Raw genomic sequence first — 72,089 nt, forward strand, 5'->3', positions numbered from 1 at the left:
TACTGCTACTGTAGTTTTCAGGCAAATAGGCCTGCTGTGTACAAGTTTTTGATATGTGGTAGGTGGGTCCCGTTTCAAAGAAGACCACCACAGATGTGTTGAATGACAATTCTTTTGCCCTTTTTATTTGTTTAAAAGACTTGTTTTTATCCTGTCAGTTCTAGTTAAAACTAGCTTTTGCTAGTCTTTTTGTGCTTTGTGAGCTCATTGAGAGTACAATGTAACATGTTTACAGAACTTGTTAAATAAACATTGTCAGTGCTGTCACTTTTCTCATCTTCTTTTCTATTGTTAACACCCTCCCAGCCTCTACTTTAGAACAGGGACCATATTTTGACATATCATGACTAATAAGTACATACTGCAGAGGTATTACTGATGATAATGTGCTTGCTGCCAAGGAACCAGTTTCCACTTTAGAATGGGAGCCAATCTCCCAGTTATTAAGTGCTATTTCACACAGCAACCTGGGCAGTGAAATGCAGCAATGAGGTTGAGCCATACACTTGCTTATTCTACAACTGTTCTCCTACTATTTGGGATTTATTCAGACAGTATACAAGTAGGTTATGCATATTCTATTTTGGTACTTACTACTAATTAGTATGTAGAGATCAAGGCTTACAAGGTCATTATTAAGATTATATCAATAATAAAGGCTTAATTCGTCATGAACAAGAAATTTGTGAATACACACCTAACAAATGGTTAATGTTGCCTAACACATGCCTTACAAGTCACTAATACAGGTATTAATTAGGTATGTATTGGTGGCTAACATGTGAACCTTAAAATAAAGTGTTACCATTTATTTAAATAAGGACCATTCTAGAACCAATCAGGTCCGTGTGTTTATGTTTGGAGGCGGGAGTTACAAAAAAGTCTGACCAAGATGGCGGAGACTACCTGAGCTTTAACACAAAAATTTGTATGTGATTAAAATGTTTCTACACGAACATTGACACTTGTATCAATACAAATTGTGGTTTATATGCCACACGAACTTAGTCAGAGTACATCACTAAATAGACCACTATATATGTTAGTTTAAACACTTGAACTTTTTAGCTAGCTGACAGGCAAACTGCTAGTATGTTCGGACATTGGATTGCATTGTAAACCTAGCTAGACAGCTAGGCTACATGCTGCAACACAGGTATGAAATATATTATGTCTTATTGACGTTGTTGTTTCAATGAACATGAATTGTAGTTTAGGCAACATCAACTTAGTCGAGGCATAAAGACCCCTGGATATCTTCATTAAGTACTTAAACATTTGAACCAGCTGATTAGCCTAATTAGTTTGCTTGCCACCACTGGCTAGACACTGCAGTCGAAAGGTCAGCGGTCTAGCCATCACGCCCCCAAAGCGAAATTTCGCTGGCCGAAATTCGCGAGGTGTTTCGCTGTGTGGAAACCCATCGTAAGACTTGTGCCATGATCTCAAGTAGACCTAGCTGTCTACCTCCACTGCTTGTCACCCTTCAATACGTTGATTGACATTATGTGGTCAATGTCCTCTGCATTGAAGCTTGTCCCCTATTTCATCCTGATGTATTTCTTAATTTCCATCAATAAGATAACTAACTGATTACTTCTTTCTGTGCAGGTCTTGCCCTGCTACTAATGTGTTTTCCCATCAAGGGTTTACCAAGCCAGCGCAACTCCAACATTGAGTTCTACAGCGACCTAGAGCGGTCACACCTATTGCTAAGAGAAAGAGGCTCTCGCACTGCGTTAGACTCCAGAAACAATGGTCACACAGAGAATGGCCTGCTTGAGGAGGATTCTGAATTCATATTGGTCACTCCAACAAGCAAGTTCAGCCCCAAAAGTGAATTGCATGACCTTGCATCAAAGGAGGAAGGCCTATTTACCAAGAAGAAGTCTTCAGAGACCCTGACGACACCAACAACAGCAGCACCAACGACAACAACAGCAGCACCAACAACAACAACAGCAGCACAACCAACAACACCAACAACAGCAGCACCAACAACAACAACAACAGCAGCGCCAACAACAACAACAACAGCAGCACCAACAACAACAACAGCAGCGGAAACGACAACAACAGCAACAGCAGCGCCAACAACAACAGCAACGACAACAACAGCAGCACCAACAACAACAACAACAACAGCAGTACCAACAACAACAACAGCAGCGGAAACGACAACAACAACAACAGCAGCACCAACAACAACAACAGCAGCGGAAACGACAACAACAACAACAGCAGCGCCAACAACAACAACAGCAACAGCAACAACAACAACAGCAGCGGTAACGACAACAACAACAGCAGCGCCAACGACGACAACAGCAGCGGAAACGACGACAACAACAACAACAGCAGCGCCAACAACAACAGTAGCACCAACAACGACAACAACAACAGCAGCGGAAACGACAACAACAACTACAGCAGCGCCAACGACGACAACAGCAGCGGAAACGACAACAACAACAGCAGCGCCAACAACAACAACAGTAGCACCAACAACGACAACAACAACAGCAGCACCAACAACAACAACAGCAGCGGAAACGACAACAACAACAACAGCAGCACCAACGACAACAACAACAACAGCAGCGCCAACAACAACAACAGCAGCAGTGCCAACAACAACAACAGCAGAGCCAACAATGACACCAACAACAGCAGCACCAACAACAACAACAACAGCAGCACCAACAACAACAACAGCAGCGGAAACGACAACAACAGCAACAGCAGCGCCAACAACAACAACAACAGCACCAACAACAACAACAGCAGTGCCAACAACAACAACAGCAGTGCCAACAACAACAACAACAGCAGAGCCAACAATGACACCAACAACAGCAGCACCAACAACAACAACAGCAGCTGAAACGCCAACAACAACAACAGCAGCAGTGCCAACAACAACAACAACAGCTGAAACGCCAACAACAACAACAGCAGCAGTGCCAACAACAACAACAACAGCAGAGCCAACAATGACACCAACAACAGCAGCACCAACAATAGCAGCGGAAACGACAACAACAACAACAACAGCAGCACCAACGACAACAACAGCAGCACCAACGACGACAACAACAACAGCAGCAGTGCCAACAACAACAACAAGAGCAGAGCCAATAATGACACCAACAACAGCAGCGCCAACAACAACAACAACAACAGCAGCACCAACAACAACAACAGCAGCGGAAACGACGACAACAACAACAACAGCAGCGCCAACAACAACAACAACAACAGCAGCACCAACGACGACACCAACAACAGCAGCGCCAACAACAACAGCAGCGCCAACAACAACAACAGCAGCACCAACAATGACACCAACAACAACAACGACACCAACAACAGCAGCACCAACGACAACAACAGCAGCACCAACAACAACAACAACAGCGCCAATGACGACAACAGCAGCGGAAACGACAACAACAACAACAGCGCCAACGACGACACCAACAACAGCAGCGCCAACAACACCAACAACAGCAGCGCCAACAACAACAACAACAGCAGCGCCAACAACAACAACAACAGTAGCGCCAACAACAACAACAACAGCAGCGCCAACGACGACACCAACAACAGCAGCGCCAATAACAACAACTGCAGCGCCAACAACAACAACAACAAGCAAGTTCAGCCCCAAAAGTGAATTGCATGACCTTGCATCAAAGGAGGAAGGCCTATTTACCAAGAAGAAGTCTTCAGACACCCTGACGACACCAACAACAGCAGCACCAACGACAACAACAGCAGCGCCAACAACAACAACAACAACAGCAGCGGCAACAACAACAACAACAAGCAAGTTCAGCCCCAAAAGTGAATTGCATGACCTTGCATCAAAGGAGGAAGGCCTATTTACCAAGAAGAAGTCTTCAGACACCCTGACGACACCAACAACAGCAGCACCAACGACAACAACAACAACAGCAGCACAACCAACGACACCAACAACAGCAGCGCCAACAACAACAACAACAACAGCAGCGCCAACAACAACAACAACAGCAGCACCAACAACAACAACAGCAGCGGAAATGACAACAACAACAACAGCAGTGCCAACAAAAACTACAACTGAACCAACAACAACCACAATTGCACCAATTACTTCAACCACAAATGAACCAAATACTAAAACTGAGGCAACAAGAACATCAACTTCCACCACAAATGAACCAAAAACTATTACTACTAAAACAACAATTGAACCAACAGCAACCACAATTGAGGTAACAAAGACCACAAATAAGACCACAAATGAACCAACAACAACCACAACTGGGCCAACTACAACCACAAATAAACCCACAACTACAACTGAGGTAACAACAACAACAACAGCAGCACCAACAACAACAACAGAAGCGGAAACGACAACAACAACAACAGCAGCGCCAACAACAACAACAGCAGCACCAACAACAACAGCAGCACCAACAACGACACCAACAACAGCAGCGCCAACAACAACAACAGAAGCGGAAACGACAACAACAGCAGCGCCAACAACAACAACAGCAGCACCAACAATGACACCAACAACAACAATGACACCAACAACAGCAGCGCCAACAACAACAACAACAGCGGAAACGACAACACCAACAACAGCAGCACCAAAGACAACAACAGCAGCACCAACGACAACAACAACAATGACACCAACAACAGCAGCACCAACAATAGCAGCGGAAACGACAACAACAACAACAACAGCAGCAGTGCCAACAACAACAACAACAGCAGAGCCAACAATGACACCAACAACAGCAGCACCAACAACAACAACAGCAGCTGAAACGCCAACAACAACAACAGCAGCAGTGCCAACAACAACAACAGCAGCGGAAACGACAACAACAACAACAGCAGCGCCAACAACAACTACAACTGAACCAACAACAACCACAATTGCACCAATTACTTCAACCACAAATGAACCAAATACTAAAACTGAGGCAACAAGAACCACAATTCAGACATCAACTTCCACCACAAATGAACCAAAAACTATTACTGAGGTAAAAATAACCACAACTGAGCCACCATCTTCAAATATAATTGAACCAACATCAACCACAATTGAGGAAACAACAACCACAATAGAGATAAAAACAACCACAACAGAGGCAACAACAACCACAAATGGGGCAACAACAACCACATTTGAACCAACAACAACCACAATTGAACCAACAACCACCACTGAGATAACAACAACCACAAATAAACCCACAACTACAACTGAGGTAACAACAACAACAACAGCAGCACCAACAACAACAACAGAAGCGGAAACGACAACAACAACAACAGCAGCACCAACAACAACAACGACACCAACAACAGCAGCGCCAACAACAACAACAGAAGCGGAAACGACAACAACAGCAGCGCCAACAACAACAACAGCAGCTGAAACGCCAACAACAACAACAGCAGCAGTGGCAACAACAACAACAACAACAGCGGAAATGACAACAACAACAACAGCAGCGCCAACAACAACAGCAACAGCAACAACAACAACAGCAGCGGAAACGACAACAACAACAACAGCAGCGCCAACGACGACAACAACAGCAGCGGAAACGACAACAACAACAACAGCAGCGCCAACAACAACAACAGCAGCGCCAACGAAGACAACTACAACAGCAGCGGAAACGACAACAACAACAACAGCAGCGCCAACAACAACTACAACTGAACCAACAACAACCACAATTGCACCAATTACTTTAACCACAAATGAACCAAATACTAAAACTGAGGCAACAAGAACCACAATTCAGACATCAACTTCCACCACAAATGAACCAAAAACTATTACTGAGGTAAAAATAACCACATCTGAGCCACCATCTTCAAATATAATTGAACCAACATCAACCACAATTGAGGAAACAACAACCACAATAGAGATAAAAACAACCACAATTGAGGCAACAACAACCACATTTGAACCAACAACAACTACAATTGTGCCAACTACTTCAACCACAAATGAATCAACGACTACAACAGAGGCAACAACAACCACAAATGGGGCAACAACAACCACATTTAAACCAACAACAACCACAATTGAACCAACAACCACCACTGAGATAACAACAACCACAAATAAACCCACAACTACAACTGAGGTAACAACAACAACAACAGCAGCGGCAACAACAACAACAGCAGCACCTACAACAACAACAACAACAGCGGAAACGACAACAACAACAGCACCAACAACAACAACAGCAGCGGAAACGACAACAACAACAACAGCAGCGCCAACAACAACAACAGCAGCACCAACAACAACAATGACACCAACAACAACAACGACACCAACAACAGCAGCGGAAACAACAACAACAACAACAACAACAGCACCAACAACAACAACAACAGCGGAAACGACAACACCAACAACAGCAGCACCAAAGACAACAACAGCAGCACCAACGACAACAACAGCAGCACCAACGATAGCAGCGGAAACGACAACAACAACAACAACAACAGCAGAGCCAACAATGACACCAACAACAGCAGCACCAACAACAACAACAGCAGCACCAACAACAACAACAGAAGCGGAAACGACAACAACAACAACAGCAGCGCCAACAACAACAACAGCAGCACCAACAACAACAGCAGCACCAACAACGACACCAACAACAGCAGCGCCAACAACAACAACAGAAGCGGAAACGACAACAACAGCAGCGCCAACAACAACAACAGCAGCACCAACAATGACACCAACAACAACAATGACACCAACAACAGCAGCGCCAACAACAACAACAACAGCGGAAACGACAACACCAACAACAGCAGCACCAAAGACAACAACAGCAGCACCAACGACAACAACAACAATGACACCAACAACAGCAGCACCAACAATAGCAGCGGAAACGACAACAACAACAACAACAGCAGCAGTGCCAACAACAACAACAACAGCAGAGCCAACAATGACACCAACAACAGCAGCACCAACAACAACAACAGCAGCTGAAACGCCAACAACAACAACAGCAGCAGTGCCAACAACAACAACAGCAGCGGAAACGACAACAACAACAACAGCAGCGCCAACAACAACTACAACTGAACCAACAACAACCACAATTGCACCAATTACTTCAACCACAAATGAACCAAATACTAAAACTGAGGCAACAAGAACCACAATTCAGACATCAACTTCCACCACAAATGAACCAAAAACTATTACTGAGGTAAAAATAACCACAACTGAGCCACCATCTTCAAATATAATTGAACCAACATCAACCACAATTGAGGAAACAACAACCACAATAGAGATAAAAACAACCACAACAGAGGCAACAACAACCACAAATGGGGCAACAACAACCACATTTGAACCAACAACAACCACAATTGAACCAACAACCACCACTGAGATAACAACAACCACAAATAAACCCACAACTACAACTGAGGTAACAACAACAACAACAGCAGCACCAACAACAACAACAGAAGCGGAAACGACAACAACAACAACAGCAGCAGTGGCAACAACAATAACAATAGCAGCGGAAATGACAACAACAACAACAGCAGCGCCAACAACAACAGCAACAGCAACAACAACAACAGCAGCGGAAACGACAACAACAACAACAGCAGCGGAAACGACAACAACAACAACAGCAGCGCCAACAACAACAACAGCAGCACCAACAACAACAACAGCAGCACCAACAACAACAACAACAGCAGCGCCAACAACAACAGCAGCGCCAACGACGACAACAACAACAGCAGCGCCAACAACAACAACAGCAGCACCAACAACAACAACAGCAGCAACAACAACAACAACAGAAGCGGAAACGACAACAACAACAGCAGCGCCAACAACAACAACAGCATCGCCAACAACAACTACTACTGAACCAACAACAACCACAATTGCACCAATTACTTCAACCACAAATGAACCAACAACTACAACTGAGACAACAACTTCAACCACAATTGAGCCAACTACTTCAACTGAGGTAACAACAACCACAACTGAGCCAACAACTTTAACCACAAATGAACCAACGACTACAACAGAGGTAACAACAACCCCAACTGAACCAACAACAACCACAATTGTACCAACTACTTCATCCACAAATGAACCAACGACTACAACAGAACAAACAACAGCAGCACCAACAACAACCACAATTGAACCAACAACCACCACTGAGATAACAACAACCACAAATAAACCCACAACTACAACTGAGGTAACAACAACAACAACAGCAGCACCAACAACAACAACAGCAGCACCAACAACAACAACAGCAGCGCCAACAACAACAACAACAACAGCAGAACCAACAACAACAACAGAAGCGGAAACGACAACAACAACAACAGCAGCGCCAACAACAACAACAGCAGCACCAACAACAACAACAGAAGCGGAAACGACAACAACAACAACAACGACACCAACAACAGCAGCGCCAACAACAACAACAACAACAGCAGCACCAACAACAACAACAGAAGCGGAAACGACAAGAACAACAACAGCAGCGCCAACAACAACAACAGCAGCGCCAACGACGACAACAACAGCAGCGGAAACGACAACAACAACAACAGCAGCGCCAACAACAACAACAGCAGCGCCAACGACGACAACAACAACAGCAGCACCAACAACAACAACAGAAGCGGAAACGACAACAACAACAACAGCAGCACCAACAACAACAACAGAAGCGGAAACGACAACAACAACAACAGCAGCGCCAACAACAACAACAGCAGCACCAACAACAACAACAGAAGCGGAAACGACAAGAACAACAACAGCAGCGCCAAGAACAACAACAGCAGCGCCAACAACAACAACAGCAGCACCAACAATGACACCAACAACAACAACGACACCAACAACAGCAGCGCCAACAACAACAACAGCAGCACCAACAACAACAACAGCAGCGCCAACAACAACTACAACTGAACCAACAACAACCACAATTGCACCAACGACTACAACAGAGGTAACAACAACCACAACTGAACCAACAACAACCACAATTGTACAAACTACTTCAACCACAAATGAACCAACGACTACAACAGAACAAACAACAGCAGCACCAACAACAACCACAATTGAACCAACAACCACCACTGAGATAACAACAACCACAAATAAACCCACAACTACAACTGAGGGAACAACAACAACAGCAGCACCAACAACAACAACAGGAGCGGAAACGACAACAACAACAACAGCAGCGCCAACAACAACAACAGCAGCACCAACAACAACAATGACACCAACAACAACAACGACACCAACAACAGCAGCGGAAACGACAACAACAACAACAGCAGCACCAACAACAACAACAGCAGCACCAACAACAACAATGACACCAACAACAACGACACCAACAACAGCAGCGGAAACAACAACAACAACAACAACAGCAGCACCAACAATGACACCAACAACAACAACGACACCAACAACAGCAGCGCCAACAACAACAACAACAACAGCAGCACCAACAACAACAACAACAGCAGCACCAACAACAACAACAACAGCGGAAACGACAACACCAACAACAGCAGCACCAAAGACAACAACAGCAGCACCAACGACAACAACAGCAGCACCAACGATAGCAGCGGAAACGACAACAACAACAACAACAACAGCAGCACCAACAACAACAACAGAAGCGGAAACGACAACAACAACAACAGCAGCGCCAACAACAACAACAGCAGCACCAACAACAACAACAGAAGCGGAAACGACAACAACAACAACAACGACACCAACAACAGCAGCACCAACAACAACAACAGCAGCGCCAACAACAACAACAACAACAACAGCAGCACCAACAACAACAACAGCAGCGCCAACAACAACAACAACAACAACAGCAGCACCAACAACAACAACAGAAGCGGAAACGACAACAACAACAACAGCAGCGCCAACAACAACAGCAGCACCAACAACAACAACAGAAGCGGAAACGACAACAACAACAACAACGACACCAACAACAGCAGCGCCAACAACAACAACAACAACAGCGGAAACGACAACAACAACAACAGCAGCGCCAACAACAACAACAGCAACGCCAACGACGACAACAACAACAGCAGCACCAACAACAACAACAGAAGCGGAAACGACAACAACAACAACAACGACACCAACAACAGCAGCGCCAACAACAACAACAACAACAGCAGCACCAACAACAACAACAGAAGCGGAAACGACAACAACAACAACAGCAGCACCAACAACAACAACAGAAGCGGAAACGACAACAACAACAACAACGACACCAACAACAGCAGCGCCAACAACAACAACAGCAGCACCAACAACAACAACAGAAGCGGAAACGACAACAACAACAACAGCAGCGCCAACAACAACAACAGCAGCGCCAACAACAACTACAACTGAACCAACAACAACCACAATTGCACCAACGACTACAACAGAGGTAACAACAACCACAACTGAACCAACAACAACCACATTTGTACCAACTACTTCAACCACAAATGAACCAACGACTACAACAGAACATACAACAGCAGCACCAACAACAACCACAATTGAACCAACAACCACCACTGAGATAACAACAACCACAAATAAACCCACAACTACAACTGAGGTAACAACAACAACAGCAGCACCAACAACAACAACAGGAGCGGAAACGACAACAACAACAACAGCAGCGCCAACAACAACAACAGCAGCACCAACAACAACAATGACACCAACAACAACAACGACACCAACAAAAACAGCGGAAACGACAACAACAACAACAACAGCAGCACCAACGACAACAACAGCAGCACCACCAACAACAACAGCAGCACCAACAACAACAACAGCAGCGCCAACAACAACAACAACAACAGCAGCACCAACAACAACAACAGAAGCGGAAACGACAACAACAACAACAGCAGCGCCAACAACAACAGCAGCACCAACAACAACAACAGAAGCGGAAACGACAACAACAACAACAACGACACCAACAACAGCAGCGCCAACAACAACAACAACAACAGCGGAAACGACAACAACAACAACAGCAGCGCCAACAACAACAACAGCAGCGCCAACGACGACAACAACAACAGCAGCACCAACAACAACAACAGAAGCGGAAACGACAACAACAACAACAACGACACCAACAACAGCAGCGCCAACAACAACAACAACAACAGCAGCACCAACAACAACAACAGAAGCGGAAACGACAACAACAACAACAACGACACCAACAACAGCAGCGCCAACAACAACAACAACAACAGCAGCACCAACAACAACAGAAGCGGAAACGACAAGAACAACAACAGCAGCGCCAAGAACAACAACAGCAGCGCCAACAACAACAACAGCAGCACCAACAACAACCACAATTGCACCAACGACTACAACAGAGGTAACAACAACCACAACTGAACCAACAACAACCACAATTGTACCAACTACTTCAACCACAAATGAACCAACGACTACAACAGAACATACAACAGCAGCACCAACAACAACCACAATTGAACCAACAACCACCACTGAGATAACAACAACCACAAATAAACCCACAACTACAACTGAGGTAACAACAACAACAGCAGCACCAACAACAACAACAGGAGCGGAAACGACAACAACAACAACAGCATCGCTAACAACAACAACAGCAGCACCAACAACAACAATGACACCAACAACAACAACGACACCAACAACAGCAGCGGAAACGACAACAACAACAACAGCAGCACCAACGACAACAACAGCAGCACCAACAACAACAACAGCACCAACAACAACAACAGCAGCGCCAACAACAACAACAACAACAGCAGCACCAACAACAACAACAGAAGCGGAAACGACAACAACAACAACAGCAGCGCCAACAACAACAACAGCAGCACCAACAACAACAACAGAAGCGGAAACGACAACAACAACAACAGCAGCGCCAACGACGACAACAACAGCAGCGGAAACGACAACAACAACAACAGCAGCGCCAACAACAACAGCAGCGCCAACGACGACAACAACAGCAGCGGAAACGACAACAACAACAACAGCAGCGCCAACAACAACAACAGCATCGCCAACAACAACTACTACTGAACCAACAACAACCACAATTGCACCAATTACTTCAACCACAAATGAACCAACAACTACAACTGAGACAACAACTTCAACCACAATTGAGCCAACTACTTCAACTGAGGTAACAACAACCACAACTGAGACAACAACTTTAACCACAAATGAACCAACGACTACAACAGAGGTAACAACAACCACAACTGAACCAACAACAACCACAATTGTACCAACTACTTCAACCACAAATGAACCAACGACTACAACAGAACAAACAACAGCAGCACCAACAACAACCACAATTGAACCAACAACCACCACTGAGATAACAACAACAACAACAGCAGCACCAACAACAACAACAGGAGCGGAAACGACAACAACAACAACAGCAGCGCCAACAACAACAACAGCAGCACCAACAACAACAATGACACCAACAACAACAACGACACCAACAACAGCAGCGGAAACGACAACAACAACAACAACAGCAGCACCAACAACAACAACAGAAGCGGAAACGACAACAACAACAACAGCAGCGCCAACAACAACAACAGCAGCACCAACAACAACAACAGAAGCGGAAACGACAACAACGACAACAATGACACCAACAACAGCAGCGCCAACAACAACAACAACAGCAGCACCAACAACAACAACAGAAGCGGAAACGACAACAACAGCAGCGCCAACAACAACAACAGCAGCGCCAACAACAACAACATCAGCACCAACAATGACACCAACAACAACAACGACACCAACAACAGCAGCGCCAACAACAACAACAACAGCAGCACCAACAACAACAACAGAAGCGGAAACGACAACAACAACAACAGCAGCGCCAACAACAACAGCAGCGCCAACAACAACTACAACTGAACCAAAAACAACCACAATTGCACCAATTACTTCAACCACAAATGAACCAACAACTACAACTGAGACAACAACTTCAACCACAATTGAGCCAACTACTTCAACTGAGGTAACAACAACCACAACTGAGCCAACAACTTTAACCACAAATGAACCAACGACTACAACAGAGGTAACAACAACCACAACTGAACCAACAACAACCACAATTGTACCAACTACTTCAACCACAAATAAACCAACGACTACAACAGAACAAACAACAGCAGCACCAACAACAACCACAATTGAACCAACAACCACCACTGAGATAACAACAACCACAAATAAACCCACAACTACAACTGAGGTAACAACAACAACAACAGCAGCACCAACAACAACAACAGGAGCGGAAACGACAACAACAACAGCAGCGCCAACAACAACAGCAGCACCAACAACAACAATGACACCAACAACAACAACGACACCAACAACAGCAGCGGAAACAACAACAACAACAACAACAGCAGCACCAACAATGACACCAACAACAACAACAGCAGCTGAAACGCCAACAACAACAACAGCAGCAGTGGCAACAACAACAACAACAGCAGCGGAAATGACAACAACAACAACAGCAGCGCCAACAACAACAACAGCAACAACAACAACAACAGCAGCGGAAACGACAACAACAACAACAGCAGCGCCAACAACAACAACAGCAGCACCAATAACAACAACAACAGCGGAAACGACAACAACAACAGCAGGACCAACAACAACAACAGTAGCGGAAATGACAACAACAGCAGCGGAAATGACAACAACAACAACAGCAGCGCCAACGACGACAACAACAACAGCAGCGGAAACGACAACAACAACAACAGCAGCGCCAACGACGACACCAACAATGACACCAACAACAACAACGACACCAACAACTGCAGCGCCAACAACAACAACAGAAGCGAAAACGACAACAACAGCAGCGGAAACGACAACAGGAGCGGAAACGACAACAACAACAACAGCAGCGCCAACAACAACAACAGCAGCACCAACAACAACAATGACACCAACAACATCAACGACACCAACAACAGCAGCGGAAACGACAACAACAACAACAGCAGCGCCAACGACGACAACAACAACAGCAGCGGAAACGACAACAACAACAACAGCAGCGCCAACAACAACAACAACAACAGCAGCGCCAACAACAACAACAGCAGCACCAATAACAACAACAACAGCGGAAACGACAACAACAACAGCAGGACCAACAACAACAACAGTAGCGGAAATGACAACAACAGCAGCGGAAATGACAACAACAACAACAGCAGCGCCAACGACGACAACAACAACAGCAGCGGAAACGACAACAACAACAACAGCAGCGCCAACGACGACACCAACAATGACACCAACAACAACAACGACACCAACAACTGCAGCGCCAACAACAACAACAGAAGCGAAAACGACAACAACAGCAGCGGAAACGACAACAGGAGCGGAAACGACAACAACAACAACAGCAGCGCCAACAACAACAACAGCAGCACCAACAACAACAATGACACCAACAACATCAACGACACCAACAACAGCAGCGGAAACGACAACAACAACAACAGCAGCGCCAACGACGACAACAACAACAGCAGCGGAAACGACAACAACAACAACAGCAGCGCCAACAACAACAACAACAACAGCAGTATCAACAACAACAACAGAAGCGGAAACAACAACAACAGCAGCGCCAACAACAACAACAGCACCAACAATGACACCAACAACAACAACGACACCAACAACAGCAGCGCCAACAACAACAACAACAACAGCAGCGCCAACAACAACAACAACAACAGCAGCACCAACAACAACAACAGAAGCGGAAACGACAACAACAACAACAGCGCCAACAACAACAACAACAACAGCAGCGCCAACAACAACAACAACAACAGCAGCACCAACAACAACAACAGAAGCGGAAACGACAACAACAACAACAGCAGCAACAATGACACCAACAACAACAACGACACCAACAACAGCAGCGCCAACAACAACAACAGCAGCGCCAACAACAACAACAACAACAGCAGCACCAACAACAACAACAGAAGCGGAAACGACAACAACAACAACAGCGCCAACAACAACAACAACAACAGCAGCGCCAACAACAACAACAACAACAGCAGCACCAACAACAACAACAGAAGCGGAAACGACAACAACAACAACAGCAGCGCCAACGACGACACCAGCAGCGCCAACAACAACTACAACTGAACCAACAACAACCACAATTGCACCAATTACTTCAACCACAAATGAACCAAATACTAAAACTGAGGCAACAAGAACCACAATTCAGACATCAACTTCCACCACAAATGAACCAAAAACTATTACTGAGGTAAAAATATCCACAACTGAGCCACCATCTTCAAATATAATTGAACCAACATCAACCACAATTGAGGAAACAACAACCACAATCGAGATAAAAACAACCACAATTGAGGCAACAACAACCACATTTGAACCAACAACAACTACAATTGTGCCAACTACTTCAACCACAAATGAACCAACGACTACAACAGAGGCAACAACAACCACAAATGGGGCAACAACAACCACATTTGAACCAACAACAACCACAATTGAACCAACAACCACCACTGAGATAACAACAACCACAATTGAGCCAACATCTTCAAGCACAAATGAACCAACAACTACAACTGAGACAACAACTTCAACCACAATTGAGCCAACTACTTCAACTGAGGTAACAACAACCACAACTGAGCCAACAACTTTAACCACAAATGAACCAACGACTACAACAGAGGTAACAACAACCACAACTGAACCAACAACAACCACAATTGTACCAACTACTTCAACCACAAATGAACCAACGACTACAACAGAAGAAACAACAGCAGCACCAACAACAACCACAATTGAACCAACAACCACCACTGAGATAACAACAACAACAACAGCAGCACCAACAACAACAACAGGAGCGGAAACGACAACAACAACAACAGCAGCGCCAACAACAACAACAGCAGCACCAACAACAACAATGACACCAACAACAACAACGACACCAACAACAGCAGCGGAAACGACAACAACAACAACAACAGCAGCACCAACAACAACAACAGAAGCGGAAACGACAACAACAACAACAGCAGCGCCAACAACAACAACAGCAGCACCAACAACAACAACAGAAGCGGAAACGACAACAACGACAACAATGACACCAACAACAGCAGCGCCAACAACAACAACAACAGCAGCACCAACAACAACAACAGAAGCGGAAACGACAACAACAGCAGCGCCAACAACAACAACAGCAGCGCCAACAACAACAACATCAGCACCAACAATGACACCAACAACAACAACGACACCAACAACAGCAGCGCCAACAACAACAACAACAGCAGCACCAACAACAACAACAGAAGCGGAAACGACAACAACAACAACAGCAGCGCCAACAACAACAGCAGCGCCAACAACAACTACAACTGAACCAAAAACAACCACAATTGCACCAATTACTTCAACCACAAATGAACCAACAACTACAACTGAGACAACAACTTCAACCACAATTGAGCCAACTACTTCAACTGAGGTAACAACAACCACAACTGAGCCAACAACTTTAACCACAAATGAACCAACGACTACAACAGAGGTAACAACAACCACAACTGAACCAACAACAACCACAATTGTACCAACTACTTCAACCACAAATGAACCAACGACTACAACAGAACAAACAACAGCAGCACCAACAACAACCACAATTGAACCAACAACCACCACTGAGATAACAACAACCACAAATAAACCCACAACTACAACTGAGGTAACAACAACAACAACAGCAGCACCAACAACAACAACAGGAGCGGAAACGACAACAACAACAACAGCAGCGCCAACAACAACAGCAGCACCAACAACAACAATGACACCAACAACAACAACGACACCAACAACAGCAGCGGAAACAACAACAACAACAACAACAGCAGCACCAACAATGACACCAACAACAACAACAGCAGCTGAAACGCCAACAACAACAACAGCAGCAGTGGCAACAACAACAACAACAGCAGCGGAAATGACAACAACAACAACAGCAGCGCCAACAACAACAACAGCAACAACAACAACAACAGCAGCGGAAACGACAACAACAACAACAGCAGCGCCAACAACAACAACAGCAGCACCAATAACAACAACAACAGCGGAAACGACAACAACAACAGCAGGACCAACAACAACAACAGTAGCGGAAATGACAACAACAGCAGCGGAAATGACAACAACAACAACAGCAGCGCCAACGACGACAACAACAACAGCAGCGGAAACGACAACAACAACAACAGCAGCGCCAACGACGACACCAACAATGACACCAACAACAACAACGACACCAACAACTGCAGCGCCAACAACAACAACAGAAGCGAAAACGACAACAACAGCAGCGGAAACGACAACAGGAGCGGAAACGACAACAACAACAACAGCAGCGCCAACAACAACAACAGCAGCACCAACAACAACAATGACACCAACAACATCAACGACACCAACAACAGCAGCGGAAACGACAACAACAACAACAGCAGCGCCAACGACGACAACAACAACAGCAGCGGAAACGACAACAACAACAACAGCAGCGCCAACAACAACAACAACAACAGCAGCGCCAACAACAACAACAGCAGCACCAATAACAACAACAACAGCGGAAACGACAACAACAACAGCAGGACCAACAACAACAACAGTAGCGGAAATGACAACAACAGCAGCGGAAATGACAACAACAACAACAGCAGCGCCAACGACGACAACAACAACAGCAGCGGAAACGACAACAACAACAACAGCAGCGCCAACGACGACACCAACAATGACACCAACAACAACAACGACACCAACAACTGCAGCGCCAACAACAACAACAGAAGCGAAAACGACAACAACAGCAGCGGAAACGACAACAGGAGCGGAAACGACAACAACAACAACAGCAGCGCCAACAACAACAACAGCAGCACCAACAACAACAATGACACCAACAACATCAACGACACCAACAACAGCAGCGGAAACGACAACAACAACAACAGCAGCGCCAACGACGACAACAACAACAGCAGCGGAAACGACAACAACAACAACAGCAGCGCCAACAACAACAACAACAACAGCAGTATCAACAACAACAACAGAAGCGGAAACAACAACAACAGCAGCGCCAACAACAACAACAGCACCAACAATGACACCAACAACAACAACGACACCAACAACAGCAGCGCCAACAACAACAACAACAACAGCAGCGCCAACAACAACAACAACAACAGCAGCACCAACAACAACAACAGAAGCGGAAACGACAACAACAACAACAGCGCCAACAACAACAACAACAACAGCAGCGCCAACAACAACAACAACAACAGCAGCACCAACAACAACAACAGAAGCGGAAACGACAACAACAACAACAGCAGCAACAATGACACCAACAACAACAACGACACCAACAACAGCAGCGCCAACAACAACAACAACAACAGCAGCACCAACAACAACAACAGAAGCGGAAACGACAACAACAACAACAGCGCCAACAACAACAACAACAACAGCAGCGCCAACAACAACAACAACAACAGCAGCGCCAACAACAACAACAACAACAGCAGCACCAACAACAACAACAGAAGCGGAAACGACAACAACAACAACAACAGCGCCAACGACGACACCAGCAGCGCCAACAACAACTACAACTGAACCAACAACAACCACAATTGCACCAATTACTTCAACCACAAATGAACCAAATACTAAAACTGAGGCAACAAGAACCACAATTCAGACATCAACTTCCACCACAAATGAACCAAAAACTATTACTGAGGTAAAAATATCCACAACTGAGCCACCATCTTCAAATATAATTGAACCAACATCAACCACAATTGAGGAAACAACAACCACAATAGAGATAAAAACAACCACAATTGAGGCAACAACAACCACATTTGAACCAACAACAACTACAATTGTGCCAACTACTTCAACCACAAATGAACCAACGACTACAACAGAGGCAACAACAACCACAAATGGGGCAACAACAACCACATTTGAACCAACAACAACCACAATTGAACCAACAACCACCACTGAGATAACAACAACCACAATTGAGCCAACATCTTCAAGCACAAATGAACCAACAACTACAACTGAGACAACAACTTCAACCACAATTGAGCCAACTACTTCAACTGAGGTAACAACAACCACAACTGAGCCAACAACTTTAACCACAAATGAACCAACGACTACAACAGAGGTAACAACAACCACAACTGAACCAACAACAACCACAATTGTACCAACTACTTCAACCACAAATGAACCAACGACTACAACAGAAGAAACAACAATTGAACCAACAGCAACCACAATTGAGGTAACAAAGACCACAAATGAACCAACTACAACCACAAATAAACCCACAACTACAACTGAGGTAACAACAACAACAACAGCAGCACCAACAACAACAACAGAAGCGGAAACGACAACAACAACAACAGTAGCGCCAACAACAACAGCAGCACCAACAATGACACCAACAACAACAACGACACCAACAACAGCAGCGCCAACAACAACAACAGAAGCGGAAACGACAACAACAACAACAGCAGCGCCAACAACAACAACAACAACAGCAGCACCAACAACAACAACAGAAGCGGAAACGACAACAACAACAACAGCAGCGCCAACGACGACACCAGCAGCGCCAACAACAATTACAACTGAACCAACAACAACCACAATTGCACCAATTACTTCAACCACAAATGAACCAAATACTAAAACTGAGGCAACAAGAACCACAATTCAGACATCAACTTCCACCACAAATGAACCAAAAACTATTACTGAGGTAAAAATAACCACAACTGAGCCACCATCTTCAAATATAATTGAACCAACATCAACCACAATTGAGGAAACAACAACCACAATAGAGATAAAAACAACCACAATTGAGGCAACAACAACCACATTTGAACCAACAACAACTACAATTGTGCCAACTACTTCAACCACAAATGAACCAACGACTACAACAGAGGCAACAACAACCACAAATGGGGCAACAACAACCACATTTGAACCAACAACAACCACAATTGAACCAACAACCACCACTGAGATAACAACAACCACAATTGAGCCAACATCTTCAAGCACAAATGAACCAACAACTACAACTGAGACAACAACTTCAACCACAATTGAGCCAACTACTTCAACTGAGGTAACAACAACCACAACTGAGCCAACAACTTTAACCACAAATGAACCAATGACTACAACAGAGGTAACAACAACCACAACTGAACCAACAACAACCACAATTGTACCAACTACTTCAACCACAAATGAACCAACGACTACAACAGAAGAAACAACAATTGAACCAACAGCAACCACAATTGAGGTAACAAAGACCACAAATGAACCAACTACAACCACAAATAAACCCACAACTACAACTGAGGTAACAACAACAACAACAGCAGCACCAACAACAACAACAGAAGCGGAAACGACAACAACAACAACAGTAGCGCCAACAACAACAGCAGCACCAACAATGACACCAACAACAACAACGACACCAACAACAGCAGCGCCAACAACAACAACAGAAGCGGAAACGACAACAACAACAACAGCAGCGCCAACAACAACAACAACAACAGCAGCACCAACAACAACAACAGAAGCGGAAACGACAACAACAACAACAGCAGCGCCAACGACGACACCAGCAGCGCCAACAACAATTACAACTGAACCAACAACAACCACAATTGCACCAATTACTTCAACCACAAATGAACCAAATACTAAAACTGAGGCAACAAGAACCACAATTCAGACATCAACTTCCACCACAAATGAACCAAAAACTATTACTGAGGTAAAAATATCCACAACTGAGCCACCATCTTCAAATATAATTGAACCAACATCAACCACAATTGAGGAAACAACAACCACAATAGAGATAAAAACAACCACAATTGAGGCAACAACAACCACATTTGAACCAACAACAACTACAATTGTGCCAACTACTTCAACCACAAATGAACCAACGACTACAACAGAGGCAACAACAACCACAAATGGGGCAACAACAACCACATTTGAACCAACAACAACCACAATTGAACCAACAACCACCATTGAGATAACAACAACCACAATTGAGCCAACATCTTCAAGCACAAATGAACCAACAACTACAACTGAGACAACAACTTCAACCACAATTGAGCCAACTACTTCAACTGAGGTAACAACAACCACAACTGAGCCAACAACTTTAACCACAAATGAACCAACGACTACAACAGATGTAACAACAACCACAACTGAACCAACAACAACCACAATTGTACCAACTACTTCAACCACAAATGAACCAACGACTACAACAGAAGAAACAACAATTGAACCAACAGCAACCACAATTGAGGTAACAAAGACCACAAATGAACCAACTACAACCACAAATAAACCCACAACTACAACTGAGGTAACAACAACAACAACAGCAGCACCAACAACAACAACAGAAGCGGAAACGACAACAACAACAACAACAGCAGCGCCAAAAACAACAGCAGCACCAACAATGACACCAACAACAACAACGACACCAACAACAGCAGCGCCAACAACAACAACAACAGCAGCGCCAACAACAACAACAACAACAACAACAGCAGCACCAACAACAACAACAGAAGCGGAAACGACAACAACAACAACAGCGCCAACAACAACAACAACAACAGCAGCGCCAACAACAACAACAACAACAGCAGCACCAACAACAACAACAGAAGCGGAAACGACAACAACAACAACAGCAGCAACAATGACACCAACAACAACGACACCAACAACAGCAGCGCCAACAACAACAACAGAAGCGGAAACGACAACAACAACAACAGCAGCGCCAACAACAACAACAGCAGCACCAACAACAACAACAGAAGCGGAAACGACAACAACAACAACAGCAGCGCCAACGACGACACCAGCAGCGCCAACAACAACTACAACTGAACCAACAACAACCACAATTGCACCAATTACTTCAACCACAAATGAACCAAATACTAAAACTGAGGCAACAAGAACCACAATTCAGACATCAACTTCCACCACAAATGAACCAAAAACTATTACTGAGGTAAAAATATCCACAACTGAGCCACCATCTTCAAATATAATTGAACCAACATCAACCACAATTGAGGAAACAACAACCACAATAGAGATAAAAACAACCACAATTGAGGCAACAACAACCACATTTGAACCAACAACAACTACAATTGTGCCAACTACTTCAACCACAAATGAACCAACGACTACAACAGAGGCAACAACAACCACAAATGGGGCAACAACAACCACATTTGAACCAACAACAACCACAATTGAACCAACAACCACCACTGAGATAACAACAACCACAATTGAGCCAACATCTTCAAGCACAAATGAACCAACAACTACAACTGAGACAACAACTTCAACCACAATTGAGCCAACGACTACAACAGAGGTAACAACAACCACAACTGAACCAACAACAACCACAATTGTACCAACTACTTCAACCACAAATGAACCAACGACTACAACAGAAGAAACAACAATTGAACCAACAGCAACCACAATTGAGGTAACAAAGACCACAAATGAACCAACTACAACCACAAATAAACCCACAACTACAACTGAGGTAACAACAACAACAACAGCAGCACCAACAACAACAACAGAAGCGGAAACGACAACAACAACAACAGTAGCGCCAACAACAACAGCAGCACCAACAATGACACCAACAACAACAACGACACCAACAACAGCAGCGCCAACAACAACAACAGAAGCGGAAACGACAACAACAACAACAGCAGCGCCAACAACAACAACAACAACAGCAGCACCAACAACAACAACAGAAGCGGAAACGACAACAACAACAACAGCAGCGCCAACGACGACACCAGCAGCGCCAACAACAATTACAACTGAACCAACAACAACCACAATTGCACCAATTACTTCAACCACAAATGAACCAAATACTAAAACTGAGGCAACAAGAACCACAATTCAGACATCAACTTCCACCACAAATGAACCAAAAACTATTACTGAGGTAAAAATAACCACAACTGAGCCACCATCTTCAAATATAATTGAACCAACATCAACCACAATTGAGGAAACAACAACCACAATCGAGATAAAAACAACCACAATTGAGGCAACAACAACCACATTTGAACCAACAACAACTACAATTGTGCCAACTACTTCAACCACAAATGAACCAACGACTACAACAGAGGCAACAACAACCACAAATGGGGCAACAACAACCACATTTGAACCAACAACAACCACAATTGAACCAACAACCACCACTGAGATAACAACAACCACAATTGAGCCAACATCTTCAAGCACAAATGAACCAACAACTACAACTGAGACAACAACTTCAACCACAATTGAGCCAACTACTTCAACTGAGGTAACAACAACCACAACTGAGCCAACAACTTTAACCACAAATGAACCAACGACTACAACAGAGGTAACAACAACCACAACTGAACCAACAACAACCACAATTGTACCAACTACTTCAACCACAAATGAACCAACGACTACAACAGAAGAAACAACAATTGAACCAACAGCAACCTCAATTGAGGTAACAAAGACCACAAATGAACCAACTACAACCACAAATAAGCCAACAACAGCAGCACCAATGACAACAACAGCAGCACCAACAATGACACCAACAACAACAGCGCCAACAACGACACCAACAACAGCAGCGCCAACAACAACAGCAGCACCAACAACGACACCAACAACAGCAGCACCAACAACAACAGCGCCAACAACAACAACAACAACAGCAGCACCAACAACGACACCAACAACAGCAGCGCCAACAACAACAACAGCAGCGCCAACAACAACAACAGCAGCACCAACGACGACACCAACAACAGCAGCGCCAACAACGACAACAACAACAACAGCAGAGCTAACAATGACACCAACAACAACGACAACAGCAGCGCCAACAACGACAACAACAACAACAGCAGAGCTAACAATGACACCAACAACAACGACAACAGCAGCGCCAACAACAACAACAGCAGCGCCAACGACAACAACAACAGCAGAGCTAAAAACGACACCAACAACAGCAGCACCAACAACAACATCAACAGCAGCGCCAACAATGACACCAACAACAGCAGCGCCAACAACAAATATAGCAGCGTCAACGACGACAACAACAACAGCAGCACCAATGATAACAACAACAACAGCAGCGCAAACAACGACACCAACAACAGCAGCGCCAACAACAACAACAGCAGCGCCAACGACAACATCAACAGTAGCGCCTACAACGACACCAACAACAGCAGCGCCAACGACAACAACATCAACAGCAGCACCAACAACGACACCAACAACAGCAGCGGCAACAACAAATATAGCAGCGCCGACGACAACAACAACAGCAGCACCAATGACAACAACAACAACAGCAGCACCAACGACAACAACAACAGCAGCACCAATGACAACAACAACAGCAGCGCCAACAACAACAACACCAGCGCCAACAACAACAACAGCAGTGCCAACGACGACACCAACAACAGCAGCACCAACGACAACAACAACAACAGCAGCGCCAACAACACCAACAACAGCAGCGCCAACAACAACAACAGCAGTGCCAACGACGACACCAACAACAGCAGCACCAACGACAACAACAACAACAGCAGCGCCAACAACGACAACAACAACAGCAGCGCCAACAACAACAACAGCAGCATCTCCAATGACCACTCCACGTTACATAGTTACAATGAGCTTTGTGATGACCAAAACCTACATTGCTGATTACAGCAACCCCAAAACTGAAGCTTACCAGATGCTAGCTGCTTCCATTGTTAGCTGGGTAAGGCTAATTTACAATTACTGTTTCAGTCACTTTAAGTCATTTGATTTGCCTAAAATACAAAAAATGTTTTACCTTTGAGAAGAAGACATTAAATCAGACATATATATAATATATACATATAATAAGTAAGGGATAATGTATAGAACGCCGGTCATTATTGGGAAAATAACTCCCGACAGGGCAACCGGACCACGACGCGCAGCAGTGGCATTTGCTGAGAAACAAATAGTTTGGAACACCACACGCTGAACTTGACTCAAACATTCTTTAGAACACAGCGGATCAACTCTGCCCTACAAAGCCAAAGTGCAGTAACTGCATTTTTTGTGAAATTCACTTTTTTACACCAATATAAAATGCCATATCCTCCGTTCAATCAAATTTCCGTAGATACTGCACTTTGGCTTTGTAGGGCAGAACTGTCTGCTTTCACTTTTGAATGAAGTTTCAGTCCTTGCGTAGTGATATGAAATACCTGAATTAGAAGCACAAACTCCGTTGCCATTGACAGCGGTCATTATTTTTTTCAGAGGTCCTTTCCTCGGAAATAATGACCGCTAGAACTTTGGGAAATCCCATTCAAGTCAATGGAGCGTTCTACTTGCCTTGTGAAGAGCCGTGTAATAAGACAGATAATATTGTTTGTAATGCTATAAGACTGGATTCGTTCCCATTAGCCTAATGATAATTCTGTGTTCACAGTCCACACCAATCTACCAAGCGAAATATGGGTCAAGGTTCTTCCGAGTCGTTGTCATATCGCTGAGGTAAGTTAGGCCCTACTCATTTTCTCCAGCAACAATCAGTTATTTTGCATATGGTAATGGCCATGGCTTTGATCAAAGTCGACCGTTCAACAAACACATTCATAATGAGTTTTATTTTCTCTCTTTTTCTAAAAAGGGCCGTGGCCCGTTATCGTGCAGACAACACAGAGGCAGAGATGAATGTGGAGTTTGATCAGTCTGTACCAGACACTGTCCCTGACACAACGGAGGTGCTCGAGCAACTGAAAGAGCAGCCCAGCCCCGCCAACCTGTCTGTGGACACAAGCACAATCTCTGTTCTCCGTGAGTTTCTCGTTTTTTTAACAAAGCTAAGTATCAAACATCAGACTGATCTTAACTGTAGCATTTTATGCTCACACACACACACAACTACACACACACACACACACACACACACACCACACACGTACAATTACTTACCACAAGTTATTTTGTTTCACAGACGAGCCACAGATGATTGCCAATGTTCCGTTCACCATCACCAATGAGTCTTCTGCCATTACTCTGGCCGCTGTCAACTCAACTGCCTACCGTGATACGACATCTAAAATTAAATCTGAGGTGAGTCTGCAATAATAAATTTATGACAAAATAGAAGATTGTATTGATTATACAATGTTTGTCTGGCAAAAGTACGAGTTAGTTAAGTCTAGGTCTAAAGCATATAGGTTACATATAGGTCAATACATTGTTGAAATCATTCTAAGAAGAACAAATTGAAATTCAAATCAAGTTGAAATCCTTTTAACTTGGTGCGTAATGATTCGGGTTACAAGTGGTTATTTCGATTGTAATCGTTGAATTTGGCTATATTAACATTACTTGGTCTCTTTTCACTAGTCGCTTGCAGTCTGAATGACGTTTAACTCTATTTGATTCCCCTTTTCAGCTGGAGCCCTTCTTTTTGGAAGATTACTCTACAAACTTTGTCTCTTTGAACCCCACAACATACACGTAATTATCTTTTAATGATCTTTTATTGATATTGTATAGATATGCTATCCCCAAAATATACACAGGTAACACTTATAAACCCAATACCCATTAATCATTATAAACACATTCATAAGAATGCTATAAAGCATTCATAACACCTCATAATTATTAGCATAATTCTATACATAACTTTTCCACAGTCATGACTGGATTGCTTAAGTAATATGCTATTGTACAGGTTGAACTATCACAATGCTTATTCTACAACATTGTAACTCAGAGTGTAGTAATAGATATATATAAGTGACGATCATTATAATGCATTTGGAATACTTTAATTCTTTTATGAATGTGTTTATAGTCCTTTATGGATACTGAGTGTTATCAACAAACAATAAACATGAAAGTAGCACTAGCATCAACGTTATTTTGACATGTTCTGAATTTATATTCAAATAAATTCCCCGATGGATTGTACTTAGTTGATACTTGGTGTCAACCAATCAGTGAAGCCCTTCTAATTAATCACGTTTTTTTCCCTCAGGGATGGGACAGTTTACGCAAACTCCTATGTAACCCAATCAAACCTCTACTTCACATACAACGCCACATTACCAAGTGCAACCGCCATATACAACACCATGGTGCGAGCAGCAGCAAGTGGCAACCTGACTATTAACATTGTCTCAGTGAATGGCACAGGTGAGTTTATTTGAACACTATATCCAATCCAATCATTTCTTAACTGACAGCCACCTCTAATTTCTTTGTGAGTGCTATATGGAGATATTTGGTGCCAGCGGTCTAGATTTCTAATGTGACTGCATCTCTTCTTTGTGAAACAATGCTTGTTGTCAAATATTTTTTAACTTATCTACCAATATTGCCCTGCCTAAACCATTAATGGGTGTTATTACATCGTGTTCTCGTCTGTCCTATTATGTGAACAAATGACGTTTTTACCTAATCTGGGTGTTGTCCACCTAACATTGTCCACCTAACATTGACACCAACAACAGCAGCACTAACAACAACGACAACAGCAGCGCAAACAACGACACCAACAACAGCAGCGCCAACAAAAACAACAGCAGCACCAACAACGACACCAACAACAGCAGCGCCAACAAAAACAACAGCAGCACCAACAACGACACCAACAACAGCAGCGCCAACAGTAGAGCTAACAACGACACTAACAACAGCAGCACCAACAGCAACGACAACAGCAGCGCCAACAACAACAACAGCGGCGCCAACAATGACACCAACAACAGCAGCACCAACGACAACAGCAGCGCCAACAGTAGAGCTAACAACGACACTAACAACAGCAGCACCAACAACAACGGCAACAGCAGCGCCAACAACAAAAACAACAACAGCAGCGCCAACAATGACACCAACAACAGCAGCACCAACGACAACAGCAGCGTCAACGACGACAACAACAACTGCAGCACCAATGTCAACAGCAGCGCCAACAACAACAACAGCAGCAGGGCCAACAACAACAACAACAGCAGAGCCAACAACAACAGCAGAGCCAACAACAACAGCAGCGCCAACAAAAACAACAGCAGCACCAACAACGACACCAACAACAGCAGCGCCAACAACAAATATAGCAGCGCCAACGACGACAACAACAACAGCAGCACCAATGACAACAACAACAACAGCAGCGCAAACAACGACATCAACAACAGCAGCGGGAACAACAACAGCAGCACCAACGACAACAACAACAGCAGCACCAATGACAACAACAACAACAGCAGCACCAACGACAACAACAACAGCAGCACCAATGACAACAACAACAGCAGCGCCAACAACAACAACAACACCAGCGCAAACAACGACACCAACAACAGCAGCGCCAACAACAACAACAGCAGTGCCAAAGACGACACCAACAACAGTAGCACCAACAACAACGACAACAGCAGCGCCAACAACAACAACAACACCAGCGCAAACAACGACACCAACAACAGCAGCGCCAACAACAACAACAGCAGTGCCAACGACGACACCAACAACAGTAGCACCAACAACAACGACAACAGCAGCGCCAACAACAACAACAACAACAGCAGAGCTAACAATGACACCAACAACAGCAGCACCAACAACAACGACAACAGCAGCGCCAACAACAACAACAACAACAGCAGCGCCAACGACAACAACAACAGCAGAGCTAAAAACAACACCAACAACAGCAGCACCAACAACAACATCAACAGCAGCGCCAACAACGACACCAACAACAGCAGCGCCAACAACAAATATAGCAGCGTCAACGACGACAACAACAACAGCAGCACCAATGATAACAACAACAACAGCAGCGCAAACAACGACGCCAACAACAACAACAACAACAGCAGCGGCAACAACAACAACATCAACAGTAGCGCCTACAACGACACCAACAACAGCAGCGGGAACAACAAATATAGCAGCGCCAACGACGACAACAACAACAGCAGCACCAATGACAACAACAACAACAGCAGCACCAACGACAACAACAACAGCAGCACCAATGACAACAACAACAGCAGCGCCAACAACAACACCAGCGCAAACAACAACACCAACAACAGCAGCGCCAACAACAACAACAGCAGTGCCAACGACGACACCAACAACAGCAGCACCAACGACAACAACAACAACAACAGCAGCGCCAACAACGACAACAACAACAACAGCAGCGCCAACAACAACAACAGCAGCATCTCCAATGACCACTCCACATCACCGTTCACCATCACCAACGACAACAACAACAACAACAGCAGCAGCGCCAACAACGACAACAACAACAGCAGCGCCAACAACAACAACAGCAGCATCTCCAATGACCACTCCACGTTACATAGTTACAATGAGCTTTGTGATGACCAAAACCTACATTGCTGATTACAGCAACCCCAAAACTGAAGCTTACCAGATGCTAGCTGCTTCCATTGTTAGCTGGGTAAGGCTAATTTACAATTACTGTTTCAGTCACTTTAAGTCATTTGATTTGCCTAAAATACAAAAAATGTTTTACCTTTGAGAAGAAGACATTAAATCAGACATATATATAATATATACATATAATAAGTAAGGGATAATGTATAGAACGCCGGTCATTATTGGGAAAATAACTCCCGACAGGGCAACTGGACCACGACACGCAGCAGTGGCATTTGCTGAGAAACAAATAGTTTGGAACACCACACGCTGAACTTGACTCAAACATTCTTTTGAACACAGCGGATCAACTCTGCCCTACAAAGCCAAAGTGCAGTAACTGCATTTTTTGTGAAATTCACTTTTTTACACCAATATAAAATGCCATATCCTCCGTTCAATCAAATTTTCGTAGATACTGCACTTTGGCTTTGTAGGGCAGAACTGTCTGCTTTCACTTTTGAATGAAGTTCCAGTCCTTGCGTAGTGATATGAAATACCTGAATTAGAAGCACAAACTCCGTTGCCATCCTCGGAAATAATGACCGCTAGAACTTTGGGAAATCCCATTCAAGTCAATGGAGCGTTCTACTTGCCTTGTGAAGAGCCGTGTAATAAGACAGATAATATTGTTTGTAATGCTATAAGACTGGATTCGTTCCCAATAGCCTAATGATAATTCTGTGTTCACAGTCCACACCAATCTACCAAGCGAAATATGGGTCAAGGTTCTTCCGAGTCGTTGTCATATCGCTGAGGTAAGTTAGGCCCTACTCATTTTCTCCAGCAACAACCAGTTATTTTGCATATGGTAATGGCCATGGCTATGATCAAAGTCGACCGTTCAACAAACACATTCATAATGAGTTTTATTTTCTCTCTTTTTCTAAAAAGGGCCGTGGCCCGTTATCGCGCAGACAACACAGAGGCAGAGATGAATGTGGAGTTTGATCAGTCTGTACCAGACACTGTCCCTGACACAACGGAGGTGCTCGAGCAACTGAAAGAGCAGCCCAGCCCCGCCAACCTGTCTGTGGACACAAGCACAATCTCTGTTCTCCGTGAGTTTCTTGTTTTTTTAACAAAGCTAAGTATCAAACATCAGACTGATCTTAACTGTAGCATGTTATGCTCACACACACACACACACACACACACACACACACACACACACACACACGTACAATTACTTACCACAGGTTATTTTCTTTCACAGACGAGCCACAGATGATTGCCAATGTTCCGTTCACCATCACCAATGAGTCTTCTGCCATTACTCTGGCCGCTGTCAACTCAACTGCCTACCGTGATACGACATCCAAAATTAAATCTGAGGTGAGTCTGCAATAATACATTTATGACAAAATAGAAGATTGTATTGATTATACAATGTTTGTCTGGCAAAAGTACGAGTTAGTTAAGTCTAGGTCTAAAGCATATAGGTTACATATAGGTCAATACATTGTTGAAATCATTCTAAGAAGAACAAATTGAAATTCAAATCAAGTTGAAATCCTTTTAACTTGGTGCGTAATGATTCGGGTTACAAGTGGTTATTTCGATTGTAATCGTTGAATTTGGCTATATTAACATTACTTGGTCTCTTTTCACTAGTCGCTTGCAGTCTGAATGACGTTTAACTCTATTTGATTCCCCTTTTCAGCTGGAGCCCTTCTTTTTGAAAGATTACTCTACAAACTTTGTCTCTTTGAACCCCACAACATACACGTAATTATCTTTTAATGATCTTTTATTGATATTGTATAGATATGCTATCCCCAAAATATACACAGGTAACACTTATAAACCCACTACCCATTAATCATTATAAACACATTCATAAGAATGCTATAAAGCATTCATAACACCTCATAATTATTAGCATAATTCTATACATAACTTTTCCACAGTCATGACTGGATTGCTTAAGTAATATGCTATTGTACAGGTTGAACTATCACAATGCTTATTCTACAACATTGTAACTCAGAGTGTAGTAATAGATATATATAAGTGACGATCATTATAATGCATTTGGAATACTTTAATTCTTTTATGAATGTGTTTATAGTCCTTTATGGATACTGAGTGTTATCAACAAACAATAAACATGAAAGTAGCACTAGCATCAATGTTATTTTGACATGTTCTGAATTTATATTCAAATAAATTCCCCGATGGATTGTCCTTAGTTGCTACTTGGTGTCAACCAATCAAGTGAAGCCCTTCTAATTAACCACGCTTTTTTTCCTCAGGGATGGGACAGTTTACGCAAACTCCTATGTAACCCAATCAAACCTCTACTTCACATACAACGCCACATTACCAAGTGTAACCGCCATATACAACACCATGGTGCGAGCAGCAGCAAGTGGCAACCTGACTATTAACATTGTCTCAGTGAATGGCACAGGTGAGTTTATTTGAACACTATATCCAATCCAATCATTTCTTAACTGACAGCCACCTCTAATTTCTTTGTGAGTGCTATATGGAGATATTTGGTGCCAGCGGTCTAGATTTCTAATGTGACTGCATCTCTTCTTTGTGAAACAATGCTTGTTGTCAAATATTTTTTAACTTATCTACCAATATTGCCCTGCCTAAACCATTAATGGGTGTTATTACATCGTGTTCTCGTCTGTCCTATTATGTGAACAAATCACGTTTTTACCTAATCTGGGTGTTGTCCACCTAACATTGTCCACCTAACATTGTTTGTCGCCCTGCAGCCGTCAGCTCAGGAGACATCACCAGCAGGATCAGTCTTGAAACCACCTTCAGCCTCACCCTCCTGGCCATCATTGCCACGCAGTCCTGGTAGACGCCCCGTGTACCTGCCCCCCCCCCCCCCCAATACTCCCCATCAACTCCCCATGAAGGAAATGTTTCCACTTTTGACATTTGACAGGCATTACATTTGCATAGCCCGGATTGACTGAAGGCCTGTAAACACAGGAAAAGGGGTTGCAATGGACTTTGTTTTTATTGAAATGACCAATAGTATAATTTTATGCTGTATCATTCATTATGTAGTGTCAGTGATTATTATGACCGCCGCACAGCGAAGCGGCGGTCATATAGGTTTAGTCAGATTTTTTTCTTTTTTTTTTTTCTTTTCTTTTTCGCATGCCCAAATTTCTGTCAATGAGTCCCGGGACACTGAAAGACCGGGGTAGACGAAACTTGGTGGGCATGTAACCCCACATGGATAGCATGGAACCATCGTTTTTCGTTTTGATCTGTAGCCCCCCCGCTGGACTGCACCCCCCGAAAGGAGGGTAGGGCAGACACAGTTTTCTGTGAATATCTCGAGAACCGTAAGGTTTAGGAGGACCATTTTTTTTTTGTATGTTGATCTCAAGGGGCCATGTCAACCCATTCCATAACCACTCATTTCATGTATAGCGCCACCTAGTTAAACACAAAAAAGTAAAAATGAGGTGTTGTAATCGCAGGTATCTGTGACCTAACATAGTCAAAACTGCACGAAATTGGAAGTGTAGGATCATTATGACACCCTCTGAATGCACGCCAAGTTTCGTGGAATTCCGTTCATGGGGGGCCACACAATAAATTAATTTATGTTACTATACACCAACTGGCCTGTAGGTGGCCGGAGACAGTTTTCTGTGAATATCTCGAGAACCGTAGGGCCTAGGAGGTCCACCTTTTTTTTGTATGTTGATCTCAAGGGGCCATGTCAACCCATCCCATTACCACTTATTTCATGTATAGCGCCACCTAGTTAAAAATTAAAAAGCAAAAAATTAGGTGTTTTCATCACAATATCTCTGGCTGACATGGTCAAAACTGCACGAAATTGAAAGTGTAGGATCATTATGACACCCTCCGAATGCATGCCAAGTTTTGTGTACTTTCATTCATGGGGGGCCTTACAATAAAACAATTTATGTGTACATTTAGTGACGTACACCAACAAGGATTCCCGGGACACTGAAAGACCGGGGTACACAAAACTTGGTGGGCATGTACCCCCACATGGATAGCATGGAACTGTCATTTTTCGTTTTGATCTGTAGCCCCCCCGCTGGACTGGACCCCCCGAAAGGAGGGTAGGCCAGACACAGTTCTCTGTGAATATCTTGAGAACTGTAGGGCCTAGGATGACCATTTTTTCCGTATATTTGCCTCCATGGGTCATGTTAACCCAGTTCATGTGCACACATGTGCACAAACAGATACACACACACACACACATTCACAGTAATCATGACACATACTCACACAGTAGACATATGTACGCTTCCATGCACAGGCACATACGCAGGCACGCACACACACACACACACACACACACACACACTCACACACACACACACACCCACACACATAACATAAACATAACACAAACAATCAAGAATTTCTCATAATTATGAACAGGCAAGATGGAGGTGGGGTTGTATAAAATGAATTTTACATGTGAAATCTATGAATTAATCATGTTTTGGTACTTGTTGTCTAGCAGATACCAGTGAGAATTGAGTGTGGATAATGCAATTTAGTGAGACAGTTAGAATCATATAGGCCTTTCAGCGTGATTTCTTTTTGTGGAAAAAATGTGCTGGACTGGGCGGCGGTCATATTTTGTACCGCTCTGCGGTACATCTAGTTTATAACTTTATTTATCCATGTATTTATTGGACATAGCATATAAGTTGTGAGGAATGTGAATATGTTGGAATAAGAGAGAACGTGTATGGTGTCTGTATGTAAGTGTGTGTGTGGTGTGCCTGTGTGTGTGTGTCTCTGTGTGTGTGTGTTTGTTTGTATGTATTTAACTTTATCTGTTGTACTAACCAGTTTGCATATCTTGTATAGAGGTTTCTGACAAAAATATGTATATCATAAAATAAAAAGATTAATGGCAAGAGCAAAATGATCCAGCTTTCCCACCTGTGCAATAATTATGACCGCCACTAGTGCAGCTAGTGTTTTTTACTTTTTTTCTTCTGTCATCTACTTCCTGAATTTTTGGTCAACGATTCCCGGGACACCGAAACACCAGGGCACATGAAACTTGGTGGGCATGTAGCCCCACTAGGCTTTTACAAAAAAAAAAAAGTTTGGACCCCGGGGGCCACCCCTCCCCCAATAACCATATAATATAGCCCATAACCAGTCATTTGTGATTTGTGTATGATTAACCTGACATCCTCTGGAGGTATGCCAAGTTTCGTGGAATTTCATCCATGGGGGGCTATAAAATAAATTAATGCATGTGTACATTTAGTGACTGTACAGCCATCGGCCTGTAGATGGTGGTGTTGAGTGAATGGCTGCTGGTAGAGGATGATACTGTCTCACACACACACACACACACACACACACACACACACGCACACACACATGCGCACGTAACTGATAATTTGTAAAATGTTTCGCTTGCATAAAGGGGGAGTCATTAAGCATAAACTGCTCACAATGTAGTTTGTGGGAATGTACAGAACAAAACCTCTTTTATTCGTACTATTCGTTCTATTCTATACAACTAAACAAATTACTGTATATGAAGAGCCTTTCATTAGGAAACTCGATAGTTAGACCAATTCAAATACATAATGCCCATCTTGATTAGAACCTTGTTATGGGAGAACATACATAACTAACGGACAAACTGACACACACATGCACACACACACATCCACATGCAGACACACACACATGCACACACACACATCCACACACACACAAACATGCACACAGGCAGGCACACACACACGCATGCACACACGCGCACACACAAACCGGCATGCACATACATGCCAGGGACCATTTGAAAAAGAGACTATAGTCTCAATATGACCCCTCTGGTTAAATAAAGGAAAATAAAATAAAATAAAAGCATACACAAAAGTTTCAAGAGTGGGGGATGGAGTAGGAGATGGAGACAAATTGAAAAGTGTGATTTTTTTTGCGGAACGGATATACAGGACTGAGCGGCGGTCATATTTTGTACCGCTATACGGTACATCTAGTTTTTTCACACACACACACATCCACTTCATTCACACTTTCCTTGATTCACGCAGATGCGTGAAATGTATTACAACTTATCGACTCAAAATGAGTATAACCAAATTTGCCGAAATCTCGCATTTTTTCTCTTTCCACTTTGCGCAGTCATTTTATTAAATCCAATCGGAGGAAATAAAGACACATGCAGTTTTCTTGTTTAATTAATCGGAGTGTCTACCCCTGCTACGAATAGCCTTGTACACTATGGGCGCTATCTTAACAATCTGAAACGCAAGTATCAAACGCAAAGCGCAAGCAGCTTTGTGGGCGGATCTTGGGCGCTGTTGCTATTTTACCAGCAGAATAAGAGATAAGAAGAATAAATGACTGTTGCGCCCGACACAAATCTAAAATGGGGTGGTCTGAAGTAGCTACATTACTCATGGGTGTGGTTTGGGCGTAACGTGCAGTAAACCGAACAGACCATATAGCGCTGAACCGCTCCTGGTTGCGCCTAGCAAATCCGCCATCTTAATAGCAATCAGCTATGGAACAAGCGTGCCTGTTGTTAAAGGGAATGTGAGATGATGCACTGATTGGTTTACTGCACGTTACGCCCAAACCACACCCATGAGTAATGTAGCTACTTCAGACCACCCCAGCTATATGGTCTGTTCAGTTGTGAACAATTTGCTATTGATTTTTCTTCTTGACAAAATGTAATACAGAAATGTCAAAAAGACATACTTTCTGATGTTTTGGGATCACTCTCACTGAATCACGAGGTTATGAATGCATGGTGATATTTTTGCAATGTAATCTCACATTACCTCACTATAGACGATGCAGCTCTTCTGTCAGATAAGCTCTCCTCTCCCGTACTGCTGCTGGGGCATTTGGGTTAAATGGCTTCGACATGCAGTTCAACATGCAGTTCTCCTTAAGTCCTCTAATATTTCCTAATTTATGTTATCAACACATCCATGATTCGTGGAAATGTGTACGCTAGATTTATGCCTATTTTTTCACATCTTAATATTACCACAATAATTTCCCTCGTGTGGTAATATTTTTCTTTGTAATTATGTAGGGTTTGCAGAAATGGGAACTACTGCGTCCGTATAGATGAAAGGAGCAAAGCGTGCGTATAGCAGCACACGCTACATTATGGCCAAGCAAGCGCACCTGCAGGTGTACTACAGCCGTACCTTACCATCAGGCAACTGAACAACAAGAAACAATTTCCTCTGTGTGTATTCACAACAAGTTGGCCTAACTTTCCAACTCTGCACAGTATGCCATTAACTGCATGACAGTCGGCTATTTACAATATTTTCTGTAAAGCAGAGTTTGTAAACACGTCATCATCAACTTAATGCACGTACAACTTTTGCTTGAGAAGGAGAGAGAATAACAAGGCATGGATGCAGCAACTACAGAAATTGTAGCCAAGGCTACTTGCAGCTTTCTTTTACTATCTATGGTTGCTGGTTGAATATAAGCTGATTTAAGCTAATTCACTAACTCAAGACCTCAAGGCCATCATGGATATAAAACGTTTTTTGAAAACAACAAAAGGATGGAGGGAACAAAGCAAAGCTTGGAGTTATTTCAGATGGGTAACAACAAGGTAGGAAAATTGTGGTGCTTGTCAAAACCTTTGCGCAGCTGGAATAATGCTTTCTGTAGGCTATAGGCTACTTTTATAGGTGACCAATGCATGAACAAAAACTGGGAAATGGACAAATATTATTAAGGCTTTGAATGTTTCGCTGTGTGCACGGAGGTGTCTGTAGATCGGTGTGCATAGCATTCATTCCTGCAGGTGCCCCTGTCGCCATGCATGCACCCTTAAAATAGCCTCTGAATTTGCACCACTGACTTTAGACCAGGATTTTCCTGGTCTGTGGCGGAATTGTTTTCTGAAAACTGCAAAATATCAGCAGGGAACGTCTGCGCCGGAACATGCCTCCTCTTTTCGCTGAACCGGCCCGTGGGCGCAATTTTATTCCCTAATTTACTGACGTCTGCTTGTGGAGGGAAAATTCCAATATGCGCTGAATGCAATGAGCATACTCATGCCTCATACTCTCAGAACTCTACACACAAATCCAAAAACACACACACAATGAGCAAAGCAAAACCTCTCAAATCTCCTGCAAAATGAAACTTTACATTCAAAACAATGTTATTTCTTCTCAAAATGGTATTTTGTTTTCAAATGACACAAACATTCATATAAATAGACATTTATAAGAACCAGTTGAACAACGTGTGCTCAATGTAAAACACTATGATGAATGGAAAACACTTCTTCTCCATTCATCATAATGACTAAGGCCTTTTATTGTTCAGTGTTACACCAGAGACTTTCTAATGAGGAGACACAGCACTCAAAAAATACTCCATAGAAATGCATGGGGCTAGTTTGTCACGCCAATATGGCCGTTGTCTACACATATCCCACCCCTTCCTTGGCAAAACGTCGACATGTGAATACATTGAGCCAATCATATGGTTTGTTGTGAAGACATCGTGCCAATCATGTGTTGTGATCTCGCAGCTGGAGCAAGATTGGTGTCGTGAAGCCTTGCGCACGCGCAGTTCGACCCAAAGACTGTGCCCGATGAGTGCCCAAAAAACGTTGGTATATGGCCGCCCAGTGGAGGGACTTGCTTAAAAGGACTTTGGTTACACTTACTACAGACAGTACATACATAAGTGTGTTGTAAAATATTTTAGAATATTGTTTTTATACACAGAACACACAAATACACGGTAAGAAATATATTTTATTTTTCCGACAAAAAAACAATGTACACAGTGTACATCTCAACCAACACAAAGTTGCACATACAGTGGTCTACATACAAAGCAACAGAAGAATTTACTGTATACTGTTACAGAAAAAAAAAAAACTATACTGCATCCTCTCTTCTGTTTCGGTCTGGCCACAGCACCTCTTCCACATCACAAGCATTATGCTAAAGCTCTGATTGCTAATTGTAAAACTGTGACAGGTGTTTGCCCATGTGATGAGTCAGAATGCATAGTAGGGCAATTAACTTTAGAATTTGAGTGGCAGTATTTTCCTTGTGAAAACAAGACATTTTTTTCATGAAAATTGTGCCAAATGCAGAGAATTGTGTGTAGTGTTTTGAAAAAAGTGTGTTTTAGAACTGCAATTTGAGTGTAAAGCAGGAATTGTGCTTGTAGTTTAGCAGAATTGGTTCAGGGGGTTGGTGCACGAGTTACATGTTGTAACTGGTATTCAAGTACCAGTATTTGTGTGTAAACAATTGAGAAAAACTGTAAAGCAACACGCTAACATTGTGGGAACTGAGCTCATTTGCCGTCTCCCCCACAGTTAGATAAGATAATACATACCCTTCTCATCTGTGTGTGTGTGTGTGTGTGTGTGTGTGTGTATAGGAATGACGCACCCATCATTAGCCTAGCTTAGCATAGCTCATTAAGGTTGTTGGAATCAAACCCTCTCACAAAGCATCTGTAATATGAAGCTAGCCCAAGAAAACTCTGCACCTCAGTCTGACTAGTGGGAACAGGCCACTCCCTTACTGTCTGCACCTTAGCTGGATCTAGCATTACCCCTTCAGCAGAGATAACATGTCTGAGATAGGGCTGGGCGATATGGCAAAAAATAATATTGCGATATTTTTAGTCTATTTCACGATATACGATATGTAAATGTACATCAAATATAAATCAGGTTTGTATACTTGTGAATACAAGGAATTTGGTCTCTGCATTTATCCCATCTGTGAATTAGTGAACACACAGAGCACACAGAGAACACACAGTGAGGTGAAGCACACACTTACCCGGAGCAGTGAGCTGCCTTGCTACAGTGGCGCTCGGGGAGCAGTTAGGAGTTAGGTGCCTTGCTCAAGGGCACTTCAGCCGTTCCCACTGGTCGGGGATCGAACCGGCAACCCTTCGGTTCCAAGCCCAAAGCCCTAACCAGTAGGCCACGACTGCCCCCAAATAAATGATCCCAAATGTGCTTTCGCCTTTCGCTCTATTTACTGCCACCTTCAACACTAATTCGCTCAGACTACGAGGAAAGGGAAGAAGTGACTTTGGTGGTACTCTAGATGCACTGTGAGCCCATCTCTTTGTGAGCATCAAAGGAGACATACGTTGCCTTCCACCAACTAAAGATGCTTTCATATCCTCCTGAGAACCAATCCATAGACCTATGTCCTCTGTAGTGGACATAAGTTCTAGAAGCATACCCCTTTACCCCTTTGAGCTATTCTATCAATTCCTGTGGTCTTTTAAAGAGGACATCCTGGGCTTTCTAATGATATATCATGTGATTGGCTGGGTTGCTGGGAACCTCCTCTTCCTGGTTCTCAAAAATGGTTGACATCAAAACAAGCACATTTTATGGAAGGAGGAGAGATAAGTCAAATAGTGTCTTCTTATTAAGCATTCATTATGATGGCAATATATGGTCTTGTTAATGAAAATGTCAGGAATCATATGATTCATTTTGAAAGAAGTTAAGTTATTTACATTTTGAAATAATAGTGACTTTATGAATGTCCATTATAATGGACACCAGGACCAATATATTTTGATTTTTTTGAAAATTTAGGAGATAATTTGTATGGGATGAATGAGGGGGGGTCAGATTTGGAGCTCTCAGGTGATGAGTTCTTGGTTCCCTTGGTTCCCAGGAGGCTATTACACCTTCGCTGAGCCCTGCATCAGTTGGCTGTGATTAAGGGGGCACACATGGTTCAGCCAACCTATCCAGCTGCCATTGATTTTGGGAGACAACTTGTCAATGGCAAATTGTTGACAACCATGATGCTGAAAGAGGCAAAACCTTCTGAACTCAAACATAGCAAATACTGTCGCTGCAAAAAAACACATGTGTGCCCGAGGATGCTCCTGTGCAAGAGCCAATGTGAAATGTGCCCAGTGGCGTAGCCAGGATTATTTTATAGGGGGGGCCAGCTGGGTCCAGACTTTTTATTGGGGTGGGGTGGCACTTGGGAATCAAAACTACTATTTGAAAACTACTCAAAAAGTTTTGAAGATTAGGATAGCCTATTTTAATAATGGCAATAAATTGCGTAAAGCCAACACTGATACACAGGTCAGTTTGTTGTCCACTCCAACACATTTACCATAAATAGGCCAATGCTTTAAAAAGTACATTATGATAATGCACCTTACTTAATCAGTCTTATTCAAATGATGTTAAAGAACAATAATAAATACTACAAATATTGTATGCAGATATTTAATCTTATACTGATGGCTAAACTATATTTCTTTCTGATCTCCACTCCAAGTACTTGGCTGTAAGTAACATGGCTCTGAATTAAGAAATTAACCCTTAGAACCCTAGACTGTTTTAAGGGCTTTTTGACTACCTTTAGTTAGAAGCATTTATCCTGGTCAATGTAAGCGCCATACACACATGCTATACATTTTTTTCAGCAGAGTCTAGGCTACCCAGATCTGCCACAATTTCATGTTTTAATACTTGCATTGATTTAATTTTGATTTTTAAATAATAAAAATACAAAAAGTGTATTATAAAAATTATATTTTGACATGTATCTCACCACTGCAAGCTGTCAGCTGGCTCATGCGAGTGTAGGGCAGACTGTCCTGAATCTGGCAATATCATTGCCACGGTGGAGGGATTCTCTGGGGCTGAGCAAATGTGAAAAAATATGTGGTGTGTGCCTTACGGAAATAAATGCCATTTTTTTTATTTAGCCCTATGAGCCCTACTCTATTTTTGGCCATTCTCACTACCTTATTTTAGGTAGTTATATTAGTTATAAGCATTTATCCTGGTCATTGTAAGTGCCATTTACACATGCTATATTTTTTCAGAACAGTCTAAGTTAGCCAGATCTGCCACCAATTCATATTAATACTTGCATTGATTTAATTTTGATTTTAAATAATACAAAGACAAAAAGCATATTATACCATTCTTATTTTGAAATGTATCTCTGTCAGCTGGACATGACTTTCATGTATGTGTAGGGCAGACTGTCCTGATTCTGGCAATATAAGAACTATGGTGGAGGGGGGCTTTGGGGCTAAGCAATTTACAGACATGTGGTGTGCGCCTTACAGAAATAAATGCCATTTTTTAATTTAGTAATGAAAAATGCCCTTTCTGCGTTCCATATCTGTGACACGAACTGATCTGACCAGACTGAGTTTGGGTGTTCTGTGTGTACACTCATGATGATTCTAAAACAACTTTTTACTGCATTGTCATGAACTAAGTGAAGGCAAAAAGGTGTTTATTTGTCGAATAAATTCGGATGCAATGTGAGTCTCAAATTGGATGCCATGCAGGAATTTGCTGGGATCTCAAAACCGGATTATGAACATACTTTGCCATAGAGAAACACATGATAGCGTTGGATTATGAACATGCCTTGCCACCACAAAACCCTCAAAAACGTGGGGTAAGTCGAAGCTATATGAAGTTATTATTTTGATGTCATTTCGTCTGTTTTATAACCCAGAAGGATGTACTTGGTATCAAATGATAGCTATCCGATCACAGGTTCGTGAGTAGGGCCTAATTCAAACAAGAGTAATGGGTGTGCAGCGTTGGTTTTTGTACATGATGTTATTTTGCAGTCACGTTGTCTGTTTTTATTGCCCAGAAGCATTGATATACTTGGTACCAATAGATACCCCTTTGTCTCCTCTTTCTTCTGATATGCTTGCTATATCTATGCGATCACGGGTTCGCAAGTAATCCAAACGAGAGTAATGGGTGCGCAGGTGAACTGTAAATATGAATCAATTTGATTTGATTTCATGATTTTTAAAATTTTCATACTTGATCGCACGAGACTAATGCATCGGCCAGTGTTTAGTCTCGTTGGAAAGCCCCACTTATGCTCTGTCACGCAATTAAGGGTTCATCTCACTGCGATGAACAGATCTGGAGCAATGTAATAAAGAACTCAGGCAAAGCAGCCTGCCTCTGCATGACCAGCCATGGCAAGAACCACACGCAGTCAGCCAATTATGTTTTTTTATAAAGTAGCCTAGGCTAAGCCCTATTAGCCTACTTTTATTGGAGCCATCCAGAGATCTGTGCCTAATAACATGCTTGCATTTCACCCAAATTTTATTGAAATATTTTTGTAACAACGTTACCGCGGGCATGCGATTATTTCTGTTTAGCCCCACACGTCAATGTCAGAGCCTACCTAAGGACAGCCCAACACAGCTCACTTGGCTATGATTCGTGACACATTCTAACATTTTATTAGCATTAATGTTGCTGCTGCTGCTGCTGCACTAGGCCTAGCCTACTCACGATTTGATCACAACCATGGGCTACACTTACTGGGCCAATGGTCGTAGATAGAGTGCAGTAATTGGTTCAGTCCCTGCTTTGCAAAGTGTTGGCAAAGTGCCGTCGAAAACGGTATAAATTTTTTTTTTTACTTTTCACTAGGGATGTCCGATATTGGCTTTTTTGCCGATATCCGATATGCCGATATTGTCCAACTCTCAAATTTCGATTCCGATATCAGCCGATACCGATGTCGATATGTGGGTTATTTTTCCTCAAAACTAATTTAGGTAACATCACATATCTCCTGTTATGGAATTAACACAACATGCTTAATGTTATTGTGATGCCCCACTGGATGCATTCTTGAATGCAACAAGGCTTTCCAAATGTTAACATTGTCTGTGCAAAATAAGAAAAATACTTCAACTTAATTTAGGGAAAAAGTGCCATGTTTATTTTTTTTTTTTTAATTGTCTCAAACAACAGTTTGGATTACACTCTCCCTGAGATAATCTTGACAATGCCCACAACAAATAGGGCAAATTTGACTTCTTCACAAATGATAAAACATTGTACATGAACAACTATGTGCAACATAGCAGAATGTAAAGCCAACTAAAATAACAGGCATAGTGTATGACAGGCTACCCTTTTTCTGTGTTAAATGAGCCTGCATTTGTAGGATGCTTCATGAACTGTTTCTTTAACTAAAACTCAATCACCTTAATTGAATGAATGCACAAATATGAGTCACGGGTGTCTGTTTTTACAGACAAGACAGACCCTCACTCTAAACCCGTCCTTCCTCATATACAGATATCTAGGCTATATTTAACATTTATTTTATATTTGGCCTGTTATGAAATCATGTATTGAACAATTTAAGCACAGCTCAGCTTTAAGAAACTCAAATAGCCTAGATGCATGCTTAGCATTTTGTGATCATGAAGGCTACTTTCACAAACTCTTATAGTCAGCTGTCCTCTGATTTACCGATATCTAGGCGACATTTGTAATATTTGTTTTGTATTTGGCCTGTTATGAAATAATGTGAAACAATTTAAACACAGTGGGATTAGTCTGGAACGGCTAACTGTACAGGGGACTGCTTTACACCTTTCTGTTCGGTAAGGTCTGCTGTTTATTCTGATATATGGTTTGTCATGTGTTAAACGAAGGGTTCTGAAGTATTCCACCGAGATGAATGGGTAGGGAGATGGACGCAAAACCTTCGGTAGAATTTATGATTAAATTGAATGATATTATTTACTTTTCTCGCGAACCGTTCACCACAGCAATTAGCGGCTAACATCGATTAAAAGCTGAGAAAAAGCTCTTTCGTGTGATACTTGTGATGTCTGTGTGATGAGTAGGATGGGTTAATTTGGACGCACTTTCTTTCTTGCGCTGTCACTTTCTCCACTGCGTAATTTGGCCATAGGCCATAGGCTAAATATATATCGCTATTAGTAGGACGCAAAGCAGAATATTTAAAGAAGGGGGCACCAAGGCCACCGTGGCCTGTAAACCTCTGATTTTCAAAGGGGCGTCACGGCCAACGCAAGGGGCTACTACGGCCACGAGCAAGTTTGTTACTGCAGCCATCCACGCTTGTTTGTATGCTTCAAGACGCAGACTGATGAGGTCATCATCTGTGCGCCGGTAAACGCTTCAGGAGCGCATAGGCACTATTTGTGTGTAACGCAAGCATTATGTTATCGGTTTTAAGGCAAAAAAAATCCGATAACGATATTAACAGATATTACATTTTTATGCTAATATCGGGCCGATAATATCGGTTGGCCGATATTATCGGACATCTCTACTTTTCACTGAACAGAGCTGGGGGGGCCAGCAGGGTGGCCAAGCTTTGACAAGTGGTGGCCGTGGACCCTCTGGCCACCACGTAGCTCCGCCCCTGAGTGTGGCATTGCATGTCTCTGCACCGGGGACCCCAACAGATATTCTGTTACGATTGTGGACTTTTTTGCTCTAGCTACCTCTAGAGGTCGCAAAAAATCTAGTTATTCCCTTTGCTGTGGTTTTCCTACCTAATTAATCTGTTAACTGACCCACCTGTTCTCTGTTTATCAGCCATGTGACTTGTTTAGCCAATTCCCTCACAGTATTTAAGCTGTTTTTTTCACATTGTCTTTGTTGAGTCTTCTCTTACGTGAGTAACTTTGTAGTTTTGTCTGCTGAGACCTGTATTCTGACTGCTTTGCCTGTTTTTTGACCCTGGACTGTTGCTACTTTGTTGTTTTTCCTTTGGATTACCCTGTGGATTTGTTGGCCTTTCCTGGATTGCTCTTGTTGCTAACTGCCTGTCCTTTTGACCCTGACTTCGGATTACCCTTTGGATTGTTCTGCCTGAATTCTCTGCCTCGTTGGAGGAATTAAGAACTGACATTTTTGTTTTGGAATTGTGTACACTATCTTCTGTGCTTTTTGGCACTATACCTGTTTTGTAGAATAAACTCTTTAACTATACTTTCTGCTGCTTCGCAATTGAGTCACACTCAGTTCCTGGTAGTTCAGGGGATTGTTCCAGGGCTACCACACCGGAGACCCAGGTTCAAGACCCGAGTGTAACAGAAGACTCAACCATGACCGACTCAGTGGAAACATCAGCAAGTGCACCTACTACTATTAATGTGGCCGCTTCTGAATTTGAAAAGATAATGGCAGCTCTCAATAGTTTCGGTGCTACTATGGATACTCATGGGCAGGTGCTTACTCGTCAGCAACAGACTCTAGCCTACCATGACCATCTTCTTCAGCAGCTCGTTCAGTCAGTGCAGAATTCTGGACCCAGAAACCCTCCAGACACAGGTGGGCAGCCCTTACCCTTTGTTCCTCCGGACCCGCTTCAACCCGTATCACCGCCACCTCCACATCATGGCACTGAGCCACATTAGTAGCAGGGCAAGACCTGCACAGAAAGAAGTAATCAGTTAGTTATCTTATTGATGGAAATTAAAAAAATACATCAGGATGAAATAGGGGACAAGCTTCAATGCAGAGGACATTGACCACATAATGTCAATCAAAGTATTGAAGGGTGACAAGCACTGGAGGTAGACAGCTAGGTGTACTAGGGCTGCACGATTATGACCAAAATCACGATTATTTTGATCAATATTGAGATCACGATTATTTATCACGATTATTAATTAATTTTAGTTACAAAAATATTTTTTCCCTAAACATATTGAACTAGCTATCTGGCTCACCCAAATTCTTCCCCTCACATTTACTCCCCTAAATTACTGCAAATATAGATTTGACTGCGACTTCCAAACTTCCAGACAACTTCCAAACAAATGTTTTGTGCGTGCTACTTTGTTAATATTTGGGAAAACGCCCACCGGGAATCCTCCCAACACTCCTCATTAGCCACTTAAGCTCTGCTTCGTGTTCATAAGTTTACTGTAATTGTTAGTCCAGGGGTGTCCAAACTTTTTGACTGAAGGGCCACATTGGGTTTTGAAAATTGGCCAGCGGGCCACACACAAATAATAATAATAATGTTTTGTATTATTTAAATGACAAAATAATTTTGTTGTAGAAAATTAATTTCTAAAGAAATACTGTTAATTTGATGCTGTTTATTTCATTTATAAATGGTGCACTGTCACTTTAAGACTCTTTGCCAGCTCCACTCAAATATAGCCTATGGCTAGTGCTGTGCCTATGGCTGTGCCCTCTCACAGTTTATAAATGGTCAGTAATGGGAACTACTGTTGCCATCGCCCTCTCTCCCACGCTCAAATGCGTCCCCAATTAAATGGACTAGCATAACGTAGTTAGATCTGCTGCAATGGAGGTTCTATGTATCTCGATGTGACAAGCTGTTTTGACATTGACATTGTAAACGTTCTCTAAGAAGAGTGTAAAGCAGTTTGCAGTAGCCTAAAGTTAACCACAACGTCGTCTATCGCTGGAAAAAAATAGCGAGCGGCCTATGCAGGGGCGTCATGCAAGGCAAAATTCAGAGGGGGCACAATCAGGCAATTTCTTTCGGGGGGGGGGGTTCCTGTTAGAGGGGGGCCAGTGATTTCTCCCCCAGTATGCTGCTAAACATACCATTTCAATGCAGTTTGGGAGGGACAGAAATACCTTAACCCATTTAAGCCCAAATTTTTCCCAGACATGCAAATATGCAGATCATGTGTTATTAGCAACCCTTTGAAGTAATCAATAATATTTTTTTTTTTAAATGTATAAAAGTAGATGAAAAAGTGAGTTTTATTGCGATAATATGCGTATACTCAATTAAAGGTTGCTCAAATTGCTTTTTTGTTAAAATAAAGGTATTCTGACAGGACTTTTCAAACTGATATGAACACTGACACCATTGGCAATAATAAATATGAAAAATATGTAAACATTGTTTATTTACCAGGAGCTTCGGCTCGTTAAAATAGAACCCTGAATGTGTACATGTATGTCGGTGCGTGCGTGTCTGCATGTAGTTGTGAGAGTTAGTGTATATGGTCTCTGTGTGTGTATCTGCATGGGGTGTGAGAGTTAGTGTGCATATTGTGTGTGTGTGTGTGTGTGTGTGTGTATATATATATATATATACATATATATATATATGCACTTTGCCTGCTGCTCTCACACACCCACCTGCAGATACACACACACACACACACACACATATATATATATATATATATATATATATATGTGTGTGTGTGCATGTGTACTGTATGTCTCTGTGTGTGTCTGAGTGTGTATATCTGTGTGTGTGAGTGTGTATGTCTGTGTGTGTGCGCGTATATACACACACACACACACACACATATATAAAAATTCTCCTAGGCCCTCCCCCCTACGTGAATCAAATAAAACTGGTCGAAAAATGAAGTTTACAAGGTTAAAACGGCCAGCAAATGTCATAAGCACACATACACACACACAGGGCTACAAACGGCCCGCGGTCGCCCGATATTTTAATCAACCCGACCGCAACTCGGGCCGCGAATATTAATTAGGACAAAATTATACCCGACCCGCGATCCGACCCGCTTATTTACAAAATGTGTGCTTTTGGTTATAGCCTGCATGCAGTAGTCCATTTCTGTAAAACAAACAAATTTATTTGCGAAACTTTATGCAGTAGAACTACACGCAGGCATGCAGGACATAATGTTTGCGCAGGAGAGAGAATGAGAATAAGAGCGCAAGCACGCACGCAACCACCAAGGATTAGAACACTAGGATAAGATTTGGCCATGGACACATACTTCTTTCGAAAATAGAAATGGGGAGGCAAGGTAGGCAAGAGAGATATTGCTGGTCAAAACGTTAGCGTAAGAACTGGTTTAAAATGCTGAATGAAGCACAACGCTTTACTAAAGCACATCCACTGTTTAAAGTCACAAACACAACGAACTAAGGTAACTTTTATGCATGCGCAAACCTATACATACCGGTAAATATGGCTGAATCTGAAGATTTATTCCTGCAGGCTACCCATTTCGGCTGTCATACTTTTAAATGGCTTCGCAAGAAGTAGGCCTACATAGACCATAACTTGTACTACTGTCGTCTTCTTTAAGAACTTTTTATCTTTTTATCTTATTTCCCATAGCCTATATCGCTTTTCCTGAAGGGGTGTCTTTATTATTTTAACTCGCCTTCTTTACTGTTGACTTACTGTATTGATGCTTTACTGTATTGATGCTAGCCTTCTCGTGATATTTTAAGTAGGCCTATTTGTAGAAAATATATATTTAATTAATTTTAACTGACCCACCCGCAAACGACCCGAATATCATTAAAATATTTGGTTTATGACTCAACCGCGGGTGACCTGCAAGCTTACGAGGGGAGTTGTGGGAGATTCAGGTAGGGTTGCGACTTTTTGGACTCGCCCACTCTGTCAAAGAGACGTGAATCATGTTCTGGCCTACAAACCTTTTAAAATATCGAAAACGGATCATTGATCAGGGGGAAAAAATATAATGGATCAGGAAAAAATAATTTTCCTCGGCCCTCCCCCCAGGCCAAAAAAATTCTCCTGGGCCTTCCCCTAAGGCTTAAAAAATTATCTTAGGCCCTCCCCCCCCCTGACGACCGGCCCTTCCCCCCCGGTAAATATCGTACAGTCCCTAACTTAACTTGCCTGAAAATCCGAAATATTTCCAAGACCACACCTAAGGTCATTAATTGCCATACCCCTGAATGCATTGCTCAATAAAAGAGACGGGCAGGGCGAAAAACTTGTGTACAATAGCAATATGCTTTGCGTCATGATGAGAATACGCTTTTGACCATCATAATAGTGCCTGAGGTCATCTTCAAATTTTACTCTCTGTGCTTACAACTGTGTATACAAAGTGTAACGATCCTGAGGGGTATTTCACAAAACCTAGATAAGGGATTAAGCTGGGATTTTTAGGTTATCCTGGATGAATTTAGCCTTGACTTGGTTTCACAAAAGAGATGGCACATAAGTTACCATGGGGATTTATTCTCTGCACCTAGCCTGGTCCCGACCACGCTAACAGCCAAGCTAAGTTAATTCTAATAGTAATTATGTCGTCTTATTGGTTCAGCTAGCTGTCATTCACATCAGACTTCTGTGCTAATTAAGGAGCTTAATTCCATTTATAAACTATTTGCTAAATGTATTTGCTCGCAAAACAAAACAGATAGTCTGCCTACTACCATATGGTTATTATTTTAATTATGATAACCTTATAATTATTAACATGCCTAGGTACTCATTGTTTGCTTATTTTATTGATAGACGTTTTATGAATAGCCTACTGTAGTTAATTGGAAGTGGAGGGGCAAGTTTTCGAAGGTATTTTCAACTATAATATTAAGGTATATCATACTATGTGCATATTTGCAGTGGCAAGCGCTTTCTTAATGACGTTGCGTGCCGAGACAAGGAAGCACTCACACGTGGGTGCATACGTAAATTTGCATTCAGTTGGTCTACCACGCCTACTCCTGCTGTTTTACCGAAATAGCCGTGATTCCTCATTCCACAAAGGACAACTTTACTTCATTGTTAGTCTATATCAAAAGCGGTTGTTCACTTTGTGTGAATGACGCTATTTTCCACGTCTTTTTTATCCCAACCGTGGGCACTTTGGAGCAGAAACGAGAACGCGCACACATCCTGATTTACTTACACCTGGCTTGACATAGTGGCTCCTACTCATCCTGGATTGGCATTAGTGAAACGAGTTGAGCTAGGATGACCAGACAACGCTATGTCAAACCTCGCTTTATCACTTATCTTGGATGTCTTAATTCTGCCTTTGTGAAATACCCCTCTGTGTTCCCTCCTTTGTTTACCTCCTGTGCCATGTGCTCCTGTGTTTACTTCCTGTCCCTGTGTTTTAGTTCCTGTCAGCCATGTGCTCCTTTGTTTGTCTTGCATTGTCTCAGTTCCCTGTGTCTCCGCCCCTCACCTGTTCCTCATTATTAGTCTGCTAGTTTAATTATGATTTCCAGCCCTGTGTTCACCTGTCTCTTGTTTCTTGTCCACTTGTGCCTTGTTAGCCTTGTTTAACCCCTGTGTATTTAAACCCTCTGTCTCCCCTCAGTCCCCTGTCGGTCATTGATGTTGTTTTGTGCATTCACATTAAAGATTCCTGTTCTCAAGTTTAAGTGTGCCTCGTTCTTGACTTGCCCTGCGCCTCGGTCCAGCTCTCCATACTGCAACCCTGACACAAAGGTGCAAAACGCACCTAGTGAAGTGGTTGGTCCAGATTGTAGGAATGCCCTAACAGCTGCCAACTATGTAAACAAAGTGTTTTGGGAGGTTGCCAATGCTAATTTACCAGAGATAAGTTCAATGTCTTTAACGGTCACACAGAGAAAAGTAACAAAAGGAAAGTATTTTCTATTCCTGCCTTCAGGCAATATTAACACATTAATATTATTATTATTATTATTATTATTATTATTATTATAACACATTTTTCTATACCATAGTTTCATGGATCAGATAGATTAAGTTAATGAATTAAAAAGTGGTCAAGAAATATCACTGACCTATGGACAGCATATAGATAGCCATGTGTATCAGTTTGTCTGAAATTAGAAAGATATGGTTACAATACACCACAATGTATACAATACCAACATTACCAATTAAGACACCAGAGGGGTATTTCACAAAGGCAGAATTAAGACATCCAAGATAAGTGATAAAGCGAGGTTTGACATAGCGTTGTCTGGTCATCCTAGCTCAACTCGTTTCACTAATGCCAATCCAGGATGAGTAGGAGCGACTATGTCAAGCCAGGTGTAAGTAATTCAGGATGTGTGCGCATTCTCGTCTCTGCTCCAAAGTGCCCACGGTTGGAATAAAAAAGACGCGGAAAATAGCGTCATTCACACAAAGTGAACAACCGCTTTTGATATAGACTAACAATGAAGTAAAGTTATCCTTTTTGGAATGGTGAATCATGGCTATTTCTGTAAAACAGCAGAAGTAGGCGTGGTAGACCAACTGAATGCAAATTTACGTGTGCACCCACGTGTGAGTGCTTCCTTGTCTCGGCACGCAACATCATTAAAGGACAGGTTCGGTATTTTACACTTAAAGCCCTGTTTTCAGATAGTTTATGATTAAATAGAACGTTTAAGATTGAAATTTGGACACATGTTGCTGTCCTGAGAATTTTCGGTTTCTGTGGTAGCGCCCCCCCTCCTCCAGAACGATGCATAGGTGCACTGGAACAATCCTTCCTAAAACGCATTAAACTTTCGTTTACAAAGACGTGAAACTCACCGAGTGGTCAGGGGTGTTCACTGATATGCTCACACAAAAATCGCTGCAAAAGATTCTTTCCAACAGGTTCTATCATAGTTTTTGTCCAACTCCATTGACTTGTATTGGATGTGCTGTGAGGTACGGTATTACTCCGCTGCCGGAAACGGATATGGGGTTGTTTGTTTTCTTTCTGTAGTCTTATGCAGTCGCGGTATCGTAGGCTACTACGCTATCCAAATTATTGTCACGTCCAACCATGGCTAATGCTAAAATGTCTTGGAACTTGCACAATGTGAATGATAGCCTACGTGAATCATTACGTTTTCATCATGAAAGTTCCACAGCCAAAAAAATTGTAAACGTACAAAATCATGTAGCCAAATTATTCATGTAGGCTAGGGTTAGTGTTAGGCTTATGATGTGAACATGACAGGTTATGGACATAACAAATAAGTTCTTACCCCAAGTTCTTCCAACTCTGTCGTCCCAGGAGGTAATGTGGGAACCGCTGTATTTCTCAGGCGAAATAGCTTTTTGGGCGATTTCTTTTGACCTCCAGCGACGTTCAGTAAAATGCAGACACGGTGATCAGCTTTCTGCAGATTCTCAACAGGTGTGCTCACATCCAACCCCAGAAATTCCAGCCACAACTTTAGCCTTTCTGGATCGTTGAAAGGAAGTCTGTGACAACTTTTTTTGCCACGAATTTTCCCGCAATTCGGAACTGCATAAAATCGCCTCATTTTTAGCTGTCTGTTGCAAAATACTTCAAGACAGCGATCTTCTGCTTCTTCTGTGTATTCAATGAAATGCCAGTGGTTTGCTTGTAATTGGCAAGACTGTGTATGGTGCATTATCGCCACCAACTGGGCTGGAGTGTCTATTATTCAAGCTCTCAACGGAAGAATGTACGGGTGTGAGGCGTTTGGAAAAATAGCTCCACAGTTTTACAACATGGTAATAACCTGTTGGAAAGCGTCTTTTGCAGCGATTTTTGTGTGAGCATATCAGCGAACACCCCTGACCACTCGGTGAGTTTCACGTCTTTGTAAACGAAAGTTTAATGCGTTTTAGGAAGGATTGTTCCAGTGCACCTATACATCGTTCTGGAGGAGGGGGGGCGCTACCACAGAAACCGAAAATTCTCAGGACAGCAGCATGTGTCCAAATTTCAATCTTAAACGTTCTATTTAATCATAAACTATCTGAAAACAGGGCTTTAAGTGTAAAATACCGAACCTGTCCTTTGCCACTGCAAAGATGCACATAGTATGATATACCTTAATATTATAGTTGAAAATACCTTCGAAAACTTGCCCCTCAACTTCCAATCAACTACAGTAAGCTATTCATCAAACGTCTATCAATAAAATAAGCAAACAATGAGTACCTAGGCCTATGTTAATAATTATAAGGCTATCACAATTAAAATAATAACCATATGGTAGTAGGCAGACAATCTGTTTTTGTTTTTTTTGCGAGCAAATACATTTAGCAAATAGTTTATAAATGGAATAAAGCTCCTTAAAATTAGCACGGAGGTCTGATGTGAATGACAGCTACCTGAACCAATAAGACCACATAATTACCATTAGAATTAACTTAGCTTGGCTGTTAGCCTGGGCCCACTTCCCCGAAAGCATCTTAAGCCTAAGAGCGTCGTAAAGTCCCTCTTACGAACGTCTTAAGATTTGCCGACTGTTTCCCGAAACCATCGTAGCTTAAGAGCGTCGTGAAAACACTCGTAGATCTACGAGTGCTCCAGAGTACTCGTTACCGGCTAAGAGCGTCTTAACAGTACTTCTCACTGAGGTCACCAACAGGACATACAGAGGAATTACAACTTAGAATACATAATATAATTTACGTTCCCATTCTTTATTGTGTTTACCTGTGATGAATCAGATTTTAGCGTGCAAAATAGCCTACATTTAATGGTCATAATAATGTGATGAAAAGCGGACAAAAATGCAATCAAGTTATGAAACGAGACGTTGCCAGAATAGTTTGACATTATCTTTGCTAAGTGAATATTTTATTAGGCCTATGAGGTAAAAAGCAGAGAAAGCAACATGTGGTTTAGTCTGTAGCCTACTGCATCAAAATCTAAGCCTACACATTTCCTCTCTTTCTTACTCGACTTCTTTCTTATCTTCAAACGTGTTCTTAAGTGACACCGCGAAAAATTATTGCATGGTGCAACAATCTAATCTTAAAATAATTACAATTATTTATGTCTCTGTGTGGTAGCCCTATATAACCTACTTGGGATGCTTACATGCAGATGTCAAAGTGTTTCTATTTTCGTATTGATGTGAATTAATGTGTAGATCCGAAGTTTAAATGGTAGGCCTATAGCTGTGACGTGCAGTCACCTGACATCACCGTCAAATCAGAGAATATTTCAGAACTATTAACGTGGACAGCTCCCCTTAAGAGCATCTTAAGAGCAGTGCACGTGCGTTCACGCTACGAGCATGTTCGGGAAACAGTCGGAAAAACCAAACGAACGATCGTAAGATGAATCGTAGAAAACCCTCTTAAGAGCGTGTCTCCGTCGTTATCGGGGAAGTGGGCCCTGGTCGGGACCAGGCTAGGTGCAGAGAATAAATCCCCATGGTAACTTATGTGCCATCACTTTTGTGAAACCAAGTCAAGGCTAAATTCATCCAGGATAACCTAAAAATCCCAGCTTAATCCCTTATCTAGGTTTTGTGAAATACCCCTCAGCACCACAATCACCAAAATATTATTGTGTGTGTATGTGTGTGTGTCTGTATAAAAACATTTCTACAAACTGAAATTGATCATTAAATAAATCAATACAGTACATTCATTACAAATAAGTTATCAGAAATAAAATAGTGTTACGAGTAAACCATTTGGGTGAAAGTTTACCAACTTGAGTAATTGAGTATTTATTTTCCATGCCAAATAACTTTATCTAAAAATAAAAATTTGACCATTCGAAAGTAATGTAAAGTTGTATGTCTTATGTCTTATAAAACATTTAGTATGTCTCTCTAAAAATGACAACCAAGAGCCTACCTGTAAAGTTTAGTCCTTGGTGAAAAATCCTTTATGTCAATAGGCCACTGAGTATAATGTGCCACTGTTATCCTCTCTGAGTGTCCTAGTTGTCTGAGTGAGGAGGTGAGGATACTGGCCATTTAATGCTCCATCTCATACGAAAAGATGCTCCCTGCCCATCATTCCTGTTCGTCAGACAAAACAAAACAAAAGAAAACAAACAAACATAAAAAACTCTGTTGTAATGGAATCTGGGAAACCTATAAATAATTACCCTCTAAATACCTAGAAAGAGGCTTGGCTATTGTCTACTATAAGACGTCACACCCCAGCCTCTGTACATTGTCATAGCCTCAGTGATTGTGCACACTTAGTTCCTTATCTCTCACAGGTCACTCCCCTGAGATTATCTGTGGCACGGTGCTCCATCCATACCATTCAAGTATAGTCATTCCCTCTCATTCTTTTGGGTCAAGTCAGCATAGTTGAATATTGAGAGCCCCCAAGTATATTATGATTATGGTCTTTGTAAACATTTAATGAATAGTGATATTCACTGCACCCAGGAGTATTATACAAAGACTAACCAGTTTAGCTTTCCCTTGGTTCATGGTTGAAATTAGCCTCACCTCTTATACATAATTTGTAAATGTGTAAAGAGATCATAAGCAGCACATTTTTGCATCCCCTGTTTGAAGTGAAATTGTGATTATTTTTAAGTTGTAACAGTTCTATGCTGGAAATATAAATTCAGAAATATTTTGTGAGTTCTAATAAAAATTATTTGTAACTCCTTTAGTAGTACGGAGCCCAGGAAGTGGCATTGCAATATATATCTGTGTATCTAGAGAATTTTTGTAAATTGTGGTCTCATTTTATTTCTTTTTTATTTCTATATTGTCTGCACAATTTAGTATATTGTGTGCTCATTTTACTAAACTGTGTGAGCACCTTTTACTAATAATGCGCTCAATTTACTAAATATTGAACGCGCCTACTGAAATTTCTTAAATACTTTGTGGAAAAGCCTTTATTTGTAATGACAGCTTCAAAAAATCATTAATAATCGCAAATAACAGAGTTACAGAAAAAAGTATGATTTTGGGGTCTGGCCCCTGACCTAAACTCCGCAGAAATACAGTGGGGTGATATGGGGTATAAATATATATATATATATATATATATATATATATATATATACACACACACTGAATGGCTTAGAAACAATTCATAATTTAGCAACAAATTGTTTTCAAATGGTGTACTAATCATTCTTAAATTATATAAACTAATAGTTTATTTCATAGTTTATATAGCATTTCTTAATAATTTGGTTCATGATTTATGCCTTTAATGCAACAGGATAGTGGAGAATGACAGGAAGTGAGTGGGAGAGAGTCAGGGTGGGATCCGGAAAGGACCACGGGGCGGGAATCGAACCCGGGTCGCCGGCGTACGGTGTGCCCCAGCCAGTTGCGCATTTGTTACTTATTAGTTAATGGTTTGTTCATCATTAGTAATTTACGCATAATTTATCGTCAGTAAAGCATTTGTTCACACAGTTATAAATGGTTTGTTCATAGTAAATAAGCCTATCTAAAAATATGTTTAAGTACATGATTTACTTAATAAATAATGAAACAACGACTTATACATGAAATCATTTTCCCATTATAAAGCAGTTGCAAACTATTACAAAATGCTTTGTTCATCATTTGTAACGCATTTCACCTATGTTAATTCTCATAAATAAAGTATTTGTACACACAGTATAAATGGTTTGTTCATAGTAAATAAGCCTATATCTAAAATATGTTTATAAATTACTGTTAATACTTAATAAATGATGCAAAAATATTTTGTTGATGAAGTAATATTTCCATTATTTAAAGGTGCTCTAAGCGATGCTGGGTAACGTCACTTCTGTTGAATTTCAAACAAAACAGAGAGCAAGTTACTTCCTCCTCCTCCCTCCCGTGCTGCTCCCATGCAATTGAAACTCTCCTAAACGCACATCTCATCTGTGATTTGCTGGAACAGTTTGTTATGTTTTATGGGCTAGGTTTGGCCAGGTTGTTTTTGGAGCCTGGGCTGTCCACAGAGATCACATTTTTTTTTACAGTGTATTCAGGACACAGACAGCTAGCGGTTGGTTAGGTGATGTTTGCAGTAAGTGACATAAAATATTTTAGCCTTAAAAGCCTTTAAAAATGCATGGCATTGCTTAGAGCACCTTTAACAGTTGTTACATACACATGCACTAATGATTAGTTAGGGTGAGGATACATATTTTATAAACCACTTCCTAATAGTATAATTCATAATTAACTCAGGAGTTACAAGTGGTTAGTTAATGATATTTTGTGAGCTCATCTAAAGTGAGGACGTTGTATGCCTTGCAACGCATTTACTAATGAGCTATAATGTTTACATTTGCATCAAATTAACTCTTAAAGAGTGGATGGCAAATTTGACATCAGTGGTTTTAATTATGTAACATAATATAAGTACATATAAATAAATATGGCTACAACCGTGAGATAAACATAGTAGCCTAAAAATTACATGTCAAATGTCAAATGTGTACAGTTACATTTTGTCATAGAAAGTAAGAAACATTTGTAAGTATATCCGGGATCAAGTATTGTTCCTGGAATGCTACTGGTAAGTATAGCATAATCATTTAGGCTTCCCACTTGTCCAATCGGCGCCAAAATGCAACCATGATTGACGGAAGTAATAATAATGATTATTGTTAATTATTAATTACTGAAAATTGTAACATTACAGTTGTCATGTCAATGGCTACAACTCATAGCAATACATCTCTTGTGACATAGCATCATGTTATGTCAGCTTTTCTATTAAGGTTCTATTAAAAACTTATCAGAGAAACCATGGATCAGATATTGTTAGCATTTGTAAAAAAAAGAGACACAAATCATGAAATGACAGCCATCTGAAACAACAAAACAGAGACAAAAGTACTATTTACATATGTCCTATTGTGAATGCTTACGGAATGGAAATCCAACAAGATTAACAAGATACTTACTAAGGTGTGTGAGTTGACGTGCAGCATTCCTATTACAGCACTATACCTGAAAAGCGTGAAGCATAGCTCAGTATCTCCTTTACAGGCACTTATCGGAATATCAAGTCCTGTGCTTCGTTTCCAACCCGTTTCATACTACATCACCACCTTAACATACTATGCGTATTGTTCTTTTTGATTTAGAATAGAATAGATTTATTTCCTTTTTTACTGTTGACAGTAGGCCTATCATGCCATAAATGGCATGTGTGAAGTGAAGAGGTTTCAAAACATAGCTACAATATATTAAAACAAGAGAAAGTTGGCTACAATATTATATATAGTATTTAACATAATCTGGAATAAAATTGCCTTGACTAAATCTGATACCAAGTCGGTCTACTCATTGCTCTGCTTTCCACTCACCTGATGCTGATGAATTGTTCTCACATTCTATTTTTCCAGTGAACCAAGCAGAGCCTTTCCCGCACCTTTGTCTTCACCAACAGATATGTTCCACCACCTCCTTTTCTTGCTCTCCGGTAAGTGTCTAAATCCTGTTAATTGAAACTTATTTTGTTACAATTTGTAACAGTATAATGACACCTAATCCTATACACCAGAGGTCGTCAAATGGCGGACCGCTGTCCGAGTCCGGACCCTGACGTGATCCTATCCGGACCATAATAATTTAGATTTGGGTAAGGCTATTTGCACCCCTGGTACAATTAGCAGTGTATACTATTCATACCCTGGTGCAATTAGCAGTGTATGCTATTCGTACCCTGGTGCAATTAGAAGTAAATTCTATTCTTACCCCGGTGCACACAGCAATGTGTCCTATTAGTACCCCGGCTGGTACAAATATCAGTGTATGCTATTTGCACCCCTGGGCATTTATTCTGGCATATTGATCACACAATGTAATAATAATTTTTAAAAAAAACAAGCAACCTGTTTTTTTGTTGTTACGTAACAGGGTGTGAATAGCTCAGCTGTGTAATAGACACTCTGAATAAGGTATGCTGTTTGCATCAATGTATAGTTAGAAGTGGATGCTATTCGTACCCTGGAGTATATAGTAATGTATGCTATTTAAACCCTGGTGCATGAACTAGCTAATTGTTGCAATCAAAACTTCCGTTTGAGAACCGATTTCTTGTTCAAATTGCGCGCCTTCTCTCCAGAGACTTTGGTACACATGCACACTCACTCTGCCAAAATGCATCACACAGAATTCGAACCCCAGTCTCCCACATGCTAAACCATGTCTGTGACCACTGCACTATCTTCTTCCACAACTAGATGGTGTTTGCAGGTAAACTTATAGTTTATAGGCCTGAATGTCATATTCACAAAATTGTTGTTGACTAACAGACTGACTTGTATGTGGTTGTATGTGTTCACTAAACCAAGATTATGAAAATAAAACTCAACTTCAATCTAAAACTTAATCTGAACAGATATTAGTGGCGAAACCTTTCAGAATTCTTCACTTTCTGCTGACGAAAAAACGAATGTCCGCCATGTTTTTTGTGCACGTGAGCAACATCTTTTTGTTGTTATGTCACAGGGTGTGAATAGCTCAGCTGTGTGGCCAAGGCTATTCGTACCAGGGGTGTAAATAGACACTCCGTTTAGATTTTCACGGACGATTTCAAAGCTGCGCTAAATGTTTCGTAGGTTAGGATAACAGCATTTAGGCCTACTTCAGTAGCTTCAGGAACCATCATTTCGCTTGCTGCTATTCAGCCAGTGAAATCTGTGTATTCTGATAAAGTCGAGTCAGTGAGTAGGCCTAGGCCTAAAGTTAATATGTTGAAGAGACTCACTGATAGCCTGACAGGGAAAACGAGCGAGGAGAGGAGACGGGACGAGAAACAATCAGATGGATATGTAAGTTAGCGATAAGTAAGTTATTTTCAAATCATGGATTTGAAAAGGGGAGAAAGCTAGACAGCGAGAACAGAGCTTTATATAACGATCGTGGGCAATTACCACGCAAAACTGTCACGTCCATAAGTAAGGGATAACGGACGCCGAGGTGTCCTGTTATACGGAATTAATGGACGAGGGCGAGGGGCAAAGAACTCCCCGACACGCAGCGGAGCCTCCGCCCAAGTCCATTAATTCCGTATAACTGGACACATGCACCTCGAAGGCCGTTATCCCGCTTATCACCCGGTTGCCACTGTAAAGCAAAGGAAACACGCGGTTCTGTTTAAAAAGTAGCTCACTAGTTCAGCTTGTTGTACAACTTTCGTTGGCCCTATAACAGCGATAGCATGGACAGTTAGCTTGTTTACAGTGTTGATTCCATTGTTGCGAAGCCTGCCTCCAGGCTCAATTGGGTCCTACTATCATTGTTATAGCCTAGTTACCATTCATAAGCATTGATATGGAACGGTGATTAAATTTTTTTTTACCAGATCTACTTCATAGGTGTCCCATTATTCAGAATTAAAAGCCACCCCGCCTGCCAATCAGAAAATAGTTATTTCTTCTCTCCGGGTGATAACCCTTAGCCTACTTATTACACGGCTCTTCACAATGCAAGTAGAACGCTCCATTGACTTGAATGGCATTTCCCAAAGTTCTAGCGGTCATTATTTTTGACTAAAGGACCTCTAAAAGAAAATAACTGCGCGTCAGGGTCCGGTTCGCCCTGTCGGGACTTAGGCTACTTTATATAGCCTATATATAGCGCCTATACATGCATGTTAAACATTATGATGCTCCGGAAATTTGCTTGAGGAAAGTTTCGGTAACATGGACCCCGCTGAAGTTTAATTAAATACCCCTGCTATACACTAAACCTAAGTTAGTCTGAAACCGATGTTATCCATTATCCCATTAGTAAGTCTATAAAAAGAATGCTAACTTTTAATCCACTCTGATATTATTTAATCGGCAACATTAAATGCAATTCATGATAATCTGAGTGATAACTACTTCATCCATTTATTCTAAACTGATAATTCATGCTTTACACAGGTTTGTTTGCATTGTCCTCGTCTATCCCTGTGCCTAAAGGCTTTATCAGTCACTCAGACAACATTGAGTTTTACGATGACCTGGAGAACTCACGGTTCCTGTTGGGTTCCGAGCTCGGACCCAACATTGGACCACGGGTGGAACTGCCCCCCAGAGAAACACCTTGGACCGAGGACCCAGGATTTATCCCTCTTCCTATTAAGAAGAACTTCCTCAAGCACTGAAGCTGTGGTCTGTGGTCAGAAACCACACCTGAACACTTCAAGCAATTCTTATCTGAGAGTAATCCTTTGGAGAAAAATCTGATTTATTTCAATGTGACAACGAACAATGAAGAAATGTGCATAGACCTTACTCTATGACTAAGAAGCTAAGAAAATCTGACAAGTTTAAAATGTCTAATTTTGCATTGTTATTTTATGCTGTGAATTGTACAGTACATTTTCCTTCTGTTAATACAATGACAATATACAAACACATATAGAAACAAGACATGTGTCCAGTCAATGAGACAAGCAAAACAGTGAATGGGATGCACAACATCACATTGTCGTTATTTCGGTGTGCAGCATGATGAATGACTCAAACCAGTCACTATTGGAAGAATTTATCTATTTTTAAACCTTTATTGTTAACACTTTATAATAACTACAAACAATTCATCATTTAATAAGCATTTGTTACTTATTAGTTAATGGTTTCATCATTAGTAATTTATTGTTTATACATAATTTATCATCAGTAAAGTATTTGTTCATTGTTCTTCTCACAAATTAAGTATTTGTACAAACAGTTATAAATGGTTTGTTCATAGTAAATAACTAGTTAATAATTAATAAATGATTAGTTAGGGTGAGGATACATATTTTATAAACCACTTCCTAATACTATAATTCATGATTAAAACAGGAGTTACAAGTGGTTTGATAATGATATTTTGTGAGCTCATCTAAAATGAGGACGTTTTTGCCTTGCAAAGCATTTACAAATGAGTTATAAAATTTACATTTGCATGTATTCATTTAGCAGACACTTTCATCCAAAGCGACTAATACATGTCAATGAAATTAAAGGGCAAGGCCACATTGGTGGAAGCCGGGGCTTGAATCCCCGACTTGATGGGTTACTGCATAGTAACCATGCTCCTTATCCACTACACTACCACTGCCCAGTGGCATTACAACACTAGTATACAGTTAAGAACAAAATTATGTATACCCCTGTCAAATATTGATGCAATGTTGATTTTCTGACTTTGTTCTGACTGAAAATGACACTGCCACATGCCAAAAGGTTGTAAGACAATGTGGTAGGAACATGGAGCCTTCGACAACCTGCTAAGGTTTTCCTCTAACACAGAGGAAATCCTTAAAAAGTGCCATCAGAGACAGTACCTACTCAGGAAGCTGAAGTCATTTGGGATTAACAAAGACATTCTCACCACATTCTACTATGCTTGAAAATGTAATACCCTTCTCTTTCACGAGCTGGTTCCACTCCATCACCCTGCAAAACAGAAACCGCCTGTTGAATGTGGTTAAGGTCTGCTCAAAAATCATTGAGCAGCCCGTCCGAACTCTCACTGCCCTATGTGACCAACAGACTGTAAAGGTAGCACGCAGGATTATTTGGGACCCCTCTCACATCCTGTTTCCTGAGTTTGAGTGGCTCCCCTCAGGACGCAGACTCCGCTGTCCGCTTTGCCGGCAACCTTCATCCCGAGGGCTGTCCAGCTTATGAATGATAACCGACTCATATGATGGTAATAGCCTCTATATGCACTTTTTCTTTTTTAATTGAAGCACTAAGGAAGCACTTTAAGAACTTTTAAAACTTTTATAACTACTACTATGTGATGAATGAGGATATGTGGTGTGTATTGTGTGATTGTCCAGTGTGCCTGTGAAATATGTGTGTTGGTTGATTGTATAGTATGCGTGCTGGTTATGTTGTTGATTGTGTCCGTTGTCCCTTGAATATTGAATAAGCTACTGTAATGTACCCTTTTAAATTGTCCCTTGGGGACAAATAAAGTGCTTTGAATTGAATTTGAATTGAATTGAATCAAAAGAATAATTGTTTTGATCTTTTTTAACATTTGTATGAAAAATGGCATGTCCAAAATTAATCATACCCTTTTTAAATAATCAATGGAAACATCTTTATTAGCTATCAAAGCTCTCAAAATGGTTCTTATATTACCTACCAAGCCTCTCCATGTCTCCACAATGATTGTAGACCGCACCTTTTTAGCAGCAATCTGGGCCTTGTGCCAACCTTTTTGACCGATTGAGGTCTGGACTCTGGCTGGGCCACTCTACAATTTTGACATTGATCTTTGTTAACCATTTCTTGCCTTATTTGGCTGTATGTTTTGGACTATGGTATGGTTTAATGGTCTAATGATGCCTATTGGGGCAGTTCTCTTGGCACACTGCCTGATCTTTCCTCCAGAGTCTCAGTGTAGCCTATTTTTTATACCAATCTCAGGCCATGTCGCTGGGTAAAAAACAAATCCAGCAAAAGCTAAATTCTTTGTTCAGGTGTGCCCGATTACCAATTGGTCCATTTTGAGGGAGTGAAAATTTCAACCACCAAAACACCATCCACATTGTGGAGAATACCCATAAAAAATGTATTAGTTTTGGCTGTTTTTTTTACACAATGGGACTTGGTGAACTTATCAAAGTAAATGGTAACACTAAAACAAGGAGGTACATTGAGATTTTTGGTGGAAAAGATCAGGCAGTCTGCCGAGACACCTGCCCCAATGGGCATCATTGGACCATTAAACCAGGGGTTCTCAAACTTTTGTGGGCCGGGGACCCCTCATGGAGTGGAAAATTGTCCAAGGACCCCTCATAATCGCAACACTTAAAACTTCTTTTTTATAAAGTGTATTTTTTTGGCCTTTTATGCCTTTAATTTACAAGACAGTAGAGAATGACAGGAAGCGAGTGGGAGAGAGAGTCGAGGTGGGATCTGGAAAGGACCACAGGGCGGGAATCGAACCCGGGTCGCTGGCGTATGGTGCAGGTGCCCCAGCCAGCCACGCCACAGCTGGGGCCACAACTTAAGTTAATCATGTAGCTGTATAGCCTTTTTTCTGTTAGATGCTTATGTTATATGTATTTTAAAAACATAGAGTGCTAATACCACAATAGTCATGTTAGCAAAATTTGACAGTATGTAGGATTTTTTTAAAGGATTGTTGTTTCTTTGTCAAATGTAGGCCTATTGTGTTGAACACATATTGTTTGCTTCACGTTATGTTTCATTTCGTTGACAGTTAATTAATAGTAAAGTGTTTTGACGTATCATGTAACCTATCAGCAGATCAATTGGGCAAATACTGATACTGTAGCATTTTTCGCCATATAAGACAATTTCATATTTTGTAGCAATCTTTGTCAGGGACCCCCTGACAATGTGCGGCGGACCCCACTTTGAGAACCAATGCATTAAACCACACAATGATCCAAAACATACAGCCATACAAGGCAAGAAACCAAATAACTTTCAGTGTCCCGCCGGCGGGACGGTTACCCCCCTCCCCCACCTCCCCCCAACATTCTAAATCATAGTAATGTTATACACCATTTCAAAGCTTTGACTCTTGGGAATCCAAAAATGACAACTTTTTCATGTACAATCTGTATAGTGCTTTACATTCTCAGATTAATTTTATTATGTCTCAATTAAATTTGATCCAAAATGCTCCCCTTCCCACTCCTCCGCTTTTGGTGATACCCTGACTTCTGGCTGCTGGCTGCAGTGTAGCTGCAGCACAATAGGTAGATGCCTCATATTGGGTACTGAAACATTCACAAGAATACATAGAAATTGAATCTTCATGTTGTATTATCCAATATTAGTTGTACAGATGTATAGTCTATCTTATACACACTTATTGAACCAACAAAGTAAATGCAAAAATAGAGACTTTTTTGTAATTATTCCATATTGTGTAGTCAGTCTATATCAGAACACCTGACATACAATCTAAATAGTCCACAAGAAACCTCAAAGTGTTACCTTTCATTTGAGACCAGGATTATGCTTCTACACAAACGGCTCCCACACACAGCTGCGTGCTTCGCGTTGCTGGAGACGCATCCCATTCACTTTACATGGGCTCACGTGATCGATCCGTTGCCGAACTGAATTGTGGGTCCGTCGTGTCGCGTTTCTCCCGCCGCTCGCGTTGAGTTCAGCTGTTGCTGCACCGACAGACGGCACCGGCCAATCAAGCCAATCTACGGACGGCACCAACCAATCACATTACGGTTTTACTTCAAGTCATTTGCATAGCTACCGTCGGGAACACCCACTGGCATGCATTGACGGAACGCAGCTGTGTGTGGGAGCCGAAAGGGGTTCATGTGCAGTAAGCATTTGATTGTCAGTATGCATTTTGGATAACAAAAAGTCCTATGGGGAGTATCCATAGGCATTTTACAAAATGCATGGGCATACCTTGGCAAATAATAGTCTAAAGCACTCATATTTTCATTCTATATTGATCAACTTTTGCACACAGCTTCACAAGACCTGGTGCTAGGGCTCAGTCGTGTTTCTAAGGGATATCAAGTGACCTAGAGGGCTGAAATGTGATCAGTTCAGAGATGCTTGTAATCCGGCAGAAAGAAAAAACTATATTCTAGCCTCTGTAGCTCTTTGTCAGTACATCACACAGTTATTGTGACTGCTTCCTACAAAAGCTACAGGTTCTCAGCTTTCTATAGAGGTCCAGCACTTGATGGTTGACCCCAAAAGAGGTGGGAATAATGCCCTTGTAAATAGGCACAGTGCAATTTCAGGCAAAAACTTGAATTTTTTACTGAGAACTATTAAAAAGGGTATGAATAATTCTGGACATGGCATTTTTCAAAATGTTAAAAAAGATGAAAACACTTTTTTTAATTCCATGTTTCTCCTCCCACATTGTCTTTTGTCATTGTCTAAACTTTTGGCATGTGACTGTCATTTTCAGTCAGAACAAACATATTGATCAAGAGAAAATCAGCATTAAATCAATATTTGCCAGGGGTATGAATAATTTTGTTCTTAACTGTAGATATGCATGTTTACTATGAACAAACCATTTTAACTGTGTGTAAACATGATTTACAGATGAGAATCAATGTAGGAATAATGCTTTACAAAAGAAGAATACAGCATTTAATAATAGTTTACAGATGTTTAATAAATGCTTAAAGGACAGGTTCGGTATTTTACACTTAAAGCCCTGTTTTCAGATAGTTTATGATTAAATAGAACGTTTAAGATTGAAATTTGGACACATGTTGCTGTCCTGAGAATTTTCGGTTTCTGTGGTAGCGCCCCCCCTCCTCCAGAACGATGCATAGGTGCACTGGAACAATCCTTCCTAAAACGCATTAAACTTTCGTTTACAAAGACGTGAAACTCACCGAGTGGTCAGGGGTGTTCACTGATATGCTCACACAAAAATCGCTGCAAAAGATTCTTTCCAACAGGTTTTATCATAGTTTTTGTCCAACTCCATTGACTTGTATTGGATGTGCTGTGAGGTACGGTATTACTCCGCTGCCGGAAACGGATATGGGGTTGTTTCATAGACTGTATATATAGAACTGGACAGTGTGGTTGCATTCAGCAGTGTTCTATGGAATTGAAGCCGCCGAGGCGACGCCATCTTGGAAAATTTGCAACCAATTTGAAGTGCGGCTGCGCAGCAGAAGTTGAAGCATGCGCAGTGAAGAGGAGTCGCGGTCAGGCACGCCCACTCAGTTGTCACTCAGCGAGAGTTAAACACGCCCTTGTCAAGTGAAACCCGCCCCCTTCTCCTTTCCACAACGCAGGTCGACTCGGCGCCGAAGGCTAGCTGGCTGGATGAATTTTGCGGCTGTGAGTTAGCTAAACAGTACAAACAACAATCGGTTTGTTCTTGTCTGGTAAGTGTTGCGTATTAACTGAAAAGTTTTTTTTGTCTATTGTTGTTCTTAAATACGTCTAAGAGAGCTTATTATGTTGATTATAGACTGTGACAATTTAGTATGGTGAATACTAATGAGCTAACAACAAAAATAGGACAGCGAATTACATGCTAACGTTAGCAGCTACATTAACGTTACCGTCAACGGGAGGCTAAGTTAGTCGTTGAAGTGAAGATTACCACACAGCTCCCGTAACAGTCGATGCATGATCTACTTGGTTTTATTAGTTGTTGCTGTTTTCAAATATCTCAATCTTAATGTATGCCATCTCAACATGGAGTAACCATTGACTGTACATGGGGATTAATAACACTAGACAGTCAGTAAAGTAGCAGCTATATGATGTGATAAAGCAACGGTATGATGTGATAAAGCAACGCAAGTTAACGTTAACGTAATGTGAAGCATGGACCTCATCAACCCATCATGTTAATGTAACTACTAGCCAGTTGGCCAGCGTTGCATTTTTTCTAACGTTAACGACAGACACCTCTGTTAGAGCTACTTCTGTGATGGTAGGTCGGTAGCATAGACTGTAAGAAATAGGTCGGTAGTTGTAGACCAAGTGAATGATCGATAAATGAAACGCCTGCATTAAACACTACGCCAAGAACCAGTCACTTCCCAGGGATATCGGTGAACATTTGAGAAAGACCTTAGTTTGTCATCTAACGTCCATGATCAGTCATACTGATAACGTTATTTTTCAAGCTGACGCAAGTTAATAACATTACCACCGCATATTTAAATGTGTAGTTAACATTAGGTAGGCTGTGAAGTTTGTTGCACACATATATTTAATTAATTGGTATTACTAGTGGTGTTGAGTGCCTGATTAGATGCTTTGCAATGTTGTAAAATTGTCTGACTAACTTTATTGTAACTTTCCTTTTTGCAGGTAAGATGGCTGAATGTACTGGAGGTGGCGGCAAGGTGGTCTCCATGGTCTACATTAGTCTGCAAGCAAGGGAATGCCTACGTGAAGTGGTTTGGCTGGGGTGGTCTGAGGTGGCATGTCCTCCTCCTTTCTCCAAGTCCCCTGACATCCATCTCCCTGACATCACCCACGGTCACTGGATCAACCTGAAGCCCCTTATACATGGGACATTGCACAGCACCACTACGTTCTGAAAACACATGACTTTCAATAACTTGCGTGGCACCAAGAAAGGTCTGCGGCTGCTCTGAACATTCTGTTAATGTGACATCATTCATACTTGAGGCTGTACACATCCCTTTGTTTCTATTTTCTTTATCGATGTCACCCAAACTTCAACTTTCTGTATGCCCCTGAACTCACACAAATTGTAAATTGCAATGCGCCATTTAACCAGTGGTGTAGTCTAGTTAGTTAGTTGCAGTGGTGGGTATACTGTGAGCAACCCCAAATGTTATTGAATACGTATCCTTGCCTATTTTAAATGGGTATACTGAGATGATGATGCTTTTAAATGGGTTTACTGTGTAGTCCTGTGTATCACGTAGACTATACCATACCACGGTCATTTAACTGCCTTGATATTTAAGTCAGAGGCCATTGCTTAGTATTTAACTGTAGCCTACACAAAGATGTAGACGTTACAAGAATATTAATATCAGAATAATTATTGGTTGATACTAAATCAATATTGAATGTTTTTTTTTTATTTCTTTTGTGTGATATATCATTCAGAATGTTGCAACATGACTGGTCTTCAATCAGCCAAAGAGGACACATCGTAACTCCTCTCCTAGTTACTCTCCATTGGCTCCCTACAGTAGCCAGAATTAAATTTAAATCTCTCCCTTTGGCCTATAGGACACTGACTGGATCTGCTCCTTGTTATTTTAATTCAATGATCAAACTATACATCCCCAACCGCCCACTGCGGTCTTCTGATGAGCGTCTTTTGTGTCGACCAGTCTTAAACGCTAGGTCAAATTCAAGACTCTTTTCCTCAGTGGTTCCATGTTGGTAGAATGAGTTGCCCAGTGCTCTTCGTTCTTGTGATAGTTTTTGGTCTTTTAAGCACTTCTTATACATTATGGTTTGTATGCAGTAGTACTGTTTTATTTTCATTATAGGCTGTTGATTAATTTGACATTGTTTATTATTGATATTCTCCTTAATGTAGTCTTACCATGTTATTGTTATTATATTATTGATTGAATGGGCATTATTATTTATTATTGCTTTCCCCCCCTCATTTTCATTGTTTATTTCGTTAGGCTATTGATTGATCCCTGTTTTAAGTATTATATTGTTTTGTATTTGTTAAGGGTAACCATAACCATCATCATAATGTGGTATTTTCTTATGCACTTGAAACAAAGAATAAAAATTTTTCTTTAAACGTAGTACCACTTTAAACACATCATACACTGAACAGCAAAGTAGCTTCCTGATTATGTGTAAAATGTTTACGGAGTATCCTGATGTAGTAGGTCCATGTTCGTATATTTTTACAGCTGACATGAAGGCTGCAATATTACATTTTTGATTTAAAATGGAGCACCCTCTCTGACTAGCAAGCCTGTGGTTGAGGCATACGATTACAGACATATTGAGAGAGCCTATCAATGAGTTCTCACAGTTTTCAATTTAGACGTATTATTTTGAAATGATGTACGTCTACGGGAGGATTATACATCACTGGCAAGACCTGATCAAATCATACCAATGCAAAATGCTTCTCCAGCAGTGCAATCGCAGGTAACAACGATACCTTAACGCATTTTCAGATACCGCTGTTCTGAGCATACTAAGCATTTGTAACTTTGAATCCCTCCTCACGTTAAGCTATGGTCCAATAATGTGTTCACTAAAACACAAGTAACGTTATTTGTCGGGCTGATTCATAAATGGGCATACCGAGGTTGTCGACCTAGCAGGCTAGGTGGCGTTTATTGCCATTCGCAAAACTAGCAAGCAAGAGTTAACGTTAATGAAACTTTGCTAAGCAAGAGTTAACGTTAATGAAACTTAACATCGCCTTCTCCAGTGACTTAAGTGTATTCAAATGAAGTTGCAACGATGATGGCGGCAATCACTGGTTACGTTAAACCATTTGAAACAAGTAGGACTGTAAATGATGGTGACTATGGCTAACGTCACTTCAATATAGCAGAGCCCTTTTACTTTAGCTGCTACATATCAACTGGCTAATGCTAGCATGATGTAGCATGCTATGAGCTAATATACTTAGCATCTACGAAAGAACAGCACATATCTTTTTTCACAAAAGAATCTGTCACAACTAACAACGATGTCTCTCTCTTACAAACAACTAAACAATGTATGACTATCAATTTTGTATTTAGTCAGACTGTGATAAGATATAGCCTAATGATAATAACAGCAACACTTATTTAGGTTAGATTATGTGTCGAAATCAGGTGTCGTTAAAATAAGTGAGCGATGACGTGGTAGTGTCTGCAGCCTAGACGTTAAAACATAATGGACAAAGCGTCGTGTCTGCAGCCAGCCAGCTGTCAATCATAGGTGTAAACACGCCCTTTTTAGATTTGTTAATATAACATTAAAAAAAATAATTTCAGCGAGAAAAGAAAAATTGTGTGTATTGAAGCATCTTGAAAACTATTTTTTCGAATAAAAAGTTGTAGATACAAAAATAGTTTTAGGTGAGAAAAGTGACAAGGAAAGTTGGCTACTTGGCCATTGAAATACATGGGGATGGGCGGAGTTACACATTGTACTGCAACCAGCCACCAGGGGGCTCTGGACTAGCGCTCGCATCACTCTTAACAGACGGCACACTGTCCAGTTCTATATATACAGTCTATGGGTTGTTTGTTTTCTTTCTGTAGTCTTATGCAGTCGCGGTATCGTAGGCTACTACGCTATCCAAATTATTGTCACGTCCAACCATGGCTAATGCTAAAATGTCTTGGAACTTGCACAATGTGAATGATAGCCTACGTGAATCATTACGTTTTCATCATGAAAATTCCACAGCCAAAAAAATTGTAAACGTACAAAATCATGTAGCCAAATTATTCATGTAGGCTAGGGTTAGTGTTAGGCTTATGATGTGAACATGACAGGTTATGGACATAACAAATAAGTTCTTACCCCAAGTTCTTCCAACTCTGTCGTCCCAGGAGGTAATGTGGGAACCGCTGTATTTCTCAGGCGAAATAGCTTTTTGGGCGATTTCTTTTGACCTCCAGCGACGTTCAGTAAAATGCAGACACGGTGATCAGCTTTCTGCAGATTCTCAACAGTGCTCACATCCAACCCCAGAAATTCCAGCCACAACTTTAGCCTTTCTGGATCGTTGAAAGGAAGTCTGTGACAACTTTTTTTGCCACGAATTTTCCCGCAATTCGGAACTGCATAAAATCGCCTCATTTTTAGCTGTCTGTTGCAAAATACTTCAAGACAGCGATCTTCTGCTTCTTCTGTGTATTCAATGAAATGCCAGTGGTTTGCTTGTAATTGGCAAGACTGTGTATGGTGCATTATCGCCACCAACTGGGCTGGAGTGTCTATTATTCAAGCTCTCAACGGAAGAATGTACGGGTGTGAGGCGTTTGGAAAAATAGCTCCACAGTTTTACAACATGGTAATAACCTGTTGGAAAGCGTCTTTTGCAGCGATTTTTGTGTGAGCATATCAGCGAACACCCCTGACCACTCGGTGAGTTTCACGTCTTTGTAAACGAAAGTTTAATGCGTTTTAGGAAGGATTGTTCCAGTGCACCTATACATCGTTCTGGAGGAGGGGGGGCGCTACCACAGAAACCGAAAATTCTCAGGACAGCAGCATGTGTCCACATTTCAATCTTAAACGTTCTATTTAATCATAAACTATCTGAAAACAGGGCTTTAAGTGTAAAATACCGAACCTGTCCTTTAACAGTGTGTAGTAGAAGAAAACAGAAACTCTTGCATGGTTGTAGGTGTTTTTATCTGGGCCAAGGTAGTGTAGTGGATAAGGAGCT

The 72,089-nt window shown here is 41.7% G+C and overlaps 2 protein-coding genes, 1 long non-coding RNA gene and 1 pseudogene across 3 annotated transcripts; all 4 read left to right on the forward strand.

Moving 5' to 3' along the window:
- Positions 1-1,628: 1,628 nt before the first annotated feature.
- Positions 1,629-8,011, forward strand: LOC143127014 (uncharacterized). Its single transcript, XM_076288315.1, is given in 4 exon segments — positions 1,629-1,836; positions 5,280-5,707; positions 6,050-6,872; positions 7,509-8,011. Coding segments are annotated over 4 exon segments (1,917 nt in total). The 3' UTR covers positions 7,967-8,011.
- A 429-nt stretch (positions 8,012-8,440) lies between these two features.
- Positions 8,441-19,135, forward strand: LOC143127015 (uncharacterized; annotated as a pseudogene).
- A 5,975-nt stretch (positions 19,136-25,110) lies between these two features.
- LOC143127299 (uncharacterized) lies at positions 25,111-26,291 on the forward strand. Its single transcript, XR_012987563.1, has 3 exons — positions 25,111-25,367; positions 26,073-26,137; positions 26,274-26,291. It is a non-coding gene; the product is annotated as an uncharacterized LOC143127299 (long non-coding RNA).
- A 3,138-nt stretch (positions 26,292-29,429) lies between these two features.
- LOC143127016 (uncharacterized) lies at positions 29,430-32,900 on the forward strand. Its single transcript, XM_076288317.1, has 7 exons — positions 29,430-30,086; positions 30,758-30,822; positions 30,959-31,125; positions 31,281-31,399; positions 31,728-31,792; positions 32,320-32,477; positions 32,797-32,900. Exons 1-7 carry the CDS (start codon positions 29,430-29,432, stop codon positions 32,886-32,888), a joined length of 1,323 nt encoding a protein of 440 aa, XP_076144432.1. The 3' UTR covers positions 32,889-32,900.
- The last annotated feature ends 39,189 nt before the right edge of the window (positions 32,901-72,089 follow it).

The sequence above is a fragment of the Alosa pseudoharengus genome, unplaced genomic scaffold (assembly GCF_046254945.1).
Source record: "Alosa pseudoharengus isolate Yale_2024_CS ecotype anadromous, Long Island Sound unplaced genomic scaffold, YU_APseudo_1.1 YU_APseudo_1.1_scf_17, whole genome shotgun sequence".
Lineage (NCBI taxonomy): Eukaryota > Metazoa > Chordata > Actinopteri > Clupeiformes > Clupeidae > Alosa > Alosa pseudoharengus.

Coding starts and splice junctions, on each gene's coding strand:
- LOC143127016 (XM_076288317.1), top strand. CDS start 29,430: ATGATAACAACAACAACAGCAGCGCAAACAACGACGCCAACAACAACA. Junction 31,126..31,280: donor AAGCACAATCTCTGTTCTCC/GTGAGTTTCTTG, acceptor TTTCTTTCACAG/ACGAGCCACAGATGATTGCC. Junction 32,478..32,796: donor TGTCTCAGTGAATGGCACAG/GTGAGTTTATTT, acceptor GTCGCCCTGCAG/CCGTCAGCTCAGGAGACATC.